Consider the following 72,089-nt stretch of genomic DNA (forward strand, 5'->3'; position numbering starts at 1 on the left):
CTTATAAACCCATGAGTAGCCTCTGTTGCAATAACTATTTTAGTAAACAAATCAGATAATAAATCTACCTTCAGGTGATGTTTGCATATTATACAGTAGTGTCTATAAACTAGGCCAAAGTTTTGTCTTCCCTGCCAACTGATTGTAGAGAATTCCCCATGAGGCCATAAATACAGTTTGGGAGAGAGAAGACAGTGTAGCAGTAGTAGGAGCCATGGACATTTGAGCTACTTCTTTATGTAACTTACTTGTGCCCAGTTACATTTATACCACTTCCATTTGGTGATGAAGTATTGCTGCAAATGCCTAAATTCATAGCTTGGTGGGTCAGGTAGCATCCAGTTAATAATAGGCAGCTCAGATTGCAATGATAACTTGGTGGTACCCGATCAGGCATTCAGTTTCTACTGAGACTCAGTAGCAGTCCAAGATCTGTCTCTCAAAAGGAGAGTAGTTATCTGCAGATGATGGCAAGGCCTCTACTGCAATTAAATTTTAGGCTCCAGAGAGCATCTCTATCTATCACTGAGACTGCAAGCACTATGAATCTGCTGGATCATAAGGTGTAAGTGGCAGAGCAGCTTACACAATAACCTAGATCCCTTTTGCAGAGCCCTCTCTTAATCTGGACACCACTCCAAACTAGCAGCTCTCTGTTTTTATAATTTTTTTTGTCACTTGACCTGGAAGTTTTCTTTTTATACAGGTAAAGTAAAAATATGGTAGGCCTCCTGTCTACTTCACTTTTGGAATACCATAATTAACTAGCCAACGTTGTAGGCCTATGTGATTCTGATTGCTAGTTTGGCTGTGCTCTCCATTATGGTAACTATACCCTACCTCCCCTTTGGTGGTTGAGTACCACCACTTAGCTGTTGCCACCCTGGGACTTTATTACACCCGTTGCATTTAAGTTTTTCATTTGAGTGTCTGTGGTTCCCACTGAAAGGCCTGAAATACAGAGAAGGGCAATCACAGACTTCTTCGAGGATGTTGGAGCTCCCCTCATAAATTAAAAGGTATATTTTTGGTAAAATAGTAGTAAAAGTCTATCTTCTGGATCCTCCCAGGATGAGGTCTTAAATAAAAAATATATTATTAATATTCCAATCTCCCTAGCCTTTGAATCCCTTTCTATACATTATACAAAGGCAGAGTGGACATTTCCAATTCAACCATGGTGGGTCTTCTTTTAATCCATGTTTTAGCCTACCAAACAAACAATATGTTAGAGCTCCTTCTATCTCCCAGAGCTGCAATAGTAAATGTAGAAACTGTTTCAGCCAACCAAACAGATTTTTAGAGTTCTTTCTATCTACTTGAGCTGCAATATTAAATGTGGGATCTCAACTTAATGAGGCTGTATTAATAAATTTGGCCTGCTATAACTGTATGCTCCTTCCACCATTATTCCACGTTGTTATTATCCATTTCCAAATATGTTCCCCATGTTTCTGCCTGCATAAATTAGAAAACTCAATTAGCTCTTTAGAGCTCTACCTTGCCTTTAGAGGTCTTCTAAGACTTAAGTCTAAAGGCAAAGGAGGTTGTAGAGTGGGTACTGAGGAGAATTATCATTGTCTTGCCTGGCAATTGTCTCAGGAGAGGCCATTACAGCTTCCTTGGACAATTCTGGGATAATCTCATCAGACAGAAGCGGAAAGGCTGATACCCCTGTAGATGGGAAGCTGTTACCACCTGGGTTGGGAATGTCACTTCCACTGGGGGTAGAGAGACAACTTCTGCTGGGCAGGATGGAAGATTGTGATGAGGGTAGAGAGACTTCTTTTACTGGAAAAAATACATCAGAATCTAGGGGCTCAATGTCCCCAGCTTCATCAGCTTTCTACATATCAGGTTTCCCAACTCACAGGATGCCAATTCTTTCCCAATCAATGCCCTCACTTTAACAGTAGATACCCTGCAAAGCTGGGAGTTCAACTTGGGTTGCAATTTACTCTACCCAACTTGGATTGTAGTTTTGTTGCAAGATGAAATCCTGCATTTGATTTTCAGAGATTTCAGCCCTATTGTTACAGGAGATATGGCTTTCCCTCAGGGCACACCTAGAAGCTCTTACATCATTTATTCATCACTAGAACTGAAAATTGAATCTGTGAGCTCATCCTTTTATTTCACCATGTTGTCCAGTGACATTAGAAGGAACCACCTGACGTTAAATTCCTGAGTTTAAAAAAAGTTCAAAATTATTATATATAGAGTCACTTTGTTCCTTGCTTCCTATAATTGGTTGATTCAGAATATCCAGTACAGATATTTTGAGTATCTCTATGAATAGATCATACCATAGACTATTAGTGCTCTCTTTACTACTGGAAATAGAGTCATTAGTGTCTTTAAATCTAATCAGATTAGCCAATTCCAGAAACTCCAGAACTGATTCAGAAAATTAATTCTTACAATTGTGTTCATCCAGAACTACTCTTAGTACCGAATACTGTATTAGTCAAAGTTTGTCTCAGTCAATTTTTGTTACTATAAAGGACTTCCTGAAGCTGGGTTATTTATAAAGAAAAGAGGATTATTTGGCCCATGGTTATGGTGAGCGAGAAATGGAAACAGGCATCACACAGCAAGAAAGGAGTAAAGAGAGAGGGTAGGGAGGTTTATTTTTGAATTTTTTTCAGTTTTTTAAAAAAGTTATTATTATTAGATCTTGTGGGAACTAATAGAGCAATAAGTCATTTATTTCTGTAAGGACAGAACCAATCCTTTCATGAAGGATCTGCCTCTATGTCTCAAACACCTCTCACCAGGCCCCACCTCTATCACTGGAGATCAAATTTCACCATGAGATTTGGAGGGAACAAGTATACAAATTATATCATGGTTCTTAAGAGAAACAGAATGAATAAGAGATACAGATATATAAAAGAGGAGATTTAATATGGGATGATTTGGCTCATGTGATTATGGAGGCTAAGATGTCCCACTTCTGCTGTCTGGAAGTGAGATAACCAGGAAGGTTGGTGATGTTATTAAGTTTAAGTTTGAAGATCTGAGAACCAGGGGGATGTAGGAGGATGGATGCTGGTATAAGTCTTGGAGTTTGAAGACCTGAGAACCAGGAACTCCTATGTCCAAGGGCAAGAGAAGATGGATGTGAAAGAAGAAAGAGAGAGAGAAATGCCCCTTCATCTACCTTTTTGTTCTATTCAAGCCCTCAGTGGATTGGATGATACCCACCTACATTGGTGAGTGCAGATTTTCTTTAATTCGTTTATTAATTTAAATGTTAATCTCTTCCAGAAACAGTCTCACAGACATGCCCAGAAATAATATTTTACAGGTTGGGTGTCCCTTATCCAAAATGCTTGAGATCAGAAGTGTTTTAGATATCAGATTTTTCTAAATTTTGGAATATTTTCATTATACATACCAGTTGAGCATCCCAAATTCAAAACTCTAATATCTGAAATACTGCAGTGAACATTCCCTCTTAGTGTCATGTCGGCGCTCAAAAAGTTTTGGATTTTAGAGCATTTTGGATTTTGGATTTGGGGATTTGGGACACTCAACCTGTATGAACTACCTGGGCATCCCTTAATCCAATTAAGTTACATAAAATAAACCATCACAAAAAGAAAGGTAATCAAAACAATAAGAGAAAAATAAGATTTCCCAATCTTCTGACCAGCTGATAAAAGCTTAAATTCAAGGGAAAAATCCACAAAGTACGTAAGTCCACACAAATATAGAACCATACTATGAGGATTTTCAAAAGTATTTGCAAAACTAGCAATGGCATTTTACAAAGTATAGAAGTATGCTTCTGCAGTAATTATGTGATTACCTATGTAGTAAAGTAATATGAATTCTAATCTATTTTACATTAGTTGATTATTTTAAAATATACCAGTTTGTCAAAATGATTAAATGAGGCTAATTTGGTGTTAACAGTAAAGTTTATATGTCAGTGAGTATGGTTTTGAGTTTTAAAACCAACTCTAACAATTGGATGGCAGAAATATATCTGGTAGGAGTGACAATAAACAGACTACTAAATTTGTAGTTGACAAAATCTGAACTTTCTTTTACTACAATTAAACAAAGATGATAAGTTTTGAATTTTTTTTGTTTTTTTTTTGAAACAGAGTCTCTCTCTTGTCGCCCAGGCTGGAGTGCAGTGGTGCGATCTCAGCTCACTGCAACCTCTGCCTCCCGGGTTCAAGTGATTCTTCTGCCTCAGCCTCCTGAGTAGCTGGGACTACAGGCACCTGCCACCACTCCTGGCTAATTTTGTATTTTTAGTAGAGATGGGTGGTTTCACCATGTTGGCCAGGCTGGTCTCGAAATCCTGACTTCAGGTGATCCGCCCACCTTGGCCTCCCAAAGTTTTGAATTTTTTTAAAACTTGACATTTAAAATATCTGAAATTTCCTAATATCTATATGCTTAAATAAATACTACTAAAAAGTTAATTATGTCTTTCTTTTCTAACAAGACTTCCATGGAACTCCATGAGAGACAGAAGACTGTGTAGTCAATTTTTAGGCTCATGGAATATTAAAAACTGAAGCCACAAAGACGAGTTAATGTACAGTGAGACTTGCAGTTTCATGTCTGCCATATAAAGAGAATGTGAGTTGTCACTCTTATCCTTACAACAAGAAGAAAGCTGAACAAAATGAGAATCAATGAATCTTCTTAGATCCATCAGAGAATTGAGGTCACAGTGTGAACTACAGCCCCTAAAACTGCAGACACAGTGAAATACATAGAATGAGAACAAACAGAGACCAGAAGCTGCTGGAGCCAGTAATTGGTAGAAACAATTAAATAGTAATTGATGAAATAAATACTAGAGGCTAAGTGGGGATTCACTTGAGAGTTAAAAACTCTTGGGAGTCCAGCCTTAGAGACGCCCCACATTTTTTGTGAGCTTTACTTCCAGGACCCTCATCAGGTAATCACAGTGAAGAACAGAGAAATATCTTCTTGTGCTTCAGGGAAAAGGAGAGGCAAAATAACCCTTTTGAAATAAGCCTATTCTTCACAGCAAAAACCTGGGCGTGCATGTGCGCGCACACACACGCACAACATTACCAGAGGGCTTTTCTGACACCTGGGAGAAGGGAAGCACCCAAATAAAGGCCAATCTAGACTTCTTGTTTGACATAAAGGCTTGGTGGCTGGCTGAGAAGCACTTGTGAGGGTCACAGCCCCATGAAAGGCTGAGACCTGATAATGGGATTTTAGAACCTCCACCCCCAATACCTTTCTGGTATATCAATAAGGGTCCTATACAATAATAGTGGTTTACAACTAAAAGAACTACAAAGATTAGACTTTATTTAAGAATGAATTTCTAGGGAAACTGGAAGACAACTGAAGAGACAAATACAAGGAAATTAAAGGAATGGAAAGCCGGTGACACTAGAGCTATAGCAAATGTTAATCACAGTCTAACAATCAGAAAATACCCAAAAATCTAACCATACCAAATGCTGGCAAGAATGGGAAGCAACAGGCACTCATGTTCGTAGCTGGTAGGAAAGCAAAATGGTGCAGCCACTTTGGAAGACATTTTGGCATTTTTTTAAACATTGTTTTACCATACCATCTAGCGATCACACCCTTAGATATTTACTCAAATGAGGTATAAACTTGTGTCCACACAAAAACCTGCACATAATTGTTTTTAGCCATTTTATTCCTAATTGCCAAAACTTGGAGATAACCAAGATGTCCTCTAATAGTTGAATCAATAAACAAAGTGTGGTATATCCACATAATACGGTATTGCTCAGCAGTTTTAAAAAAAAGAGTTATTAAGTCACCAAAAAACATGGAGAAGACTTGAATACATATAGTTAGGCCAAAGAAGCTAATCTGAAAACGTTGCATACTGTTTGACTCCACCTATGTGACATTGTGGAAAAGGCAAAACTACAGTCAATAAAAAGATCAGTCATTGCTAGGATTTCAGAGTAGGGAAGGCAGGATGAATAGGTTTAGAACAAGGGATTTTTAGGGCAGTGAAGCTGTTCTGTATGATATTGTATTGACAAACGTGTGGCAATATGCATTTATCAAAAACTATAGAATTGTATACAACAGAGAGTAAATCCTAACGTAAACCATGGACTTTAGTTAATGCTGATGTATCAATACTGTTTTTTTTTGTTTGTTTGTTTTTTGGGTTTTTTTTTGAGAATTAGTCTGGCTCTGTTGCCCAGGATGGAGGGCAGTGGCACCATCTCGGCTCACTGCAACCTCTGCATCCTGGGTTCAAGAGACTCTCCTGCCTCAGCTTCCCAAGTAATGGGGATTACAGGTTAACTTTGACAAAGGCTCAGTTAAACATGCAACTTATTTTCACATTATTAATATTAAAATCTTGCTATTTATAAAACAGACTCTATAGGACTTTTAATCCTGATCCAGAGAAAGTGTGTGCTACAGAAAAAGCCCAATAGTCACAAAAAAGCAACAGTAATTGTTTTGGGAACTCTGTCACATAGAAATGCCAGCTTTACACTTGTTTTCAGTGTTTCAGAGTATAACAGCAGTATGTCTGTCTGCATATCTGCCCACATTCTTTTTGTTTGACATTATTATAATACTTAATAAATGTACATATTTTCAAGATATCTGCCCAAATTCTGAGGGTCAAGATAAACATTAAAAACTGGTCCTTATCTGAGATCCATTTTTTTTTTGACATTGACTCAAACATTTTGTAACTCAGTCTGTACCCATTACTCATGGAGAAGAATGAGGTTTCAGGGCCATCTTGCCTATTTTGTTTTTATCAGTAAGTGAATTCTTAACATTAGAAAGATTTTCTAAGAATAAATGTGTATTGAACATCTGTGGTTGCCAGAATTACATGAGTTAGGAGCATTTGTGACATCCCTGCAACCAATTGTTTACAAGTGAAAAACAGACAGATGTATTGAGGTTAAATCTGTTTATATTAGCTTGTGCTCATTTTCTGATTTTTTTGAACTAAAGAATGTTTTCGCTAAACAATAAAGGAAACTTCATAGATTCTTGTCATTAAAAAAATAAAGTGAAGCTATGTTGCAAGGTTAAAAATTATATTCTGCATTAAATTTGTATATATATACTTAATTTTTAAAGGTACATAGTAGGCATATGAATGAGTAAATTTGTACATTTAATGATTAAGTGTTTTTTAACACATATTTTATTTAACTCAAATAATATGACAGACTGCATAAAACAAAGTAAAATGAAAATCTAAATTTGGGTCCCTGGTTACTCCTTTTCTACCTTGATTTTCTATTATGAAAAGCCCCATTTTTCAGAAACCACTTAACACCTCTTATTTTGCATAAGGCTAGATATTGCTTTCTATAACAACTATGGCCCCCTTAACTTCTTATATTTCTTGAATAAATCGGCCACTTTTATTCAGTAAATACATATTCAATGCCTAGACTACTAGATGCCAGAAAAAAGTGCTAATTACAGAGTAAGACCCTGTTTTCAAGTTATTTATAATTTAAAAAGTACTCTGGACAAGCAAACATTGATTTACAACACAGTAAAATAAATACTAGTTAGGAGAAAGTTCAAAGTTTAAAAGTCACTAAGAGAAACATAGAGTCTTGTAAGAGTGAGCCTTTCAAAGGAAATGTAATCTAACAGTAATTAATAGAGAAATAAGAAATAACAGGGTTGGAGGTGTTGATGGGGTGGAGCAAAGGATAATTTTCTTAAGTGACAGAGTAGGTGCAGAAAAATGAAAAGAAAGGTAATGCATTTGTGGATTCCACAAACCCTTGGCCATTTATTTTTCTAATTCTCTTGTGTAAATTCCAAGTGTTGGTAGCTATCGTTACCTGAAAAATTCACAGTATGCTATTTTGTGGTTGGGAGCAGAGAGAAGTCAGGTTTCTAAAATAATAATCGAAAGGTGAGTGATGTTTACATTCTTTCTTTAGCTGTCATCTGCTTTTTAAAATTTTCAGGTCTGCTTAAGAGTTAAAGGCAAAGAGTTTAAATAGGTGTTTTCCAATTGACATGTTAGGATACAACCCAATGACTTCTTTGGCAGGTCTTAGTAAACTGAGCTAGGTCTGATTGAGGGTCCTTGCTGTCATTTCTTTCCTCATTGACTTCTCTTTCTTCACTCCAATAAGTTTATTCTTTTGAAAGTTAACCATAGTCATGCTATTATTTGTCAATGAGTGAATAAGGGATTCTCCCTTCCCAGTCTCTCTTCCCAGGCCTCTTCTTTCTCATCTTTTCCTTTTCTCCCTCCTTCTTCCCCAACCCCTGACGGCAGACTTGGGAATTTGAATATGAGCCAAATAATTTAAAAAATAACAGCAGGATATTTCTACATCTCCATGAATGAACATGACTCTGTGTGGTTACTGCAGCTGCAGGTATGCATTTACATCTACATTAACTATTGCATCATGGACTTCATGAAGCCAAGCCCCCAAATTAATCTCCACCTCCTTCTCTGGCATTCAGGATATAAACTCACCAGAAACATTCCAAATGCAGAAGTGGTTCTCATCTTTTTTTGCAGCTTAAGATCTGCCTTGGTATTTGAAGAGATCTAAACTAGATCAATTTCTTTCACAGGATCAACTAAACAGGTTGTACTTTTTTATTATTAATATCAATACTTAGATTTTAGATATATAAAATATAGAATGCAAATTATATATTACAAAGCTCTTAAAAATAAAATATACAAAGACCAAAGTCTTGATTGATACTTTAATTAATGATGTAAAGCATTTAAAACCTTTTAAAATAATTTGTTGTTAAAAATAATATTTTACATTTATGTAGTATTTTGTTGCTTATTGCTTTAATGTAAAATTACAGTAGCATTGCTATCTTAAAAGTGCTGAATGCTGGACATGTTCTCCATTTTACCAATGAGAAAATAAAGCAAGCAGGGTAGAAGGAGGTAGAATAGAGATTGACTTTTAGTTTTGTGTTCCTGTGATAAGGGGTCTTGCAAATAGGGGCATTACTTTCATGTAAGAAACTTCAGATAAATATGACAGAAATCCAAAGTCCTTGGTAAATAATTAATATGTAGGTCATTGACATATATTGCCTTTTAAATCTGTGAGTCCTTACTTAGTAGAAACTAGAGAGCTTCTTGATCTAATAATTGAACTTAACAAGTATTTCTGAACATCTACTTTGTGTCATAGTGCTGGAGACTGGGATAGAAACATGTACAAAAGTCACTTTGCCCTCATACAGGTAAATCTAAGAAAGTAGGGACTACGAGAATCCTATGTATCTATATCCACCATAGTATTCTAGCACTGACTACAGGGCCTAGGAAAAGGGTAGGCATTCACACAGGGAGTATTTGCTGGATAAAAGGCAGGTTGGAAGATGCAGGCGGGGAGTATGCAGAAAGGAAGGAAGAAAGAGAGGAAGGAGAGAGGGAAGGAAAAACACTTTCTGAGTTTAATTGAATTTATAAGTCACAATTTTAACAACTTTTTTGATGTTTATTTCTGAACAACTGACCTACATACTCAGAATACAAAATTGACAATTTCTAACTGAAATAGATCTTTTGAGAAAATGGGGATCACATAGGAAGTAAATCCATACATTGTAATATGGGACAATTTACCAAAAGGAATAGAATGATAAAAGATATTTTATTACATGCCACCTACTTTGCCTCTCAGACCAAAATTGACTATGAAGGAGTAGCTGGAAGTCAGCCAACCACTTAATGATAAATCTACCACTCCCAGCTGACTATAAGCCAATTCTTACAAACCTGGCTGAACACCAAGAAAGTAATTCACATGAGTAAGCAAACCAATAGGCAGGACAAATCGTGGTGCATTTTATACACATTTCTTCTAGTGAAAGATCTATTTTCTGAGACTAAGGAGAAGGCTTGGGGAACAAGTGATTTATTGATAAGGCTAATATGCATTTTGGAAATAGAAATCTCATATTTTTGGTGACATTACATCTGATATGATGTAGAGGAAGATTTTTTAAAAGTTGAGATTGTCCTAAGGGCTGGGGCAATTTATGTGTGTAGAAGAACTTATCAGGCAGGTTTTTGGGCAAATGTGAACAGGAGGAAGATCTAGAAAGGCTAATGTCAGGAAAGACAAAATGTGTTGGGAAGCTATGTCAGAAACTTGAAATAAGCTAAGTTTGGCAGTTGAAAAAACAAGATACTAAAGGAATTTGAAAGCTAATGAAAGAAAGTATGCCTAATTAAAAATTCTGTTAGTAACCTTGAACATGAAATAGATTGTCATGGGATCAGGAGATGAATTAGGAAATGATAACCATCTTGCTTAACCTTATCATTTTTAGCCAAGTCATTCAATGGGAGTATCCACTACCTTATTGATTGAATGGGGAAAAAAGTAATTTTAAAGGTCACAGAGGAATCCTTTATACTCTCAAGATTCCATTTCTTTGATATAACCATTACAGTGTAATTAATTTCATCTTTTCTTTTAAATACATTCACCAAGCATTTGGTTTATTTAAAAAAATGTTACATATTCAGGAAATCAAAAATCTCTGACTTAGATACCTGGCAATAATAATCAAATGTAATGATCTTTATTGTTATTTGACATATACATAATTGGATAATTTGCTAAAATAACTGTAATTCTGGACCTCTTTGTCTTTTTATATGCCCCAGCAATTTTGAAAGAAATTGAAGGTTCTGTGGTTTTTATTTATCACAGAATAAATATAATTGAATATATCCACATTTTTATTTAGTTTTAAGCATTTTACTTCATAATCACTTGTGCTTTCCTATTCTTTTATCTGTTAGACATCTTTCTAATAAGGTTAAAAATTCTCTATGTACCAAAACTATTTGATATGCAACTTTACTATGTTTTTGCCCCATATGTGCAACAACTAAGAAGTGCTAGGTATGTAGGAGGGTCCCGTTATATACATAGTTGTTAATGGTGAAATATTGTTAAGTACATACAAAGTATAAAGCAGAGGTTTTTTTTCAGTGTACCACAATGAATTCTGAACTTGACTATTATGAAAAGTTTGAAGAAGTCCATGGGATTCTAATGTATAAAGATTTTGTCAAATATTGGGATAATGTGGAAGCGTTCCAGGCAAGACCAGATGATCTTGTAATTGCCACCTACCCTAAATCTGGTAAATCTCTTTGTTGTTCTTTTTTCACCTAAAAATAATAAACACACTGTAAATGGTAAATATTAAGGTGTTCATGTCGTACACACTCATTCTCTATATCAAGAACAGATGCGGTAGTTTTGATATGGACATAGAAAAGGTAGCTCTATTACATGACCACAATTTTTACCTATAACTTGAATAGCACATTGACAAATGGATGTTGTTGAGCACAGTTAGAAACTTATATAATATATACTAATGAACCTGTATTCATCCCATAATGAAAATTTAAAACTACCAACTGTTTACCTTATGTCATTAATGTTGTCGTATATACAGAGTATGACCACCACTTTTTACAGGTACTCTAAAACTCTCTTTCAGCTCAGCAGCTCTTTAAGTCTATCTACAAAACTCCATTTTTAAGCATAGTTCTGGAGTTTTACAACTATAGACTTTTAGAAATTAGACTAGTCCGAATTCATATTTCTTCATCTGGTTGTTCCATTTACCACTTAAAAATAAAGCCAAACACACTAAGTATGCCCTTAGTTATCTTTTTTTTTTTTTTTTTGAGACGGAGTCTCGCTCTGTCTCCCAGGCTGGAGTGCAGTGGCGCGATCTCTGCTCACTGCAAACTCCGCCTCCTGGGTTCCTGCCATTCTCCTTCCTCAGCCTTCCGAGTAGCTGGGACTACAGGCGCCCGCCACTGCACCCGGCTAATTTTTTTGTATTTTTTAGTAGAGACGGTGTTTCACCGTGTTAGCCAGCATGGTCTCGATCTCCTGACCTCGTGATCCACCCGCCTCGGCCTCCCAAAGTGCTGGGATTACAGGCGTGAGCCACCGCGCCCGGCCGCCCTTAGTTATCTTGACTCTAAATCTGCTTCTTTATTTTCTTCCCTGTTGGAATAAATGGCAGCACAATACCAGTCATCTGAAGAGGAAACCCGTGAGCTATTCTAGATTCAATCCCTCTTGCTTATTCATCTGGCATTTGTAATCAGTCAAAACGTTTTGGTCATTTAGTCTGGTAGATAGGTCTCACAGTCAGCCTCTTAACAGGTCTCTTGTCTCCCTTTCTATTGATCCCTCCTCCGCTACTGTGTTTATTCTGGCACTAGAGAAATTCTTCTAAAACGCAATCCTGATAATCTTGCTCTTCTGCTTAATATAATATATGTCAGTACCTTTCCATGATTTTTATAAAAATAACTTGGACTCTTTAGTATGAACGACAAGGCTTGTTATCTGCTTGCCTGAGCCCCAACTCCTCTCTTCGGATAGACCCTTTGATTTAGGTCTTATAGTCTATTTCCAATTATTTTCCGAACCACTATACCATTCTTAAGTACCAACTTTAGATTAAAAAGAGAGACTGGGCTTCTGTCTGGTAGAACTGTTTCTTACCTCCCACAAGTGGTGAATTTATGCCAGTAATTATTAAGGCTAAGCTGAAGGATCACATCCTCTCAAAGGCATTTCTTGTCAAAATGTCATGTCAGCAGCAACAACAGTAGCAGCAGAACACTGTGTTATAGATTTCTTCTTTGCAGTTATTTAAATCCCTGTGCCATATTATACAATAGTATCAATAAACACAAAATTTATTGTAGCTATTGAACAATGTCACTGACTTCAAAAGGCCTTTAGCTCCCTAAGGACAGGAACCAGATTTATCCTTTGCTAAGTTTTCTGACCTAGGACCCAACATGAGACATAATATACCATCAGTAAAATTTTTGATTGGAAGCATGCTTATTCAAGTCTTCTTACTTTTTAGATGTAAAAATGAAAGTCCAAAACTGTTAGCAGCTTGCACAATGTCACAATTCATCATGAACAAATTTGGACACAGGTCTCAGGTGTGCTTTACTATAATATTTATCTATCTTTATCTCTTGAGGTTATTTTTGTGTTCTAAACATAAAATATTATAGAAAATATTTCCTGAGTCTGTGGCTATTCAGACACCCTTTAAATAGTATTGCATTGGTACCTTCCAATTTTTCCATCCATAAATCCAGCACTAATGTCATCAACTCTACAGGGTTAGCAGGAGACTCAGGTTTATTTAATTTTTACAGGTACAACCTGGGTTAGTGAAATTGTGTATATGATCTATAAAGAGGGTGATGTGGAAAAGTGCAAAGAAGATGTAATTTTTAATCGAATACCTTTCCTGGAATGCAGAAAAGAAAACCTCATGAATGGTAACGTTCAAGTTGATTTTAAAAACGATTTGCATATATTCTAAGGTGTGTATGTACATGGTACAAGCAATGAGATTATAAGCAAGAATGGCAATTAGTATCAGGTCTTCTACATAAGACAGCATATAAATTTAAATTTAAATTTAAATCTTGACAGGCTTTGCAGTATAGCATGTGTACAGCATATGTCTGGAATAGAGTGAATAAGGACAATTCTTATATGCCTTCAGCAGAGTTTAGTAATATGTAAACATTTATTTCTCTGTGGGCTAAATGTGATGATATTTTAAATACGGAGAAAAATACCCATAAAATTTTCAATGATATATGCAAAAGTATATTTACCACAGATTCTTTTAATATTGTGGAAAATTGGAAACAACCTAAATGCTAATCGACAAAAGAATAGTTAAAGGTTGTGTAATAACACTATAAAATCATTAACATTTTTGGATGTTTCTTGAAATTGCAGTTTAAATATAATATTTTGAGAGAAAAATATAGTTAGAAGCTATCAAAACGTTCATCTGTGTGCATGGTATTGGGATGGCTGTAAATTTGAGAATATAAGTAGATTTGTATAGAAGGTTGCTTGCCAAAATATGAATGATATCTCTCAGGTGATGAAATTTTATTTCATTTTATATTTTTCTATGTAATTTCCTCTATCTATATTTCTTTCTTTCATAGTAAGTATTATTATGAACACAATATAGAATCTTTTTTAATTTTTAATTTTTGTGAATATATATTAGATGTAAATATTAATGGGGCACATGAGATGTTTTGATATAGGCATGCAATGCATAATAATTACACCATGGAAAATGGGGTGTCCATTCCCTCAAGAATTTATACTTTGTGTTACACACAATCTAATTACAATATAGAATCTTAGAATTACTTCTATTTTACAAATATCTATATAAATCCACATAAATAGTTACAATTTTTTAAGTTGCCTAACCTTTACTTTTTTAAAAATCAGGAGTAAAACAATTAGATGAGATGAATTCTCCTAGAATTGTGAAGACTCATTTGCCACCTGAACTTCTTCCTGCCTCATTTTGGGAAAAGAATTGTAAGGTAACCAGAGTCAAGTGTTCTCAAAACTTCATCCAATTCCAAGAAATGATAGAATGATCTCACCAGTTATACACACTTGTTTATTTATTCTTTCATTGAATCTATAGACATTTAACAAATGTGGAATAAATACAGTCAATATTGTCAGAGAGTCTATATTTTAATTCCAACTCTATCTTTTGCCAAATGTGGTTCTAAAAAGTCCAGTTAGACTCCCTAAGTTTTTACATCTGTAGAAGAAAGATAATAATAACATCTTTTTCATGGAATTGTTATAAGGATTACATGATAATGCTTATAAAGTGCTTCACCTAATTCCTAGCATATTGTAAACAATAAATGTTAGCTACTTTTGTATTTGTTGTTATTACTAATTGTATTGAATATCCTCCCTTTGCAAAATACTGTGCTTGGTGCTTTTAGGCATGCAAATGAACCATAAAAGGATAGGTCAGATAACTGTCATATAATAACTATGTATTGAGTGCCTATTATGTGTTAGGGACATAAGAGTAAGACACATGCAAGCCTTGTCTTCATGGACACATAGTCCATTTCAGAAAAAGGACAGGTTAACAGACAAGACAAAAAGTATCATAGGTCAAGTAAGAGAGAGAATTCTAACTCAGACACTGGGGGTAGGGAAGGCATCCAGGAGCAACATCTCAGCTGATATTTGAATGATATATAGGCATGATGACAATTCAGAGATGATCTGAGGGGGCATCTGAAATCAGTTCAGCTTGGCTGGAAGATTAAGTGTACATATTGGCTAAATAAGTAAAGGGAGATTAGCTAGGAACGGATTATAAGAAATATTGAAAGTCAAGTTAAGATGTTTGGACTCTGCCATTTTAATGGTAATGAGGAGTAATAGACATATTAAGCTGATGGTTTACACTGTCAGTTTTGCTCTTTAAAAATAATATTATACATGACCTCAAAATACAGGGAAAACATGAAGTCTGAGACCACGAATTCTGTTCTTCAAGACCTTTCTTTCACCAGTGCTGTTCTTCAAGATCTTATAGTATTATTTGCAGTCATCACTAACAAAAAGGGGATATATCCCAGTCATTAAATATTTCCATTTTGTAATCTGTTACATGGCATATTTGACATTTCCTGGAGATCTACAGACAAAAATCAAAGATTGCCAGGTTAGTTGTTTTTATCATTAGCAATCCTAGATAGACGATATACGTCCTGCTGAAGTCATTCCATGCATAAGGGCTGTCTCATTAGTAAAGGCCAGTTATGTACTTTCCAGGAGATGTGTCATTATTATTTTTTAAGAGATTTGACCAAGACACTTTTTTCCTTTGGAGGATAGTGGTGGACTTGCTGTTAACTCCTTACTTCTCAAATGGAAACAGGTACCATACATTTATAATAGTCCAAGCCTTCACAAAGCTGCTTAATTTTCAGAGTTTATCAAAGACTAGGAGATAGTTGGAGGGATTCATGTTTGGAGTATTTCCAGGGTGATTTACAGAGAAACAACAACAACAAAATAAAACAAATAGATACAGGATATTTGTAAATATCCTTTATGCAAATAGATACAGGATATTTGGAATGATGGAGCAGAAACTGTAAGTGATAAAGAGAAGAAAGTGACAAAAAGTAACAGGCTAGTAGATAATATAAATAACTGAGGCCAACGGATTTGAGCCGTTGGTTTGATTGTAGGAGAGGTATGTGGAATAATTGATGGAGAAGAAGGAAGAAGCGGGATTTTTTGGAAGAAAAGATTATGGCTCAGGATAATTCTTCAAAAGTGAAACCTTTATGGTGAAGGCAAGATTCAGTATTTGGTTACAAAAGTGCTTACAAAAGTCTGAAGTAACCTAGAAGTAATGATCAATGACTACATGAACTTAGAGAATCAAGTAGATCACACACACCAACAATAAAATTACACAGAATGATAAAAGAATTTGAATGGAGAGTGAAACCATGAGGCAGGTGTTCAAATCTTCAGTTAAAGCAAGGGAATGGCCACAAGCTTAGAAATAGCATCAGATAGGAGAGGTATAGATTAGTTAGTTAAGTATCATAGGAATAGAATAGGGGTCTTTTTAAAATTATACTTCAAGTTTTAGGGTACATGTGCACAATGTGCAGGTTTGTTACATATGTATACATGTGCCATGTTGGTACCCTGCACCCATTAACTTGTCATTTACATTAGATATATCTTCTAATGCTGTCCCTCCCCACTCTCCCCACCCCACAACAGGCCCCAGTGTGTGATGTTCCCCTTCTTGTGTCCAGGTGTTCTCATTGTTCACTTTCCACCTATGAGTGAGAACATGAGGTGTTTGGTTTTTTGTTCTTGAGATAGTTTGCCGAGAATGATGGTTTCCAGTTTCATCCATGTCCCTACAAAGGACATGAACTCATTCTTTTTTATGGCTGCATAGTATTCCATGCTGTATATGTGCCACATTTTCTTAATCCAGTCTATCATTGTTGGATATTTGGGTTGGTTCCAAGTCTTTGCTATTGTGAATAGTGCCACAATAAACATACGTGTTCATGTGTCTTTATAGTAGCATGATTTATAATCCTTTGGGTATATACCCAGTAATGGGATGGCTGGGTCAAATGGTATTTCTAGTTCTAGATCCCTGAGGGATCGCCACACTGACTTCCACAATGGTTGAACTAGTTTACAGTCCCATCAACAGTGTAAAAGTGTTCCTATTTCTCCACATCCTCTCCAGCACCTGTTGTTTCCTGACTTTTTAATGATCGCCATTCTAACTGGTGTGAGACAGTATCTCATTATGGTTTTGATTTGCATTTCTCTGATGGCCAGTGATGCTGAGCATTTTTTCATGTGTCTGTTGGCTGCATAAATGTCTTCTCTTGAGAAGTGTCTGTTCATATCCTTCACCCACTTTTTGATGGGGTTGTTTGTTTTTTTCTTGTAAATTTGTTTGAGTTTTTTGTATATTCTGGATATTAGACCTTTGTCAGATGAGTAGATTGCAAAAATTTTCTCCCATTCTGTAGGTTGCCTTTTCACTCTGATGGTAGTTTCTTTTGCTGTGCAGAAGCTCTTTAGTTTAATTAGATCTCATTTGTCAATTTTGGCTTTGCAAGGATTTCATGTCTAAAACACCAAAAGCAATGGCAACAAAAAGAATAGGGGTCTTTAAAGTGCAGAATTTTTAAGACAGATTACAATCACAAGTGAATCATTGGGAAACTGGTAACTTTGACTCAAGAGAGATGCAGTGCAAGTCATATCTTCAGGAAAGAGCTAGATTTCCCTTGAGGACAAAAAAATGAGCATGTACAGTAAAAAGTTTGGGATATTGAATAAGATCTGCCAAAATAAAGAATATAAACTAATAGAAGTTTAGGGAAAGAGAGATCACTCTTTTTTTCTATCTGGGAAAATAAAAACCCTCATGGAGGACCAGAAGGCAAGCTATAAAATACAGATAGCATTTTGAGAAACAGAAAACATTCAAGAAAGACAGACTAGAACAAAGAAGACAAGGGGTGAAAATTCTGAAGTAAATTAATGCATACAGTGGCAAAGGGTTCCATTCAGCTAATAGATGAAAAGAAATAGGAAGGGTTATAAGTAAGATTGGAAAAGTTCAATATGGCTAATGATGGATTTTATATGAAAAATGTTCACTTTTATTCTGCAGTTTTTAGAGGCTTTTACAAGAGGGCTATAAAATGAGAGCTATACATCTAAGAATAAGCTAGATTTCTACAACATTGTTAGAAAATGTCATCAGTAAGACAATTTAGTAGCTTTAGTTTAGTCGTATTTCATAAACAGTGGATACTCAACAGCATCCTTTCATGACATTGCTTAGGTGCCTGAGGGCCTAAGTAGAAGCCCATGAGGATACTGGACTTTACTTTCACAGATCTTTTCGTGTAACATTGAGTATCAGACCTAGAGTAGGCCACAGATGATCTAACACAAATCATTTGTTTAGTAAAGAAAACATTTAGGTCAAAAATTACTGTACTGTTTTTTCTTACTGCCAAAACTAGAAACTAAAACCACAGTTTTCTGAAAACTAATTCATTGGTATTTCTTCTGCATGTAAAATGGAAACTAACAAGGTGTTGGCAGAGGTTATATTTTCACCTCATAAAAATGTTTTTTTCCTGTAATATTGAAAGTGAAGAGACCTCAGAACTATTTTTTTTTAATTATGTGGAGTGATGGTGTAGTATAAAGACCAGAGCACTGTATAGTTGACTGAATGATATACCAAATGGTTTACTCTCATTGATTTACTCTCAATGCTATATTATCACTAAATTTCAGCTTAATCTCTTCACTTATACATTGAGAATAATAAATAATGTAACTGACTTAATTTATATTGATAAAATTTACAACACTCAAATGAGGTATTATGTGTGAAAATGGCATAATAATGTTGTTCTGTTTGTAGTGAGAACAAAGAGAACAACACTACAAAAACCACTGTCACCTCAGGTTATTGAAGATGTCTTTATAAATAATTGTACATGTTTTATGCATTTTGTAAAATTAATGTGTATTATGTTTATATTTGAAAATGTAAATCCTTTTTAAAAAAATCTTGATGAGACTGTTTGAAAAAAATGTTAAGTGGTTTAATATACAATTTCATCCTCTTAGATAATCTATCTTTGCCGGAATGCAAAGGATGTGGCTGTTTCCTTTTATTATTTCTTTCTAATGGTGGCTGGTCATCCAAATCCTGGATCCTTTCCAGAGTTTGTGGAGAAATTCATGCAAGGACAGGGTAGGAACAGCTTCTTTACACTGAATTTTTTTCAAGGTTTTATAAGACAAATGCCATCTCCAAGTAAAAGTTTTTATCTGTTCTGGTATGTTTTCTTCCCTGATTCATAGTTAAAACACAGAAATCTAAAGGCGCCTGGAGGTTTAGAGCAAGCATACTGTGTCCAGATGTAGAAGGCAAATTGCAGAATCTGAGCACTCTGGTCCAACACCTAAAAATAAATATATAGAATTATGTTTGGGAGCTGGGGGTAGCAATTTTATTCTCCAAGATTGAGACTCAGTGTCTGATTTTCTGCCTTGTCTCTTTTTAGTAGAAACAAATGTTTTACACCCTATTATTACAACTCTATTGAACAATGGGTGGGGGAGAGATTAGAGAAGAGAGAATGTTCACTTATTTCCAATAAAATTGCCAGGTTCTATATGAATATGGAATTTACAAAGAAGTTTGACTATCTACAAAACTCTTCCTCATTCTACCCAGAGTGCAATCTGAATATTTTAACCAGGTTTCTCAAATTTGTTAAGAGTTACTTGAGCAGATATTCTGGAAAATTTTTCGTTTTTATTAAACACTTTTACTAAAGTGTTTAGATTTGAGGAAGAAAGGGTGCAGAATAGTCTAGTATTCTAAACAAGGCCATTCTGATCATGTAGTAACAATTATAAAGAAAAATAATAATGTGTTTTCATATCCACAGATGATAATATTGACTCAAGACAAATAAGGTATATGTGCTTTGTGTTTGTTGCTACATTTTGGGAAAATTTTTGCTAAAGCATAATGAGTAGTACATATGTCTTAAGATTGTCAAGACCTCAACTGCAGGGCAGAGAAATATAATGTTGCATCACTGCAAAGGGAGAAATAAGATCACTATAAATTTCACTGTAGAACATTTTCTGTAAAGAAAAATTCCCTAATGGAGTCAAAGAACAGAGGAGGCATACAATGACTTCAGGCAAAGCAGAACCTTTTGACTCACACAACATTATATTATTTTGTCAGCTTTATATTTTATGAAACATTTTTACTATGAGTGAGGCAAGAGAAAGAAAAAGGAAGAGACAGCATTTGGTTATATTACATCATTTCTAAAATCTAATTTCCTGGAGTGAGAATGACACTAAGGGTACCTACGAGAACATTCCTTCCCATGCAAACTAATAGTGTAATAAATACTCATATAGTTACTAGTTTTAGTTGCCAAACCTAGTTTGTAAATGGTAAATTTGAGACCAGAACTATATTCTTATGACTATCAGACCACTGATAGTTTCACTAAGTCAACTCCCTTCACTAACAATTTGATTCTACACACACACACACACACACACACACGCCAGTTTCAACAATTTTCTCATAAGCTTTAAATAAAATTGATGAGAGAACTTTCCCTGTTTTTCTGTCATAAACTACATTATATGATAAAGTTCATACTATTTTTACATACATAGATTATTTAACATACTTTGCCTCTCTTGCTGCAGAGAACTTTGCTTAAGATATACAGCTGATCTATTCTAATTTCATGATCATCTATTTATATTTATTTGTTGTTATTGTTGCTTGAACACTAGTTTTTGAGCAGTTTTAGAGATGATACCACTTTTACACTGTTTTTCTCTCTAATTTTAGTTCCTTATGGTTCCTGGTATAAACATGTAAAATCTTGGTGGGAAAAGGGAAAGAGTCCACGTGTACTATTTCTTTTCTATGAAGACCTGAAAGAGGTGAGGAACTGGGAACACATAAGCAACTTGGTAATTTCTAAGATGTTAGCATTTGAAAATACTCTGGATACAAAAATATTCCTTTAAATAAATGATGACAGCCATCTCGTAAATTTTTAAAAGGAAAGGACCAAAATAATACAGATACTTTAGCATAGATTTGAAGCTAGCAAATAAAAATATTCTGAAAATAAATACATTTTAAACCACAAGTCTCAAAAATTTCAAAGAAAACATTTGAAAGAACTTGACTTCATGAATCAATAACACACACACACAGGCACACACACACACACATTCACACACAAGGAATCAACATGGGCAAGCAATTAACTGGTCTGCAAATGTAGAGATGTTGCAATTGTTAGATAGGTCCTATAAAATAACCATGCTTAATATGTTTAAATAAATACAAGATGAAATTTTAAAAATTACAAAGAAACAAAAACTATTAAAATTGACAGAGCAGATTTGAAAAAAAATAGCCAAATACAATTTCTAAAAATAACTAAAAAATATGAAAAATTAAGAGATGGGTTCAATAATAGATTAGACATGGCTACATAGTGAATTATTGAAGTAAAAGATGGAGCTAAGGAAATTCTATAGAATGTAGCACAGTGAGATAAATAGGCAATTTGATGAAAAGTAATGGTTCTTACTAAGTATTAGCATTTAAAAAATAAAAATGTTCTTGGTATATAAGATACAGTGATAATGTCTCACATATATCAACTCAAACTTCCAGAAGAAGAGTGTAAAGAGAATGCTAAAATATCAATACACAAATTTTTTATGGCCTTAAAATTTTCTCATAATCTAATTTTTCTTCAGCTTTATTGTTAGTGTAATTCAAAATAAAAATCACTATGAGATACCTGTTTTACACCCACTACGCTGATAACAATTTAAATATCTGACAATAACAAATATTAGAATGTGAATCAGTGAAAAGTAACACACTGTTGATTGTAGTGTAGAAAGATACAAACACTGGAAACAACTTGTCATTAGCTAGCAAAGGCAAACATGCACATAGTTTAAGACCCTGAAATTCTACTCTTAGACATATACTCTAGAAAAACTCTGACTTGTGTACATTAGGTTAGATATTCAATAATTTTCATAGTAGCATTCTTAATAACTGCAAAAATTGAAAACAACCCAGATATATATACCAAAGAATCCATATATAATGTATTTTATTGTATTACAATTAGATATTATATTATAATGAAAGGAAGTATACTAAAAATACACATCAGTTAGGTAAAATCAAACTATATGTTGTCTAGAGATTCATACCTAAGTTTGAAAACTATAAAGTAGAGAAGATAATAATTTGAAATTAGCAGTTTTTTTCCTTTTCTTTTCTTTCTTTTTTTTTTTTTTGATTGTTTTGTTTATGTGGGATGGGAGTAGAGGTGAAGGGAACTCAAAAGAAAAAAGAAAACTAAGAAAACTGTGAATGTTCTATTTCATAAGTTAAGTAGTAGGTAATAGGTGCTGTATATAGTTTTCCTCTTTAAATGAGATATATACGTATATCTCATAATTTTTAAAACATAGAAAACATAATGAGTTTCTTTATTAAGAGGTGAGAAATTTTCTCTATTTTCTTATCCTTTACTATCACCAAAAAAGCAATTGATATCCATGTCTTATTAATATATTTGAATAACCTTTAAAATCCTTTATGGTATTTCAGTAATTTTAGAGTTGTTTTTGGTGAGCATTTATTTAAAATAAAATCATAAATAATATTTTATAAATTAAATTATGTATTTATAGAATTTAACACTAGATCAAATTTGAATAAGAAAAGCAGTCATGATCTACAGTTTATTATATTATCCAATACTGTGTTCTGTAATTAAACTATTAATGACAGTGAATTTGAAATACACACAAACAAAATTAAATAGTTACTCCAACTCTCTTCCTCCATTTCAAATTGTCCATGTCTACTTACTCCCGATTTTGGTCAATAATAGCCATGTTTAGGTTTCCTCTATATTTGAATTAATAAGGCTAAGAATGTACAAATTAATTTTTATTTGTTTCTACAATGTATCCAGTAGAAAGAAATCAAGACATTATCACTATATATATACACATATATCTGTATATATAAAATAAGATTTTGTGTATATATTATATATATATACACATACATGTGAGGTGGCTATTTTGCACCCATATATACATATAATCTTTTTTCTTGTGTCTTGAAGCATCATCTTTTTTTAACTTCAATTTTTAATTTTTATGGGTACATAGTAGGTGTATATATTTATGGGGTACATGACATATTTTTATATAGGCCACCATGCGTAATAATCACATCAAGGTAAATGAGGTATTCATCACCTAAAGCATTTATCATTTCTTCATGTTACAAACATTCCAATGATAGTTTTTAATTATTTTAAAATGTACAATAAATTATTGTCGACTATAGTCACCATGATATGCTATCAAATACTAAATCATTCTATCTAGCTCTATTTTTGTACTTATTAACTATCCCCACTTCTCTTTTGAGTAAGATAGACAAGTAAATAAAACATTACAAAAATACACATGTGGTAAATTAGATTTATTTAAACAATTATGGGAGCAAAACAGGGTCATCTACCCAAAATTAGAATAGCCAAGGATATTATCCTAAATAAGTTGATAAATAAGCTGAAATCGAAAAGGCAAACTACAATTTATTGAGCAGAGAATTTAGAAACAGCATTTGATTGGCATAGAGAGAAATGTGCACTTGAATACACATTGCGGTTAATATTGCAAATAGTTGCACTGAGAGATATAGCTGAATAATGGTGTATATTATAGGAGTGGCACAGATATGGGGATGTTTGTAGCTATGGTGTACAGACAACTGATGTTGCATTGTGAGTATTTGACTTTTTACACCTTTTCTTAATCTTTCTTGTTTCTTTGTTTCTCACTAATTACACCAATAAATTAGGAGAAAAATGAAAATTGCCTGTATATCTTTATCCCCCAAACTTGATTTTTCACAGGGGACTTTAGGTTTTGAGTATGATGTTTGTTTTCATAGATAACATCTATTAAGTGTGATTATGCATCAAGGACTACAATAAGCATTCACAAACATCTCATTTAGTTTTTTGAATAATCTTAAAGTATCTTTTATAAGCATTTTATGGATGAGGAAAATTATACTTAAAACAGCTTTTATAAAATTCCCCCAAAAGTGTTTTTTTCTCATTAGAAATCTAATTCTAATATCAGTAGGAGAAAAGAGAAAGGTTTATTTTTTCTCTTTCATTTATATAGTGATTTATTCAGTTTTAGCAATTTAGTTCTCAAAACATTTTCTCTCCCTAGGATATCAGAAAAGAGGTGATAAAATTGATACATTTCCTGGAGAGGAAGCCATCAGAGGAGCTTGTGGACAGGATTATACATCATACTTCATTCCAAGAGATGAAGAACAATCCATCCACAAATTACACAACACTGCCAGATGAAATTATGAACCAGAAATTGTCGCCCTTCATGAGAAAGGGTGAGAAAAATGTGGTTTGCCTCGATACTAGAGGAAGTCACAAGGTGACATGGTTATAGGCAAAAATCTAGTGAGGTATTTTAATGCCTATGAACCCAGCTTAAGTTTTCTTCAGCAGTCTTTCATATTTGAATACACTCTTTAAGTTACACTTCTATTACATTGCAATTACCTGTTGATTATTTAGTATATGCATCATATTATGTTAAAATAACTAGCAGACACGTCAATCTCAGCATTGGAAATAATATCACACCCTACTAGCTGTAATTTACCAAGCCTATGTGCCTCAGTGTTACAACATGTATCATATAGTTCCTTTAAGTTCTAACCAGAAATTCCGCAGAAAGATTTTATTCCTCTCTCTTTTTGAGTTGAAGAAATAAGTTTAGAATAGTTTGTCAACTTTTTTTTTAACAAGTGGCAAACACCTGTCAAGGGTAAGTGGCAAAAAATAGAAATTCAAATATAGCTCTGTTTAGCAAAAAATATCAACATATAAGGAGAAAAAAATTCTATTTGGGGGGAGACATAGCCTGATGAGATATAGCCAGTTAACAAATTTAAAGGCATGTAAGATATTCAGATATTCAGAGCACTGGGACACCAGTCTATTTATATATGAGGAAGCAGAAACAAACAGAATAGAATCAAATCTTGCTCTTTGAACCATACTGTCAGTGAGAGTCAGGGAATTTGTAAAATAACAAACCTGCCACTGGGGAAAAAAACAAAACAGAACAGGGATCCACTGAAAAGAGATTCAGTTCTCAAACTATATTTTAATTATGTACTCTTTTGATTATATGTTTCCTTTTTCAAAATTCTACATATAAATGTTACAGAGGACTTAAAACAGTTGTCTTACTTGCAAACGGTGACTTGCTGCTGTACCCTCAGAACCTATCTGATTTTTTTAGGATACACATGTTCTGTCTTCTGGTTTTTGGGTTATTTCAGTGGAAAAGTTTAGAGCTCCTTGAGCAAGAGGGCAAGTGAACTCTTGAATAGTTTAAAAAAGAAGGTGGGCCAGGCGCGGTGGCTCACACCTGTAATCCCAGCACTTTGGGAGGCCGAGACGGGCGGATCATGAGGTCAGGAGATCGAGACCATCCTGGCTAACACGGTGAAACCCTGTCTCTACTGAAAATACAAAAAATTAGCCAGGCGTGGTGGCGGGCGCCTGTAGTCCCAGCTACTCGGGAGGCTGAGGCAGGAGAATGGTGTGAACCTGGGAGGTGGAGCTTGCAGTGAGCAGAGATAGCTGCACTGCATTCCAGCCTGGGTGACAGAGCGAGACTGTGTCTCAAAAAGAAAAAAAGATGAATTCCTTCTGCAAGGTGAATGTTGGAAGTATGTTAAAAAGCAAAACAAGAAAAGCCTGCTGGACTATTATAATTACCCAGATGAGAAACACTCTCCGGCTGGCAGTAGCAGAAGTGTTTAAGAGGCAGTAGATATAAACAGAGCCTGAATATAATGAATTAGATGTTGTGGTTAAGAGAATAACGTCCAAGCTTATGTGTAGATACCTGGTGTTGACTCTACACAGGTCATTAAAATGTAAATGGAGAAAACACAATATGCTAAGGAATAAAATGAATTTATTTTTGAACTAATTGTATTTGGAAAATTTGGACATTTTTCAGGTGGCAAAATCATGTAGGCAGTTGTATATAAAGCATAAGTCTGGGTTTTAGTGCTATCAGCATTAAGATGATATTTAACACCTTGAGAGTGGGTAAAACATGGATCTTATCCTGGGAGCCCCAACAACTGAGATGAAACTTCAGAAGAAAAATAAAGTAAATGGCATAAGAAGAAAGAATCAGAGAATTAAATTTGTTGTTTTTTTAAACCAATTAGGACAAATCCATCTTTGTAAGCCCAAAAAAGTATATCATTAATGGTATACATTTGATTCCTAAAATTGAGAATTACAAGTATAATATTTGATTAGGTGTTAATGAAAGTGATGAAATTAGCAAACCTAATGATTCTTTTTGGAAGACTTAATATTTATTGAGCTTTCTTTTTTGTTGCAGGAATTACAGGAGACTGGAAAAATCACTTTACAGTAGCCCTGAATGAAAAATTTGATAAACATTATGAGCAGCAAATGAAGGAATCTACACTGAAGTTTCGAACTGAGATCTAAGAAGGTCTTTCTTTACTTAACATATCTGATATTAAAGATTTCTTTTCATCATTCTCCACTTTTTCTTATTTTAGATTGCTAGAAAAGACATAATCATGGATTATGTTGACATTTTCTTTTTAAATTTTTGTTTAACATTTTTTTTTTTTTTTGAGACAGAGTCTCACTCTGTTGCCTAGGCTGGAGGACAGTGGCACAATCATGGCTGATTGCAGCCTTGACCTCCTTGACTCAATTGATCCTCCCATCTCAGCCTCCCAAGTAGCTAGGACTACAGACATGTGCAACCATGCTTGGCTAATTTTTTTAATGTTTTTTTGTAGAGATGAGGTCTTATTATATTTTCCAGGCTGGTCTTGAATTCCTGGGCTCAAGCTTCCCAAGTAGCTGCAACAACAGGCACACACCACCATGCTCAACTAATTTTATTTCTATTTTTTGTATAGACAGGGGCTTGCTATAGGGTCCAGGCTGGTCTGAAACCCTTGAGCTCAAGTGATCTTCCCACACCAGCCTCCCAAAATACTGGGATTACAGGCTTGAGCCTCCATGCCTGGCCCAGGCAACATGTTTATTGAGCTGTACATACATATGAGAAATAAGAAACTTTTTTTTCCTACTATCATCTCTTAAATTTTGTTTTCTTTTTCTTTTGCTTCCTCTTCTTCTTTTCTATTTTTTATAAATATCATGCACAACTATAACCTATGGGAATGATGTAGTAACACAGATTATTCATCTTGTTAGAGTTGTATTAAAAATAAACAAGCATTTCAAATTATTTTTGTGATTGATTTTCCATTTAGTAGGACATTAGTATATAATAAAAATGGTGCATGAACTTTGAAGACTCTAGAAGAAAGAATGAAATAATATATAAATAGGGGGCATAACTATAGCTATGATTTCCTTTCTTATTTTCTTTTATTTTCTTTTTTTTGAGAAGGAGTCTCACTCTGTCTCCCAGGCTGCAGTGCAGTGGCGTGATCTCTGCTCATGCTCACCGCAAGCTCCACCTCCTGGGTTCACGCCATTCTCCTGCCTCAGCCTTCCAAGTAGCTGGGACTACAGGCGGCCGCCACCACGCCCGGCTAATTTTTTGTATTTTTAGTAGAGACGGGGTTTCACAGTGTTAGCCAGGATGGTCTTGATCTCCTGACCTCGTGATCCACCCGCCTCAGCCTCCCAAAGTGCTGGGATTACAGGCATGAGCCACCGCGCCTGGCCCATTTTCTTTTACTTTCAACAAAATGAGTTAATTTTAAATTTACCTTAGTCTAACTTCAATTTTTCAACATAACACAACAGATTTCCAAACATCCAAAAATAATTCCAATGAGTGTTATTTATCTTCAGCTAGTTTGAAATATTTATGCTTTAGGGTTCCTTCTGTCCTATATGCAATCCAACAAATGTAAATATTGTAAAATAAGTTTTAAAGAATAAGATATTTGGCAGTAAAATATAACAAAAACAGAAGAAAAAAGAATTAAAATTTTTATTGTTTTTTATTTAAAACATCTTCTATTTTTAAAATTGTATTCTTTTTCTGTACTATGTTTAGTCAATGCTTACTTTCACTAACACAGAGGAGACACAAGATCATTACATATTTACCTAGGGTCTTCAGTAGAATGCTTATCTAGACTACAATAGACTAAAAGGCCAAATCTGGGGAGAAATCCAGATGATTTATTTTCTTACTTTTTGGAGACAAGTCCATGGATTTCTGAGCACCCTATTCAATAGTTATAGTTTTTAAGAATCAAAGCTTTTTTTTAATGTTTAATATAGTTATTAATTATACAAAAATTGGAGAGTCTTGGAAAATATTAAGATATTGTTGAGGACAGTGTTTACCGGAGGAATCAGAATCAATCCCTGAAAACAATTGTTATACATTTTTTATGTGCCCATTTAGTCATAATTTTTAAAATTTGACATTATAATGTCCAATAACTTTTTTAGCATGCATTTTGTAAGATTCATAGTGATGTTGCCCACATTATAATTGACGTAAGTAAGCAATAATAAACCTACGTATCTTCCTGACATCAGTCCTTGGTGGAACAACACATTCCAGTTTAGCCTGAATAAAATTTGGACCAACTATATCTTTCCAAAGCTTGCCCAGAAACTTCTGTATCTTCTTTGGAGAAGTAATACGGCTGGGATCTAGCTTCAATTTCACGTAGAAACCTCAACACCTTTAGATTATTGGCATCTTCCTGGAGCTGGGCTTACAGTCCATATGGACTGGAGACAATGAAAACCTTGGACGGCATCATGTGGTAAAATACATAGGGGTGGCCAATGTAGCTTTGGTTCTGTGCTTCCAAGAAAGCTACAGAATTTTTTACCTCATTGCTTAATATTTCCTAATAATTATATCTCTAGAACAATGCCTTCAGGCCCAGATAAATTCACAGAAATACTTTTTAAAGGTTTATGGACTGACTGATTAATACCATGTGTTATCATTTGAATGTGTTCCCCAAAAGTTTATGTATTGAAAACTCAATTAATCTGCCCTCATAAATGGATTAATTGATTAATGAGAGCTCTGCACTCATGAATGGATTGGTGTCACTATCCCAGGAGTGGGTTCATTATTGCCAGAGAGACTTTATTACAAAAGTGAGTCCTCTCTGGCTCTTACTGTCTCACGTATGATGCCTTTTATGTTATGTTGCAGCAAAAAGGCCCTCACCAGATGCCAATGGCATGCTCTTGGACTTTTCAGTTTCCCAAACTGAGCCAAACAAACTTCTGGATTTTGTAAATCCCAGTTTATGTTGTTCTGTTATAGTGACAGAAAATAGACATTCTGTCAACACTAGGAAGTACTCAGTTAGCACTTATGGGTGTGGTAATTGCTCATAATTGGAGCCATCCCATAAAGTTCATTCATATGGTTAAAATACCTAAGAATTCAACTTGAGCAACGAATAAATGAAGTAGTATGAGACTATGCCTGACAGCATAAAATAAACAAGCATCCGTGTTGATATAAATAAATGATTAAATAATTAAATGTGGTAAATAAATATACCATACAGAAGAATTTCACCTACTTATGTATAGTTCCCCATGCCATTCCTTAAGTGTGAGATCCATATCGGGACTTTCTTATAAAGGGCAAGGAGTACAGTATGAGGGGAAGAGTAACTTTGGAGTGGAGAAACCCTACCTCGGCCAGGTAATTCCCCTTTTGTATATAACTAATTACCTGATCAGGCAGATCACCTTCTATGTCCTGCTCTCTATCAGACCTCTGATCTCACTGCCACTTTCCATTCCCCAGGCATGCTACTGTCTGCTAGGCCTCTGAAACTCCTTAGCCCCTTGTATGCTACCATTTTCAAGGGAACAAAGGGAAAGAAAAAGAAAAGAGAAAAGAAATTTTCACTTATTTTTAGGTCTAATGTCTTCAGGGTCCAGTAAAAGTACAGCGTTATAAAAGACCTCCTTCTGCTCCCTTTGCTGACACCTACCTTAGCCTCGTAAGCCAGAAGACTTGAAAAGGTTCTGGTCCACATCTCAGGTAACTTCTGAGACATCAAGAAATTCTTCATTCTAGCAGCAAGGTTTAACTCTCTTGAATTCTGTTCTTTCTGTATTTTGGCCCAATATTTAAAAATTTTCTTCTCAGTTCAGCAAAATGAAAGAAGCTTAAAGTAAACAGAATAGTAAAAAAAAAAAAAGTTAAATTAAACTGGATACAGGAAAACAATGGAGAAAATTAATGAAAGCAAAAGGTAGTTCTCAAAAAAAGATTAATAACATTAATAAACCTCTACAAAGACTGACAAAGATGGGAAAACAGAGGACCTACATCACTAAAATCAGCAATAAAATAAGAAATATAACCACAGATTCTACAACCAGTGAAAGCATAAGAAGAAAAGTCTGTAAACTTCATGCTAGTAAATTTGACAATTTAGAAGGAATGGCCAGTTCCTCAAAAACCACATACTACCAAACTCATACAAAATGAAATAAAATACCTGAATAGTCCTATAACCATTACACATATAATAAAATACTCTTGAAAGAGAATTCACAAAGCCTAGATGACTTCAGTGAATTTTATGAAACATTTAAAAAAGACACCTAGTAATGGTAATGATACCTGTCTTAAAATATTAAAAACTGGCCAGGAGCAGTGGCTTACACCTGTAATCCCAGCACTTTGGGAGGTCGAGGTGGGAGGTCCGCTTGAACCTAGGAGTTTATAACTAGCTTGGGCAACATAGTGAGACCCCATCTCTACTATTTACGTATAACTGGTTTGAGATTCTTGTAATTTTTCATATAACCAATATATTTTCTATTATGTGGTTCTTTTTTGTCTTTAGGGTTTGAATCATGATGCTGAGAAGTGGCAAAGTTTTTAAATTTTCAAGTTTATCAATCTGTACAATAATGGAATTTAAAGTTGAAGTTTTAACCTCTCATTTAACAAAATATGAAGATACAGTTATATCTTCATCCTTTCTGAACATCCCAAACAAACACTTTCTTTGACTCCATAAAAAGATCTTGATTAATATGTTTTTCTTATCTTTCAGGGAAAAAGCCAAATAAACCTTAATAAGAATAATAATTATTATTATTGTTAATATTTTATTGATCATTGCTATGTGTCAGGGATTGCTCCAAATGTTTTACTCATTTCATTGTCACAACTCTTCAATAAAATGGAACATAAAATTATTCCCATTTTAATGATAATGACATCATGGCAAAGAAAATCTATACAATGTACACAAATTATCCAAAAATCACACATGGAAAGTCCTTGTGAAAACCTGCTCCCAGATCCATAGTAGTTGCTCAATAAATGGTAATTTCTGCATCTATCTAACCCCTACCTACATTTTTTTTTTCTGAGACAGGGAGGGTCTCGCTCTGTCATGCAGGCTACAGTGCAGTGGCACAATCATAGCTCACTGCAGCCTCAAACTCCTGGGCTTATTTCATCTTTCCACCTCAGCCTCCCAGTAGCTGAGACTATAGGCACATGCTACCATGCTTGGTTCAACCCTGGCCTACTTGTTATTTTACAAAATAGAAAACTTTTTGCTAATTGTTTTATAACAGTTAGATATTGTCGATATTTCTATCTCCAATTTACAATTTCAGATAAAACCATATCATCATGATAAAAGCATGATGACAGGAACACAGTATTATTACAGAAACAAAGACAAAATAAGTTAATACAGATACACAAACACGTGCATGCAAAATTATACTTTTAACCAAGATATATGTTTTACTTTTGAAATATGTTTCATTTAGACTGCAAAACAAGCAAGAAGATTTATTATGAATCAGAGTTGTTTGTGCTCTCAGGAAGGAAGATAATGATCTAACCAATCTCTTTCACTGGGAACTGTTTTCTGAATATTATAAGGCCCCAGGGATTCCAGATGGAATACAGTATAATTAACTCTTCACCACCAAACACCTATGTTAGAAGACCTTGAGAATAAATGATTGCCTAATAGCAAATGGCATCCTACTTCTTGACTACACTTGCACCTGAGGATACAAAAGGACAAGGTGTATTTAACCTTAGAATGTCTCTATAAGATGAAAACAAGTAAGTGCAATTATCTCCACTTAAAGTCTAAAGTTGGCAAACACTTATAAGATAAATGACTTGCTCAAGACTGACTAGGAGGAAGAGTTTTAGTATAAAAACTTAAACTCATTATCTCTTTTTTACGTGGGACTGAATGGAGGATTGAGAATGGCTCTTTATGTGGAAGATAACATATTTAATATATTTTCTTTTGTTTTAAGGCAGTATTGAAATGAAAAAAGAATAAACTTCTAGATTCTGATAGTATACATGGTGATAATGTAATCATTTTAGTAATAATTAAGCTATATTGGGTAATTTTTGCATGCCAAACAGCATACTGCATATTTACATGTTAAATCATTCCTTTTATGAAATTTTAACAATGACAATGACATAATAGCAATGATTCTATGAAGAATCTGCTAAGATAAAGAAGCCTAGGCCAGGAACTGTGGCTCATGTCTGTAACCTCAGCACACTGGGACGCCAAGGAGGGAGAATAGCTTGAGGCCAGGAGTTTGAGACCAGCCTGGGCAAAACAGCCTAGTTTCTACAAAACAACCCAGTCTCTACAAAAATAAAAATAACATAAATAAATAAATAATCCTCTACTCAATAACAAAGTTCATTTGCCCAAAGATACATATTTGGTAACTGAACATTTCTAATGATAATATGAATTTCAAAACTATTATTATTAGTTTGAAATGTTAGCGTATGATATAGAAATCATACCTATCAATCAGTATTCAGTAAATATTTATCTTCTACATTTATTTTCTTTAATAATATACCTTGGTCACTATTCCTGTTTATTATTACACTATTATCTTCCTTACATTCCCAGTCATAGCCTTTCTATCTCCACTTATCATAAATTCAGTTTGAATCTTCCAGTTCTCCAAATAGACATAATGGTTATCTTTCTCTGTTTCTAACACTTTTGTAACAGTTCAAGTTATTCTCTCTATTTAAGATCCAGTGGTGACAAAGTGTTAAGTGCTGAGCATGCAAAGACAGTAAGACACGCACAGTTCCACTTTTATGGAATTTATAATGTAATGCCACATAAATTAAACAATCAACTCTAATATTAGTCATATGCATTTAGCATGACAACAGGATGCTTTGGAAACACATAAAGGATACGTACCCAAATAATGGAAAGTTTCTTAGGGAAAGTGATATGGAAACTGAAGGACAGTTAGCAATCAGCTGGGCAATAATGGAGCATGATGTTCTGGGCAGAGGGAAAAATATGTGTGAAGGACTAGGTAAAAGAGTTTAGGGTAATACAATTCAGAATATGTGATGCAGAAAGTAAGAGGTAAGGATGGAGTTATGCATATGTCTGATAGTAAAGAAACTTGAGAGCATTAATAAAGAATATAAAATTTTTGACTTTTTGATATGGTAACAATTCTTCAGCAGCTTTTCAGTGGAGTATCATGATAAGTATAGGGAGAGGATCCATGTTGGCAGAAAATGAGGGGCGAAATAGAAATGAAGAAATAGAAACAGCGATTTTCCCTGTGACTGCAAGATATTTATTGGGAAATTTACATAAATTTTATGATCCTACTATTAATATTACCACTGGATTAGATTTATAATAAGGATATCTTTCTGCTCTTTTTCCTTCTATACTTTCTTCTCCTGCTGATGCTACTGTTACTACTACAACTGTGATAGACACCTTTTTTTAAGCACTTCAGAGGAATAAAACAGGTGAATTAACTCATTGGTTCTCACAAACTGGTGATTTACCAAGATCACTCTGGCCTAAGAGTGGACCATTTATTAGAAGAAATGGATAAAGCAGTTAAGAAGCTGTTGTTATCCAATTGAAAGAAGACAGCAGCTTGAGATGAACACTGAATATAAGAAGTGGGCAATTGAAGAGATGGTTTACATGAATGGATCAGAAAATGTCATGGTGACTAATAGAGCCAATGTGAAGGAAGTGAGAGAAGACAAGGTTATAGTTTATAATATTGCCTGACTGTCATTGACAAAAATAGCAAAATAGAAGTCTTTTCCACCCTTTGTTTGAGGCAGGGTATGGATACAATGATGAATTCAATTTTGAATGTGTCAAATTTGAAATGTTATGAGATATCTAAGGAAGATGTCCATTAAGCAGCTTACTATACAAACCTGGAGCTCAGGAGACTTAAATGTAGAAGTGGATATAGGAGAAAGTGTAGCATTATCAGAAAAGAAGGCTTGTAGCTTGGAAGGAGTAGGATCTGGATAATTACCAATATGTAGCTAATGGGCAGAAGAAAATGCGGTCACTAATAACAAATCCCCCAAAACAAAAAGTTTCAAGATAAAGGAGGAAAACCAGAAGAAACTGGTACAACTAAAGCTAAGCTACAAAGAATATTTCAAAGGCTGGAGTGGTAAAATGGTCAAATGCTATAGGGAAGGTAGATACAATTAAAAAGAAAGTATTGGCTTTAAATTTAACAACAAATGTGATTATTCTCTGATGGCTTTTAACATAGAATTATTTGCAAATGATAGTGGAGTAGTGAGATGGTGGGAGAAGAATCAATGTCTCCATGGGTTAGTGCCATGAAAGGGAGGAAAAGCAATAGAAACAGCAGGAATATAAGTTCCTACAAGTAGATTGACTGTGAAAGTGTGAAAGAGTGGAGAGAACTGGTAGTACTTTGCCTATGGTTAATATTTAGTAAATTATTAGTGGAAAATGGCAAGAAGAGGCATGTGCTACTTAAGCTTATAATCTATTTTGATGTTCTTCACTGTCCCTTTATTTGTTGGCAAAGCTTCTCAACTTACCTCTTGACATGGTGTAAATTGCATAAGAAACTACTCAGAATTTCAGATTGATACTTGCCTTCAATTGTTTTTGAAGGAACCAGACAGTAAGTTCCTTAGCAATTTCAGTCATGCATGGAAATTCTACCTAAGTTAGCTGTACAAGTAAGAAGTCTGTTATTAGGAAATTACATTGTATTCCAAAAGCATGCCTATTCTGGCCACTCTATTGTAATACTAGAGATACTTTCTAGGCCTGAAAACAATTTTCATGCTAAGATGTTGAGTGTACACCATGCAGCCACATGAAACTAGGTATTTTACATATTATTACATTTTAATCCTCATATCAACAATGTTGACTGGTATCATATCCCTCATCTAAAACATCATAATATGTTTTAGATGAGGAAACCAAGTATCATGCCTAGGGTTCCATATAAATTGCAGAACCATAATTTGTACTTAGGCACATATAGTGAGGCAGGATATTAAAGAAAGAAAAGCAAAATAAAAATTAAAAGAAAAAAAACAAGCTGCCTGTGTTAGGCAGACTCATTTCAAAGGCAGTAACAGGCAAAGTTTTGATAACGTTATCTAAGGGCCAGAGCTCAAAGGGATGTGCCCTGGAGACTCTCCCAGCACTCCCTCAATATAGAGATGTGAGGAGATAAGTTCTCCTATCTCTCCTTTAGTGTAAGTAAACTTCCCCCTCGAATCCCATCCCATCTGCTATGTAATTATATCTTGCTCCTTGCTCTGTAAGTGTTATGAGTTCTTGTTTTCCCTATAGTTAATGATTGTAGGTTCCTGCTTTTTCATCTAAGCAGTGTAACAAAGGTCACCAGACATGCCTGAGCAGGTCTAGCTTACAGCCAGCTGGACGCCATGGTGGGGGGTCGCAAGATGAGTCTTTGTGAAACTCCTTTAAACTTTGAACTAACCCAGATAATGACCATCTGGGCTGCATAGTAAGGGGTATACTAAACCTGAGTTATATGCCTGGCATAGCCTAATTAAGTGCCTTTGTCTTGTTTCTGTACATTTGTTTTCGCACCACTTAGGAGTAGGTATATGAGCAAGACCTTGTCTTTGTTCAGGGCCCAGTCTTTGGACATTGAGTCCGCTGTGTCTGAATGCACTCAATAAAGATTCTCCTGCTTTACCCCGAGGTCTCTCTTGCCCTCCTGATTTTTCTGCAACATTTCTGGTGAGCCAGCCAGGAGGGACAGATGACAGATTGGCTGTCTCCTTTGCCTGTGGGTCTGGGGCTCCCAGCCATGGGAGATCAGTTACCCCAAGCATGCCACTGGGAGAACCTCAACCTGAAGGGGAGATCGGCTCTCCTGCGTCTCCGGCGCCCCTCCCCTAACAGTGCAACAGAACCTGGAAGGGGTTACAGGACAATCCCAGAAGCAGCTCTACTGAACTGTGGTAAGGTTTTGGGGCCCAAGGCAGGACCTGCCCATAAGGACAGAAGAGGAGCTTGATCACCTCCCGAGGTATAACCACTAATTTGACCCAGAGAGGCTGGAGGTGAGAGTGGCTCTCCAATTCAGATGAAACTTATACCCCAACTGACATGGTATGTGAGAGAGGATTGCTAAGTCAGTTAGAAAAGGGAACTGGGAGAGGGGAAGTGTGTGAAACTGTGTGAGAGATGGTTCTGGGAGGGACTAACGCAGGAAGTAATGTGGGGAGACACACATCTCTTAGTGTGGACTGTGTGCTCCGAGCGAAGTGTGGGGCCGACCTGGGCTAGTGACAATCCACATCTGGCTAATAGGAGCTGCCCCCTGGCTGCAGCATCCGTGGTGGGAATAAGGAACTCTCCTAGCTAAGCAGCATCTGAAAACTCCCGTAATAGGAGACGGTCTGGTCAGTCGGAAATGAAAGAGCGAGTGCACATCGTAAAGGGAGGAAATGGGGGGACAGTTGTTGAAACCCACTCCATTGGAATGTACATTAAATAATTTTAAGAAAGTTTTTTCAGGGGATTATGGAATTAAACTGACCCCCCAAAGGTTGAGAACTCTCTGTGAATTAGAATAGCCCTCTTTTGGTGTCAGTTGGCTGGCCGAGGATATTATAGATAGGGAGACAATAGGCCAGGCATTTAAGGTGGTGACCAGGGTCGGGGGACAGCAAGAGTAACCAGACCAATTCCCCTATATCAATTCATGGCTCAATATTATACAAAACTGACCAGCATGGTTGCAACCCTGTTTGGCAGCATATTGTAAGACACTCGTGGCCCAAGCAGCCGAACCCAAAAGTAAAATCAGCCATGCTGGCAGCTGCAGAGAAAAAGAAAAAGCTACAGGAAAGGCAAGATAAACCAGTTTTACAGGCACCTCAGGAGGAAACAGAATTTCCTCATCCTCCTTAGGTTCCAATCAACCCCCCTTTACCAAGACCAACTGCTTTTGCTGCTGGTTCATCTGTGAGGCCAACTGCCCCAGCTGCCCACAAGGAGTTAAATCCATGTGGGTACATGCTCCCAGCCTCACCTGAGAAGGAGGAATCAGAGCTACAGAAAGTTAGGGCAGAAAGCCTAGAAAGTCGGGTAGGCTGTCTCAGGTCTGGCCATGCCCAAGTCATGCAAATGCTCTTCAGGAAATGAGAGGACCTGTCTATTATCAAGAGCATGGCCACATCCAGGGGGCAGAGTGAGCTTTTGTTTACCAGCCCTTTTCAATCACTGATCTCATGAACTGGAAGCATCATGCTCCCTCCTACACAGAGAAGCCACAGGCTTTTATAGACTTGATGCAGTCCATTTTTCAGACAACCAATCCAACCTGGCCAGATTGCAAACAGCTTCTTCTGACACTGTTTAATATGGAAGAGTGCCAGAGACTGGCACAGGCAACCCTCCAGTGGCTAGAAGCAAATGCTCCTGCAGACACAGTTAATGCCCAGGCATATGCGCAGGGCCAGTTCCCTGAAACAGACCCCAATTGGGACCCAAATGACGCATCCCAGCTGCAGCATCTGCAGCAGTACTGAGAGGCAATCCTGCATCGGCTAAAAAATGGTGGGAGAAAAGCAGTCAATGCAGGAAAAATCTCAGAGGTGCTCCAAGGAGCAGATGAAAGTCCAAGCCAGTTTTACGAAAGACTTTGTGAGGCATTTCAGTTGTACACCCCATTCAACCCTACTCAAAATCAGCATATGGTAAATACATCATTCACAGGGCAGGCCCAGGGCAATATTAGGTGAACATTGCAGAAGATGGAAGATTTCATGGGCATGAATGCTACTCAGCTTATTGAGATAGCCACCAAGGTATACATTAACCAAAATCAGGAGGCAAAGAGGGAGGCTAATGGAAGGCTTAAGAAAAAGGCTGATTTGCTGGCAGCAGCCCTTACAGGAAGGGAAGCTGGCTTTGCAAGGGGACACAAACATGGGTATGGAAGAGGCCAGACTGGACAGGGATTTGAGAGTTAGCTGAGACTAGAAAGAGATCAATGGACCCAGTGAAAAAGGAAAGGACACTGGAAGGATGAGTGTCCAGAGAATGATAACAAGGAGAATGGTCTGGGCCATGGTATGGGAAGGCCACTAGCAGGGGGCTACCACACCCAGGACTAACCACTGATCTGATTGGACTGGCAGGGGCTGAGGGATATGAGGACTAGGACAGACCAGGCTCCATCTCTTTGGGCCTCCAGGAGCCTATGGTCACTTTGGAAGTAGGGGGCCAGTTGATGGACTTTATGGTAGACACTGGGGCTGAGCATTTGGTAGTGACCCGACTTATAGGGCCACTATCCAAGAACTGTGCAACCATTGTAGGAGCCACTAGAGTCTCAGAAAGGATGCCTTTCTGTTGGTCAAAGAGATGTGTTATAGGAGGACAAGGAGTCCAACATGAATTCCTATACCTTCCAAATTGTCCAGTTCCTTTGCTGGGAAGAGACCTACTTCAAAACCTGCAGGCACAGATTACATTTGGGTGGCAAGGAAATGTAACTTTAAACCTAGCTCACCCAGAGGCTATGGTGTTAACCCTTACTGTCCTGAAAGCTGAGGAATGGAGGTTATATGCAGAAAAGACCCTGGAAGCAGGAGTAAATGAAATGCACACATGACTTAATAAAATTCCCAGAGTTTGGGCTGAAAGTAACCCGCCTGGACTGACAGTAAATCAGGCACCAATTGTAGTGGACTTAAAACCAGGAGCAACTCTGGTTTGGGTCCATCAGTACCCACTACTACTTTCCAAGGCCATACGGGGAATCCACAAACACTTAGAGCGACTTCATAAGCCTAGAATCATAGTCAAATGCCAGTCACCAAGGAGCACCCTTCTCTTGTCAGTGAGGAAGCCATCTGGTGAATATAGGCTAGTGCAGGATTTGCATGTGGTAAACCAAGCTATAGTGACAATCCACCCAGTGGTGCCAAGCCTGTATACTTTAATGGGACATATTCCAGCAAGTGCCACTTGGTTTTTACAGTCCTAGATTTAAAGGATGCATTTTTCTGCCTCCAGCTGGCACTGATTAGTCAGCCTATTTTTGCTTTCCAGTGGGGTCAATCACAGTACACTTGGACAAGACTCCCACAGGGATTTAAGAACTCTCCCACAATATTTGAAGAGGCACTGGCCTCAGATCTTAAAGACTGCACCTCACTGGGCAGTGACTGTGTCTTGCTCCAGTACATTGATGATCTCCTTCTAGCAGCCCCAACCCAAGAAGACTGCTACCAGGGGACCCAAGACTTCCTGCACATGTTATGGAAGGCAGGATATAAAGTGTCAGGGAAAAAGGCTCAAATCTGCTCTGAAATTGTCCAGTGTTTAGGTTTCTATATAAGCCAAGGGAAAAGATGGCTCAGTAGTGAATGGAAGCAGGCTGTTTGTGCACTTCCTACTCCAACCACCTGGTGACAAATAAGAGAGTTCCCAGTGTGTCCAGAATTGGTTCCTTCTGGTGGGTTCTTGGTCTTGTTGACTTCAGGAATGAAGCCACAGAAACTTGCAGTGAGTGTTACAGTTCTTAAAGGTGGTGTGTCCGGAGTTTGTTCCTTCAGATGTTCAGATGCGTCCAGAGTTTATTCCTTCTGGTGTGTTTGTGGTCTTGCTGACTTCAGGAGTGAAGCTGCAGACCTTCGCAGTGAGTGTTACAGCTCTTAAAGGTGGCATGTCCAGAGTTGTTTGTTCCTCCTGGTGGGTTCATGGTCTCGCTGACTTTAGGAGTGAAGCCACAGACCTTCACTGTGAGTGTTACAGCTTTTAAAGGTAGTGCAGACCAAAAGAGTGAGTGGCAGCAAGATTTATTGTGAAGAGTGAAAGAACAAAGCTTCCATAGCATGGAAAGGGACTTGAGTGAGTTGCCGCTGCTGCTGGCTTGGGTGGCCAGGTTTTATTCCCTTATTGAGGACAGTCATCCAGGACAGGAGATTAACACTGAGAAGGCCTCACCAGTGTCAAGGAGGAAGACAATTTCCTGACCCTCAATGGTTAAATGTACCTGGGGCTCAGTGAGGGTGATGACATGTGCTTGCACTTGCCTCGAGCATCCTCAGTCCTGTTGTTGGATCATCTGGTTGGGGGCTTCTGGCCTAAAGAATCTTTGCCTTCTGGGGCAGTGTGCCTTCCAGTGATTGCATTGGCATAGCAGACATGGATGAGGGGTTGGCATAGCAGACATGGATGAGGGGGAGGCTTGTTTCTCGTTGGACAATCCTTTTTAAAGTGTCCTTGTAAACCACACTGATAACAAGCCCTCACGGGTAATTGGCCTGCTCCATTTTCTGTCCTCTCTGAACCACCAAAGTTTGTTTGTCTGAGGGCCATGACTAAGGCTGTGGCCTTTTTCTGATCTCACTTTTCCTTTTGGGCCTGTTCCTTTTGGCCCTATTATAGAACACCGAGGTTGCCAGGTTTAATAATGCCTCCAGATTTTGTTCAGGGCCCAGGGCTCGCTTTTGGAGCTTTCTCTTGATATCTGTGGCTGACTGGGTAATAAACTTATCTTTTAGGATCAATTGACCCTCGAGGGAGTCAGGTGACAGGGGAGTATATTTCCTTAAGGCCTCTTGTAGCTGCTTGAGGAAGGAAGAAGGATTTTCTTACTTTCCCAGAGTTATGGTAGACATCATTGAATAATTCATGGGCTTTTTTCCTAATTTTCCTTAGTCCTTCTAGAACACAGGTCAACAGATATTTGCAACTCCAGTCCCCATGATCTGAGTCAAGGTCCCAGTGGGGATCCATACTGGGGACAGCGTGATGACCAGTAGGGAATTTGTCCCTTTCTTCAGCTGTCATTCTATCATTTACTTGATGAAGATATCAGGTATCTCCAAACTCTCAGGCTGCAGCTAAAGCCACATTCTTTTCATTAAAGGCCAGGGTTTGATCTACCAATAGCATGACATCTCTCCAAGTGAGATAGAAGGTTTGCCCTAGACCCTGTAGGACATCTATATACCTATCAGGATCATCTGAAAGCTTCCCCAGGTCTACCTTGATCTGCTTTAAATCAGAGAGAGAGAAGGGGATATGTACCCGGGTTGGGCCAACTTCCCCTCCCCCTACAGCTTGAAGGTGACATAACCAATAGCTGGGGGGCTTTCGTGGTTCCTTGGAGATTTCTTTGCTTGTTTCCCTATGGGCAGGGGAGATTAGAAGAGGCTTATCATTAATAGGAAGGGGAGCTATATGGAGGCTAGGATATGAGGGTAAGCAGAGAGGTCCTCCTGTGGGATGTAAATTGCAAGCGTTGCATAGTTGTGTATTCTCCTTCAATGAAAAGAAAGCTTGGACATAAGGTATTTTGCTCCATTTGCCTTCCCTCTTACAGAAAAGGTCAAGCTGCAGGATAGTATTATAATTCATACTTCCCTCAGGTGGCCATTTTTCCCCATCAGAGAGAGAATATTGGGGCCAAGCCGTAGTGGAGAAAAAAATAAGCCACTTCTTTTTCAGGGTTTGTGGGCCAACTTGGTTCCAATGACTTAGGATGCATTTCAAGGGTGAGCCTGTTGGTGCTTGAGTGTTTCTCATCTGAAAGACAAAACCACCCATGGTTTTGCTTTGTTTCTCCCCTGCCCAATAACCTGCAACAGTCCCTGGACCCTGCTGATCGGAATAGTTGCACTCACTGACACAGCAACAGAAACACTAGTTTTCCTCCTAGACCACAAGGAGGACCAAGGAATGTTGGATTTAGTGGTCCTTACCAACACATTCTCAAAAACCTGCACCCTTGCCTGTCCTCCTAGACCACAAAGAGGACTGAGAAAAATCAGATTTAGTGGCCCTTACCAACACATTCACGAAAACCTGTTAGAGTCCTAAGCATTCTCCTGTTAGTATTGGGACTTTACCCCATCCTATAAAGATGTTATGTCCCCAGAATGAAGTGGAGGGCCATACCCTGAGGGAGGGAAGGAATCTCCAGGGTTGGAAGAGTGATGCCTTTTTCCCTCACTTATATGAATAGGAAGTATACAGTTTCTGAGGCTCCCCATATCCTAGCTTCAGGAATGGCTTTTGTTAGGCCTGCTTGTCTGAGGAGGGACCCTAAAATTCCAGATAATACTCCCTACAATGGGGCTTTGAGCAAAAATTATGTCTTTCCAATTAGCGAGCCTGGGTGCCTAAAGAAGGGAATAGAATCCTGGAGTTTACACTACAAATCATTCTTATAGGAGAAACTAGAAAAGCACCAGAAACAGGGAGTGGTTTTTAGAAGTGGGACTAGCCTCGGAGAAGAGAGGCAAGAGGAAGTTTGTCTGACAGGCATGAGGACCCAGGAGGCAAGGGTCAGGATAGATAGGATAGATGGGCGAGTCTCACTTGGGCGACATGACTTTCAGAGTTTCGCTTATGGCCGCAGGGTCCACCGACTTGTTGTCGGGACCCCGGAGCTGAATAGCTTTCCTCTGTGTTGACGCTCGGCTCAGCCCAGAAGTACAGGAAAAGTGGAAGCTGGTTCCAGGGAAACCAACGCTCCCAACTCCGAAGAGTCGGGGGTTGTTAGAGAACACTTTCCCAGAAAGCCTGACACCCGTGTCTTTAGTCCAGCAGCCATGCTAGTTATTTTTAACTGGCCGACAGGTGCCTGGTATTTAGCCCCCAAATTCTAAAGAAAAATAGGACAGAATAGCAAATGAAAGGGGTCTGATGCTACTCACCGCTTGGTGATTGTCCCTTCACAGTCACCAACATGTGTCCAGAATTGGTTCCTTTCGGTGGGTTCTTGGTCTCACTGACTTCAAGAATGAAGCCACAGACCCTCGCAGTGAGTGTTACAGTTCTTAAAGATTGTGTGTTTGTTCCTTCAGATGTTCAGATGTGTCTGGAATTTCTTCTATTTGGTGGGTTCATGGTCTTGCTGACTTCAGGAGTGAAGACAGAGACCTGCGCAGTGAGTGTTACAGCTCTTAAAGGTGGCACATCTGGAGTTGTTTGTTCCTCCTGGTGGGTTAGTGGTCTCGCTGACTTCAGGAGTGAAGCTGCAGACCTTCACAGTGAGTGTTACAGCTCTTAAAGGTAGTGACCCAAAAGAGCAACCCAAAGAGTGAGCAGCAGCAAGATTTATTGTGAAGAGCTAAAGAACAAAGAGTCCACAGGGTGGAAAGGGACCTGAGTGGGTTGCCACTGCTGGTTCAGGTGGTCAGCTTTTATTCCCCTATTTGGCCCTGCCCACATCCTGCTGATAGGTCCATTTTACAGAGTGCTGATTGGTCCATTTTACAGAGTGCTGATTGGTCCATTTTACAGAGTGCTGATTAGTGTGCTTTACAGAGTGCTGATTGGTGCATTTACAATCCTTTAGCTAGACACAGAGTGCTGATTGGTGCATTTACCATCCTTTAGCTAGACACAAAAGTTCTCCAAGTCCCCACCCAACCAAGAACCCCAGCTGGCTTCACCTCTCACTAGGGGCAGCAGGGTTCTGCTGCATCTGGATCCCTAATTTCTTGCTCATGGCTAAACCATTATGTGACGCCACAAAGTGGGGGAAAAGGAGCTCCTCCTCTGGGAGACTGACCAGGAGAAGGCCTTTAAAGAAATCAAAGGACCCTTGACTCAGGCTCCAGCTTTAGGGCTGCCAGATCTAACTAAGCCTTTCTTTTTCTATGTCGATGAGTGAAAAGGAATGGCCACAGGGATCCTAACCCAAGTCATAGGGTCATGGTACTGCCTGGTGGCATACTTATCTAGGAAGTTAGATTCTGTGGCACTTGGATGGCCTCCTTGTTTTAAGGCACTAGCTGCCACTGCTCTGCTGGCACAGGAAGCTAATGAACTGACTTTAGGACAGCAACTGACAATCCAGGTACCGCACTCAGGTGTAACTTTGATGGACCAAAGGGGGCACCATTGGTTATCAAATCCGAGAACGACTCAATACCAAGGGCTCTTATGTGAAAATCCCTGAATAACTTTAGAGATTGTGAACAGCCTAAACCCGGCTACCTTGCTCCCCAATGAGTCAGTGCCAGGAAGTGCCCTTCATTGCCATGTGGATGTGGTAGATGAAGTGTTCTCAAGCCAGAGAGATTTGACAGATCAGACCCTCAGGGACCCAGACATTGAATATTTTATTGATGGAAGCAGCTTCATTCTAGGGCGGGTCCACTGACAGAGTATGCAGTAGTGACTTTGGACTCAGTAGTAGAGGCACAGTGTTCGCCTACAGGAACTTCTGCTCAGATAGCAGAGCTAATAGCTCTGACAAGGGCTCTCCAGCTAGCAAAAGACCAAAAGGCAAATATTTACACAGACTCTAAATATGCTTTTGCCACTTTGCATGTTCATGGGGCTATTTACAAAGAAAGAGGACTTTTAACTGCTGGAGGAAAATAAACAAAGTACAAGGAAGAAATTCTACAGCTCTTAGACACTGTATGGGCCACAAAGCAGGTGGCAGTGATGCACTGTAGGTGGCACCAGAGGGCAGGAACATTAGAGGCTAAAGGAAACAGAAAGGCAGACACAAAGGCAAAGCGGGCTGCAATGATGACTCCACCTTCTAAAGAGGAAGCCTTAACTATGCCTCTCCTCCCAGAGATTCCCCTCCTGGAGACCTTAAGCTACACTCCAAATGAAAGAGCTTAGTTTGCTCAAGAAAATGGAAGCTACATTGAAGGAGAATGGTGAAAATTCTGCAATGGGAGGCTAGTTGTACCTGAAATAGTGGCCCAGATAACGACCATCTGGGCTGCATCGTAAGGGCTATACTAAACCTGAGTTATCAGCCTGTCATAGCCTGATTAAGTGCCTTTGTCTTGCTTCTGTACATCAGTTTTCATACCACTTAGGAGTAGGTATATAAGCAAAACCTTGTCTTTGTTTGGGGCCCAGTCTTTGGACGTTGAGTCTGCTGGGTCTGAGTGCACTCAATAAAGATTCTCCTGCTTTACCCTGAGGTCCCTCTTGCCCTCCTGATTTTTCTGCAGCAATAGCACAAAAGCAACTGCTGTATTTCCTCATACCACATCATAATTCCACAAGGAATTATGGATATATTCAGCATGGCCTTTCAGGGCCATTTTGTTGTAAAAAGTAAAATAAACATTATCCTCTGCTCTACATTAATTTTGCAAGACCATTTTTTTCACTTTTTCCTTTATTTGTGCAATACATATTCTCCTGAACATTTCCCATGTACAGCAGTTCTCTATGACAGATACAACGGTCGAGGGGGAAAGCTAAATCAGAAATGGATTCCACATTCAAATAACTTAGGGTCTAGAAAGAAGACAAACCATGTAATTAAGTGACCATAAAACAAGATGGGGATGAGTAAAAGTGATTGTAGACAGTAAACACCGTAACAAAGTACTAAAAATCTTACAGTACAGAGCCTAGAGTAATTCTTGACTCCTTTTCTGTCCTTTTTCTACAGACAGGGTCCAGGTTGGCATGGTCACAGTTCACTGTAACCTGAAACTTCTGCACTCAAATGATCTTCCCACCTAAGCCTCTCAGTCTCCTGAGTAGCTGGGACTGCAGGTGCATGCCATCACGTTTGGCTAATTTTTAGTATTTTGTGTAGAGATGGGGTCTTGCTATGTTGCCCAGGCTGGTCTAGAACTCCTGGCCTCGAGTCATCCTCCTGCCTTGGCCTCCAAAAGTGCCGAGATTACACGTGTGAGCCACCAATGTCTCCTTTATTTATTATTCCTGCAAACTAGGCAAATAGTTTAACTTAGAGCCTCAGTATCTTTACCTGTGAAATGGTAATAATAGTACCTACCTTAAAAGTTGGTGTTGGATTAAATGAATAAGTTACCCTGATCTGTTTCATTGTCTACCAACAACAGAATTGTTGAGGGAATTAATTATATCACAGTAATTACATAAAACCTAATTGATATTAGTTTAATAAAAAGTAATGTATAAATGTTTGTTCTTTTCCATTGCTATAGCTAGATTAATATTTATCCAGAGCATAGAAGGACCATTCTTGCTTTTCCAAGTTATTCAATCTGGATAGTTCACAAGTGAGCAACTATACATAATTACAACAACCTAACTATTACAACTATATAGTTCTGATATGTCAGTTATAATATCTGTTGATTTAATTATCAGACCTCAATGTAATGATTATGAGCTTTTAATATTTCTTTCCCATTTACCCCCAAAGCTTTAAATTATATTTCTTTGATATGACAGAAAATAGGAAATGGAAACTAAGAGATTAGAATTAAAACATATTTACTATCATAGCTTTAATATATCCATGGTTACATTGTTTAATGCACACGTAAAAGTAGCCAGGGACACCTGGGTAGCCTGAGGTTCCCATGCTAGGAAGGAGAGCATCCTGCTAAGGATTGGAGCTTAGAGACACACGAATGAAAGTATCTGTCAGGATGGAATGATCTAGGAATGATGGCCGTGGATCTTCATTGATAGAGAAACTGTCTTCTGTATTAACTGACAGGAGATAAGTGAAGAAAAGCAAAGGATATTCAAATGACAGATAGTTTGGCTGCATAAGGGAAGAATAGTTCTAACTTCAAATCCAGCCCTTTCATATCTATGTCTTAATGTTGCTCCATGTTGTTTTATGCCAATCAAATTTGATAATATGAACTAAGATTTTTTATAAGGTATAGTGTATGGAAAAATAATACAGCCTTATTCTTAGGTATCAACAGACTATTAAACAAACTGTAATCATAAGATATGAAATTGGGTTATTTATTACAGTGATAAACTGCTGAACATTGTGTGAAAAATGTAGGATAGTTTTGCATTAATTTTAAGTTTTTATAAATTCTGTAAACATTGGGATTTATTAAAAAACAGTGTTTTAACTGATGATATTCTGTTGGAATTTTCTAGCAATAAAGGGGTGTTTTGTTCAACTCTTCATTTGTTTCTGGTTTCTGCTGTTGTGATTTATTAAAGCATATAATTTAGTAATCAAAGAACATTCATTTTACTTAGATTTGTATAATGTTAAAATGGTGATCATTAAAAAGTCAGGAAGCAACAGATGCTGGAGAGGATGTGGAGAAATAGGAAGCTTTCACGCTATTGGTGGGAGCGTAAATTAGTTCAACCACTGTGGAAGACAGTGTAGTGATTCCTCAAGGATCTAGAACTAGAAATACCATTTGGCCCAGCAATCCCATTACTAGGTATGTACCCAGAGGATTATAAACCATTCTACTATAAAGGCACATGCACATGTATGTTTATTGTGGCACTTCTCACAACAGCAAGGACTTGGAACCAACCCAAATGCCCATCAATGATAGATTGGATAAAGAAAATGTGTCACATATACATTATGGAATACTATGCAGACATAAAAAAGGGTGAGTTCATGTCCTTTGCAGGGACGTGGATGAAGCTGGAAATCATCATTCTCAGCAAACTAACACAAGAACAGAAAACCAAACGCCACATGTTCTCACTCATAAGTGGGAGTTGAACAATGAGAACACATGGACACAGGGAGGGGAACATCACACACCGGAGCCGGTCAGGGGTTGGGGGTGGTGGGGGGAGGGATAGCATTAGGATAAATACCTAATGTAGATGATGGGTTGATGGGTGCAGCAAACCACTATGGCACACGTATACCTATGTAACAAACCTGCATGTTTTGCACATGTACTCCAGAATTTAAAGTATAATAATAATTTTTTAAAAGATTCACTAAAAAGCAAAAAAGAAAGAAAGAAAGAAAACAAACTGAAGTGATAATTTTATACATTTCTCATATTATTTTAGACAAGTAAAATATGGCTCAGCAATATGAGATATGTAGCTCAGGGTCATACTGCTGGTTTGTGGAAGAACTGGACCCAAATGCCTCTTTTCAGGCTCTCAATCTTATGCCTAGAAGAGCCCCAGAAATTAACAGCATTCCAATGATTAAAATATTTTAGTTTTTACATATTTAAAAAGGAGTTAATAAAACCTATCCTGTCTATGTCAAGGATCTGTTGAATATAAAAATATCACTTTTTAGGAGAATAATGAATTGACTATTATCACTTTAGTATTCACTTTTTATGGTTAATGAACATAATATCTTTTGGTACAATATTTGCTTATTTTAACTCATTAATGGATATGCGTGTCAATAGTTTTGTTCAGGTTAACATAGACTAACCCTGACTATTATCAACATGTGGAATATTGCATTGTTCCCAAGGTCTTATAATTATCCTCCAGAGGACATTATATTTCAAAGGACACGTTCAGAGAAGTAAACAAAGAAGAGGCCTAAGGGAAACAATCATCTTCTTTCAACAGGAAATCTGAGCTTTCAACAACTCAATTTCTTTCATATATTAAGTTATATACCACTCAAGGGCACTATCATTTTAAAGAATTTTTCTCTTTGATTCTTCATCTGAGAATATTCATTAAAAGCTCTCAGGAATTGAAAAGTAAGTTTAATTTGACTACATTTCTTCCATACATACTTTGGTTGTGAGTCTTTTAGGAATAATCATGCTAATCTAGAATATTGAACTCATATACAAAATTTAAATCAGATTCAGGAAATATTAAAACATGTTTATTTGATTTTTCCCCTTCAAAGTGTGCTCCATAATCACATATATTCACAAATAACATATTTCAGAAGTTACAAAGAACTGTATATTAATCAAGTTAAAATGTATTTCATAATGGTTTTCACACATGAAACAAGGTTCAAAATGTATAATTTCTCCCGTCAGAAATGATTGCAACTTAAATTTTACATTTTATATAATCAGGTAAAATATGTGAGTACTAAAGGACAAATATTATTAAAACAAATTGGTAGTGTGATTCAGCTTTTCTAAGTTATTTAATATGCTCTTTAGTATATACCTCACATGTGAGTATACACTTTCATATATTTATAATGTACTTCATTGTATGAGATATTGAGCCAAATATGATACTGTTTTCCTATCTTTTCAATCTAGAATACTCTTCTGTACCTTCATTTAACCAAACTTCATGGTCAAAAGCCTTTATTATAGCTTTGCCAACCACCTCACCATAGTTTGGCACTTCTCTTATGTAACCTTGTATTTTTTTGTCTTTTCAATGTTTACAACACAGTATAGAATAGTAATTAAGATTGCAGGCCTTGGAGTCAAACTATCTGGGTTCCAATCCAATCTACTCTGCCACTTGTTGACAGAGTAGCCTTAAAATTGGATTATAAAACTAAACCTAGTAGATTCTTAAAAGAAGATTAAAAATATAATATATGCACTGTTGTGTTTGTTTTGAATAATCATTTAGAATATCATAATTTCATTCTGTGTGGGACTCTGTCTATCTTTTTTTAAATTTGGTCTTGAGGTCTCTCTCAGGAGAATGGCTATAAAATTTAGCTGTGCCCTGTTGGGGCTCCAGAGTATTTGGATGTGGATGTTTACAATGTGCTTTTCACAGGATACTTCTTTATTCTGATGGACAATCTAATGCTTAAGGATCTGACCTGAGACCAGGTGTCTCTCTCGTAGGAAATTTGTTTACACTGGCAGACAATCCTGTGGCTCTTATCTGATCAATGTCAAGTTTATTCCTACCAAGATAACCATTATCTGTGAAAGCTCTGACTAGGAAAGAAGTTAGACTTGGGTGTGTCAGTCAGACAGACACAGAGTAGCAAATCAACAAAACACATAAAATAACTGAGGTAGTTTATTACTTACAGATCGAAAGAGAAGAGGGCAGTATGCCCCACACAGCACCAAAGGGAAGGAGGGAGCTGTCCAGGACACTTGTGTTCAGTCTGCAAGTGGGGAGCAAGGGAGAGAGAGAGGGAGGGAGTTGTGGCCAAATCCTTTAGTGGGGTTCAGAGATTTACCCAAGCAGGTTTCCCACAGGAAGTTTTAATTGGTGGGTTCATGGCAAGCAAGAGCAAGTTTCATGTGCACACTGTGACTGAGAGATGGTCCCTGCAGCATATCTGTGCAGTCCATGTAGGGTGTGCACATTAGTGGGGTGAGTAAGTAGGTTGTCTCTTGCTGTCCCATAGGGAGGTGGTCACCACCATGAGGGACTGAGAGGGGGCAGAGAATCAGAAACTGTGTCAAGGGTGCCTACTGCTTCTGGTATGATAAAGTGTGGCTTATATTCAAAATGGATGCAGAAGAAACGTAAAATTATAAGAATTCACTACACCTACTAATACTTCTCAGTATATCCTAAAGTGGTAACTTGATGATCAAAATTATTATACAATGGTAAACATAAATAACTCAATTCCTGATTGTTTTACCTAGTGTACGAGAGAAATTTCATTTCATTTCAATATACATTTATTTACCTTAAGTATAGGTCTTGGAATTAGAAAGTCAAATATATGTCCCAATCCTCAGACAAGAAATCTAAACTCTAATTGGAGAAACAGATTAAATAAGTAATAATAACACAGTGGAATATATGAAATAATAGCATCATATTCAAGATATGGAAATGGAGAAAAGAGAATAACTCATTTTGTCTGTGGACCACTGGAAAGACTATTCAGAGGATGTGACTTGTAAAAGATTTTTGAGAAATGAATAGGAGTTTTCTAGGTAGACAAAGAAATTAAGGGTCTTAGCTTGAAAAATGAGACATGCAAGTGCAACAGCTAAGTGTGAGGGGGACGGATCTATGCTTAAAAAAAAAATATATATATATATATTTATATATATCCTTCTTGCTGAAGGCTAAAGCCTAAGTGTGCTAGAGGGAAACAGGGGGAAAGTCGGAGAAGTTTAAATGTAAAATCTGTGGTAAAGATCTTTATCATTTAGATGATGGTGTTGTGGTCAGGTTTTAGGAAGATCTCATTGATCTCAATCAATGGGGAAGGGGAGGAACTAAACTTGAGAATAGGAGGACTAATTTTAAGACCTTTGCCATAGTACAAGATAGGTAATAGTAAGGAAATAAATTAGGGCAGGTTATTTTTGGCAATAATAATGGTAATATTAATAATGGCTACCATTTATTATGTTTTATCAACATACACACTGAACCCATTATCTTATTTCTTCATCACAAGAGTTCTATAAAGTAAATTATTACTTCCATTTTAAGATTAGGAAAATGAAACCTAGGTTCATGATTTGTCTAGAATCACATTGGTTGGCAGACCTAACATATGAACTCTGAACCTAGAGACCTTACAGTCTTAACCACTAAGCCACTTCATGAAGAAAAGTTGCTATTCTGAAGGATACTTAGAAGATAAAACAACTAGATTTGTGAGTCAATTGAATATGCAAGATTCTAAAATTATTCCCATATTTCTGAGTTGTGCAATAGGGTAAATATAGTTTCACTAAAATATTAAGTACACAGGAATCTGGGACAAGAACTGGTTCAGTGGAGAGTAAGGCTAACGGGTTAAATTTATGTTATTGAACTTGAAATGCCCAGGGAATTTCTAGAGGAAAATGGGCAAGAGTAGCTGGCTCCATAGGTCTGGAACTCAGGCCATAAAATAAAACTAAAGATAAATCTACATTCTTGAGGCATCAGCTTATAGATGGTTGTTAAAACCATGAGGAAGTGTGTAAAGTAAGATAAAAGAGCCAAGTATGGAGCTCCAAGGAAGAATAACATTTCTGGCCTAAATAAAATAGAAATACTCCTTTGGGAAATTGAGAATGCGGTAACATGGAAATCAAGAGAAGAGAGTTCCAAGGAAAATACGTGGTCAAAAATATCAAATACCATATAAAAATAAAGACACATATGGATTTTACTGTTTATACTGTGTTTCAACATTGAAAGGGCATTGGGAGTTTATGAGAAAAATCACATTTCTTTATTTACATTCATCCCCTCTTAACCCTTTCTCACATTTCCTTACCAGTTACATCATATCATTTCTCTGTTCACAATCTTAAGTAGCCCTTAGAAGCCCAAAATTCACAACTGTCTACAATGGAAATAATTTTTTAGTCATATCTTTGATTACCCACTAGAAAGCAAATTTTATGTAGGCAAAATCTTTTCTGTCTTATGCCAGAGCAATCGTTGGCACATAGATGGCACTTAATAGATATTATTAAAGTTATCAATGAATGAATGAGCTACACTCCTAATTATGTAGTAAGCGCCAGTCAGTATGACCTACTCACTCTACACTGGACATTTTTTTCACACTTTTCTTCTCCTTTACCTTTGTTCATGCATTGCACGCTTACACAAATGATCATAGTGTCTATGTTCAGGAAATTCCTTCCAATCTCTGACACCTGATCTCAAATGCTATCACAATTCTTCAGGTTTCTCATAGTTTCCCCAATTAGATGTTCTCCTTCTTTGAATTTTTATCATTGTGTCCTTCTATTTTGTGAGACTTAAATCCATTTAGCTTTCGCATATAAACATTTTTATTTTTAAGAATTGCACATTTATTGAGATCAGATCTTACAAAAATAAGCAATAGCTGTGTATGCATTGCACATGGTAGCTGCTTGAATAACTATTGACCATAATACATAGAAAATTATATTCAAAGCTTTCAATGAAATGAATGTACTGATCAGTGTGTCTTATACATATGTATGCACACTTTAATATGTAATTGCAATATAAATGTACTGTGATATGATCTCTTAAAAAATCATCTGATATATTTGACTATATTTCATCCGTAGGGTTTAGATTTTTTAGCATCATAATGTAGATCATAGCCAGACTTTCATTTTGGCTAACCCACGATTTTGAGTTCAAAAATAGTCACAAATTCATAGAAAAATAGATTTGGAAGGGCTCTAGGTCAGAATATATTTCAATCTCTTGTTTTATAAATGAAGAAATTGAGAAGCAAGAGGTTTTTCGTGTTTCTTTCCTCTCTTTAACTTTTACACAAGGTATTCATTATCTCTCCAAGACTTCACTTACCTTAAACTTGTTTCTTTAACCTTAACCTTTTGTCATTAATTTCTTTGCTAGACCCTGCCCCACCCCAATGTGCATTTTCCCTCACACTTGTGGTCTGTTATAGATAATTTAGATAGAATAATTCATTGGTCCACCTATAATTTAAGGGAGGGAAGTATTGATTAGGCCACCCTTGATTTTATAGTTAAGAAGATCCGTGCAGTTACAGAACTTGTTTAAGTTCCCGCTGCAATGAATTGATGTTGTTCCCGGACCAAACTGAGGGTCAGGATGCTTATTCTCATGGCCCAATAACGAGATGCAGATAAACTGAGAGAGAAGGGAGTTTTTATTTCTGTAACCGATTACAGGGAGAAGGCCTGGAGATTATTGCCAGATCGACTCAAAATCACAGTTTTTCCAGAGCTTATACACCTTCTAAGCTACATGTCTACATGTAAGTGCAAATTTATCTCAAGGCATAAGTGATTAACTTCTTTTAATCTATAACTAAGATCTGAGTCCTGAAGACGTTCCTTTGCAGTCTCAGTAAATTTACTTAATCTAAATGGGTCCCGGTGCTGGGGTGATTATCCTTGCCTCTTGCTAAATCATGGAGGTTTAGGGAGTTCCTTCAGACCCCCAATAAACTTGTTTGTGAAGGCCTGAGGGCTTTCTTCAGACCGCCAATAAAGCTTGTTTAATCTTAAACGGGTCCTGTTAAGAATGCCTTCCTTATCTTGTCATGCTTCAAGGCCCAGGAAAAGCCTAGCCAAAACTCTTGGTGGGCTTTTGTTACATTCCAGTCTTTGTATAAGGGCACTGCCTCTATGAGCTTTTAATATCTAAATTAACCACTCAGTGCTGAAACAGTTGTTATGGAGGCCTGTGTTAGCAATACCTGCCTGACACAATGGCACTGCAATTAAGGCACTTTTCACCTGACTCCAAAGTTCAGTAAATTTATTATGTATCTCAGAAAATTTTGCCTGAGGAAATGCTATAAAAGTAATTTTGCCAATAAAAAGTGCTAGCCTTATGTAATAAATGAACAGTACAAAATCCATAGTATTAAAATCTAATGCTGCTGGAGCTAGAGTAATGATAATACCACTAATATGTTAACCTATTGTTTGATTTGATTGATACTACACTTTGGTCAAAATCTAGTTTCCTCAAAATGGACAATGAGCAGCGTGTCTTCAGAAGGAAGTTAGTGGATATTCAGGGGATTCCCCTTTTCTAGAGCATTGCTGAAGAGTGGTTTCAAGTTGAATTGTTTGAGGCCTGACCAGATGATACTCTGATCTCTACCTATCCCAAATCTGGTAAGACATTTTCATTTGTTTGTACTCAATGATTTGATAGTGATCCATATGTGTAAACCCACTGATCTACAGATTATTAGTCAGGTCTAACTTGAAATTATTAAACATTTTTTGAGGAAACCCTGTGGTGGTTGCTGTGAGAGTGTCATCTTAAGTTAGACTAATTTACTTCCTATTCTGAAAGGCTACCAATTGAATAGAGAATATATCTGAGAGAAAAATTAATGTTGTTTTCTTGTTTTTCTTTTTAAATTCAAATAGAAATTATTAAAAGTGTATATATATATGTTTTGGATACATTAGAATATGTATATTCCATTATATACACACACATATCAGATATATTGGAATATACATATTCTATACATTTTGATATTTAAATATTTTGTTTATATATTTAAACAACTGCTGATTTCAGTATACAATCTCAGAAAAACTTAAGATGACTTATTAAGAATCAACAATTTTTATTTCTCCATATCTGCTATGACAGAATCTTCTGATTTACCCAGTGATAGTTGTACAGAGATATATCACAGATGAGGCTCTTTCTAGCCTTTTGTTCAGTTAAATTAATTTAGTTCACAATTAATCAACTGTTCCATAATTACCAAACCCCCTAAAGGCAACTTTCCTTTATATTCCTATTTAATTTCTTAAAGAAATACATTTCAAATAAACATATTGTGTACTGATTATTTTATATTATGTATATCAAAATTATTAAAAATATCAAAATTATTTTAAAGTAATGTGTAACAAGTCTCAGGAGGAAAGTCCTGAATTTGAGGGATGTTAATCTGCCAAAATTATGAACCTGTATGAGAACAAAGAGCTTCTTCTAGGAAGTAAACAATGCACAATACAGATTTTGGTACATGTAAAAAACAAACTTGTTTTGACAAAGCATCTTTATTTTCTTACTACTTACCTTGCCTTCTGAGTAGTTCACCAAACCCAAATTGTTTAAGACTAAAACTGCATTTCATTTCATTGTTGAAATAAGTGTTTAGAGAAGGGAAGTCAGTTACTGAGAATGTACATGTCCTTTTGTTTTTGCTATTTTTGGATATATTCAAAAGAAGAAAACCATTAAGATAATCTTTGAAAGGTACCATTATACAAATAGTTCATCTACAAGATACTCACTGAAGCTAAACTTTTTCTAGTATAGTAAAAGCTAAATGGCTACACATAGTTTATTTTTTATTTTTATTTTATTTTTCTCTGTGAACTCTGCAGAGAAGTATACACATAGTTTAACATTCTTTTTCGTAGGTTTTTGTCATTTTTTCCTTTACACATGGGTGTGAACATGTCTTAAAGTTTTAAAATTATTAATATATTAGTGCCTTATTAATATTGTTACAAAAGGTACAAGTTAACTATCTCCTTAGATGAGCTAAACCATGTGCTATTTTTTTCTCTACAAAGTCCACAAACTTTTTCATTACAAAGCATACAAAATAGCTAAATTGGTATTTCTTTCAATCAGACTTCAAGGGCCGCAATTTAAAACTTTCCCCAATAAGAGATAAAATGAGTTACATTGTACTTTGAAATTTAGGTCTCTCTCCTTCTCTCTCTTTTAACTCATGAATCATTGCTTAAGCCTAAACCAGATGAAGCAGCAAAATGTTCAATGTTGGTACTGATTTGGCTCATCTGTTTTTTAGTACTAAATCTGTCTGTGATAGGATTGGGGAGATTGCCTAGTACAGGTACTCATGATTTGGAGACAAGAAGGAGGAAGAGTTGACCACAAGAAAAGACCAAAAAGGGGGCCTAATGTGCTGTAGTATCTGGGTGCAATCCAAATGTGTATCTGCATATAGATCATTATTTAAAAATGTTGTCATGTGCATGGCTTAATCAAATGATTAACTAATTAACTTAATATTTTTGTTACTGCCTCCTATTATTTAATTTATCATTATACCTTTGGTAAAGAGGAAGAAAATGGGAACAGTTAAGGAGATACTTATTTCCTATATCTTATATTTCTTTTTTTTTTAGCAGTGCCTCAATAACCTTACTGTTGAATGTACAATTAAGTATACCACAGGCACATATGATTTAGATACATTTCTCAAATAACTGGTGAGACACAATATCATAATGGTCAGAGTATCTTGATCCACTCTACTCAATCAGAATCTATTGTCTTTTTTTTGTGAGTGGCACACTGGTCACTGCATGGAAAATTGCCAAGTTTTTTTCTTTTCCTTCTTTACCCTTTCACCAAATCTAGAACATTTTTACCTGAAATGCAATTCAATTCTAATAAACTTTTTGATATTAATAGGAAATTTACAAACTGATAGACATTGAAGTTGGCCACTTCCTCCACCCATTTTACCCCGGAGAGTACATTATCATTACTCACAACCTGTCTGTTTAATACTTCCTGTTTTACCTCCTTTTTGGGTCTTATTTGTATGATATTTTAATCACATTTTACACACACACAAAAATTATATGTATGTTCAAGATAAATAAGAGCCTGGACAACACAGTGAGGCCCCTTTCCTACAAAAAATTAAAAAGTTTACCTGGGAGTGATGGTGCACAACTTAGTCCCAACTACTCAGAAAGCTGAGATGGGAGAATTGCTTGAGTCCAGGAGGCTGAGGCTACAGTGAGCCATGATTCTGCCACTGCACTCCAGCCTGGGCAACAGAGTGAGACCCTATGTCAAAAAACAAAAACAAAAGATAGATAAGGATGGTTCCTAGGAAAGGGGAGAAGAAAGGGAGTGGAAATAAAGAATACATTTTTGTTTTAGATATTGTTACACAACTTCTCTACAGCCACTGATTATCTTATACTCTTTTCGACAGAAAAGTTTAAAGTTTTGTTAATATTTTCTTTCCTTAGGGATGACCTGGATCAGTGAAATATTGGATTTGATCTTTAACAATGGGGATGCAGAGAAATGTAAACGGGATGCAATATACAAGCGAGTGACTTTCATGGAACTTATAATTCCTGGACTCACAAATTATATTTTTTTAAATGTCTCTTTTCACTATAAGAGTAAATTCCCCCTTTTTTAAAAAGATATCTGGAGGAGTCATGACAGAAAATGACAAGCTTGGACAATTGAATCTTAAGCATCTGTAATAGAGGAGTCAGAATCTGACTGTGCCAATAATCATATTATATTCTTCCTCCATCCAAGGGTAATATCTGCATAAGAGAAGATTTTAATGTATGTAGCATGTTTTCTTTCAAAGATAGATGGAAGTTTTCAATGTTTAATTATTAGGTAATCATTATACAGACAAACTTCAATATTTGATTCAATATAGAATCATGTATACTACAAGTTATCTCATATTTACAAACTCAAGGAAAAGAGATATGGATATATGATCTTGCATTATTAAATTTAAAAAATAGCCATAAGCTTCATGGCCTAGTTCAATCTTATAATTCAAATATGGGAGAGCTGGAAAGGGATTTTGAAATCCTCTAGTGCAATTTTCTCATATCATAAATGATAAACAGAAGAATACAAATAAAAATTCTAGACATTACAACTCTTGACCTGTAGCTCTTTCTGCCTCATCAAGGTGTTCTATCTGAGGATTTTATAGCCACTTATGAAGATAATAGTCTTATGTTGCTCATAGGCATAAAAGAGTCTTCTCAGAGTTTATCATTTTTTAATCTCAGTGTAGATTTTAAGAGTATATGAAGTCATATAGCCATTTTAAGCCATATAGTGGGGTTTAGAAAATCTTAGATTATATTGTAAATCATATTTATAATTCTATGTTTACATGGTAGTTTGTTAACTTTTTGTGATTGTAGGTGTTGAGCAGTTGAAAAACATGCAGTCTCCTCGATTAGTGAAAACACACCTGCCTGTTCAACTTCTCCCTTCTTCATTTTGGAAGAATAACTGTAAGGTAGCAAATCTTAAAGAGATATAATTCTTATTTGTGTTGTAAATTTTTTTTACCAATTATGCAGAAACACAAGGTGAGGGGTTGCAACCTCTAGATAAGTAATTGCAAAATAATAATGTGGCTCCTATATCCCACAGATCAAAGTAACACCAGTGGACACCAATGTTGTAGCTAGGGGTTACACTCAATGCCCAAGCACTGAGAACCTATCAACTTTTCTCAACATGCCTGTCATTCTCTAAATCCTTTGACTCATTGTCAGTTGCTTTTAAACAATGGATATTCAAATAACTCCTGAACTGCTTCTTCATTATTTAGCATAATTGTAGTTTACAAATATGCATTTATAATTGGGTACAGGCTACAAATAATATAAGATTTTATATTTAAAAATTTATTTTAAACTTTTTAAAATAAATATTTTAATTCAAGTGTAGTATTTAGATAGAAAAGTCCATAAATCCTATGTATGCAGCTTGATGTATTTTAACAAAGTGAGTGTACCCATGAAATCAGCACCCAGATAAAAAATATAGAACATTGCTAGCACCCCAAAAGCTTTGTTCCTGCATACTTCTAGTCAGTAACCCTTATCTTCAAAGATAACCACTATCCTGAATGTTTTCATGCATTACTTTGCCTTTTTTTGTCTGTAATTGTAGAGTATATACTCTTGAATATTTGACTTCTTCCATTCAACATAATATTTGTGAGATCTATCACTGTTGTGCTTGCTATTTTATTTTTGTTTTGTTTCCTTTGATGAAGCCTGTTGGATCCCAAGATGGGAGCAAAAAGCTGCTAGTTAGATATGCAAAATCTTGTTCCCCATTCAGACCTACTGAATCAAATATTATGGAGATGGGACTCAGAAATCTGAGTTTTAACAGGGCCCCCATGTGAAATTGATTCATTCTAACATTTGAAAACCTATGATTGACTGAAACCATTCCATTATATGTATGTGAATATTCCACAAGTTACTTATCCATGTGTATTAGTCTGTTTTCATGCTGCTCATAAAGACATACTAGAGACTGGGTAATTTACAAAGAAAAAGAGGTTTAATGGACTCACAGTTCCATGTGGCTGGGGATGCCTCACAATTATTGTGGAAGGTAAAAGACACGTCTTACATGGTGGTAGACAAGAGAGAATGAGAGAGCTTGTGTAGGGACTCTCCCCTTTATAAAACCATCAGATCTTGTGAGATTTAGTCACTATCATGAAAACAGCATGAGAAAGACATGCCCCCATGATTCAATTACCCCCAACTAGGTCCCTCCCATAGCATGTGAGAATTATGGGAGCTACAATTCAAGATGAGCTTTGGATGGGGACACTCTCCCCAGAGCCAAATCACATCATTCTGCCCCAGCCTCTCCCAAATCTCATGTCCTCACATTTCAAAACTGATTATGCCTTCCTAACAGTTCCCCAAAGTCTTAACTCATTTCAGCATTTACTTAAAGGTCCACAGTCCAAAGTCTGATCTGAGACAAGGAAAGGCCCTTTCACCTATGAGCCTGTAAAATCAAAAGCAAGTTAGTTACTTCTTACATACAATGGGGGTACAGGCATTGGGTAAATACAGCCGTCCCAAATGGGAGAAATTGACTAAACAAATAGGCTACAGGCCCCATTCAAGTACAAAATTCAGTGGGGCAGTCAAATCTTAAAGCTTCAAAATTATCTCCTTTAACTCCATGTCACACATCCAGGTCACAGTGATGCAAGAGGTGGGTTCCCATGGTCTTGGGCAGCTCTGTCTCTGGGTTTGCAGGATAGAGCCTCCCTCTCAGCTGCTTTCATAGTCTGGCTAGGGAGTTTCTGTGGCTTTTACAGGTACAAGGTGCAATCTGTCTGTGGATCTATCATTCTGGCATCTGGAGGATGGTGGCCCTGTTCTCACAGATCCATTAGGTAGTGCCCCAGTGGGGACTCAGTGTGGGGGCTTCCACCCCACATTTCCTTTCCTCACTGCCCTAGCAGAGGTTCTCCATGAGGGACCTTCCCCTGCAGCAAACTTATTTCTGGACCCACCCAAGCATTTCCATACATCCTCTGAAACCCAGGTGAAGGTTTCCAAAACTCAATTCTTGACTTTTGTGCATCCACAGGCTCAATACCACATGGAGGCTGCCAAAGCTTGGGGCTTGCACTCACTGAAGCTACAGCCCAAGCTGTACCTTGACCCTTTTTAGCTATGGCTAGAGCAGCTAGGATGCAGGGCACCAAGTCCCTAGCCTGCAAACAGTAGGGGGCCTGGCCTGGCCCATGAAACCATTTTTTCCTCCTATGCATCTGGGCCTGTGATGGAAGGGACTTCCACAAAAGTCTCTGACATGCTCTGGAGACATTTTTCCCATTGTCTTGGTGATTAACATTTGGCTCCTCATTACTTATGCAAATTTCTGCATCTGGCTTGAATTTCTCCTTAGAAAATGTGTTTTTCTTTTTTCTACTGCATCATCAGGCTGCAAATTTTTCAAACTTTTATGCTGTGTTTGCTTTTGAAACTAAATGCTTTTAACAGCATCCAAGTCACTTCTTGATGCTTTACTGCTTAGAAATTACTTCCCCCAGATACCCTAAGTCATCTTTCTGAAGTTCAAAGTTACAAATTTCTAGGGCAGGGGAAAAATGCCAGCAGTCTATTTGCTAAAATGTAGGACATGTCACCTTTACTCCAGCTCCCAATAAGTTTCTCATCTCCATCTGAGACCACTTTAGCCTGGATTTCATTGTGTATATCATTGTCAGCATTTTTGTCAATGCCATTCAACAAGTCTCTAGGAAGTTCTAAACTTTCACCCATTTTCCTGTCTTCTTCTGGGCCCTCCAAACTTTTCCAATTTCTCCCTCTTACCCAGTTCCAAAGTCACCTCCACATTTTTGGGTATCTTTATAGCAGCACCCCACTCTACTGGTACCAATTTACTGTATTAATCTGTTTTCTCACTGCTCATAAAGACATATCCAGGACTGGGTAATTTATAAGGAAAAAGAGGTTTAATGGACTCACAATGCCATGTGACTGGAGAGGCCTCACGATCATGTCAGAAGGTTAAAGACACATCTTATATGGCAGCAGACAAGAGAGAATGAGAGCGCTTGTGTAGGGAAACTCCCATTTATAAAACCATCAGATCTTGTGAGACTTATTCACTACCATGAGAACAGCATGGGAAAGACCCACTTCCATAATTCAATTACCTCCCACAGGGTCTCTCCCACAACACAGGGGCATTATGGGAGCTACAATTCAAGATGAGATTCGGGTGAGGACACAGCCAAACCATATCATCATGGTACTATTGATGTGAAGTTGGATTGTTGCTAGTTTTCAGTAATTAAAACAGTGTTGCTATTCTCATTTTTATACAAGTCTTTTATTTCACATATACTCACAGATTTCTCTTGGTTATATATATATCTTGGGATAAAACTGCTGGATCTTAAGTTATGCATTTATCCAAATTAGGAGATATTTCCAAATGCTTTTCAAAACATATGCACCAGGTTTCACTTTGATCAGCATTGTATAACATTTGAAGTTATGCCACATCCTGGCCAACACAGAATATAGCTATAATATTTAATTTTAGCCATACTAGTAAATGTCTGGTGGCATTGCACTGTTGCTTTACTTTGTATTTCCCTAATGACTTATTAGATGAAGCCCCTTTACATGGCTTATTGACCATCCAGATGTCTTTTTTGAGATACCTATTTAAATCTTTTGCCTCTTTTCCTGTAGGGGGTACCTTCTCTTTATTATTAAGTGAGAAGTTCTCTATATATTCTGGATGTGAGAAGTTCTCTATATATTCTGGATGCAAATTCTTTGATGAGATGATTATATTTCTTATATCTTAACTTACTGTTTTATTTTTGTATTTTCACTTTTCTTTTTGTGATCGATATATATGGTTTTTCCTTTATGGTTAGGGCTTTTTATTTGTTTTTAAAAATGCCTACCCCAAATCATGAGATATTCTCCCTTCTGTTTACGTCTAGAGGCTTTATTGTTTTAGTTATTACCTTTAGAGCTAAATATCTGTACTTAATAAGGAGTGACAGTCTTTTTAAAAATTTCTAACAAAATAGTAATTCTGTGTCTCACTCTTTCTCCCTTGTACACATGCACAAGTCCATGTGTTATTTTCCAAATGTTTTCTGCTAGTGTAAAAGAAAAAATCTGAGACAAGTTAAATTTAACAGATTTTAATTGAGCAGAACAAATTTTATCAACCAGATAGAATTCGGGATCAAAAGTGGTTCAGAGGCTATATCCCACAAAATGGGCAGACAATATTTATAACCAAACCAATGGAAAAGGGATACAGAAACAGCTTAATAGGCTGCAGTTTGGCAGTTGCCTTATTTGGTCATAGTTTGCAGCTTTCAGTCTATGATTGGCTGACATTTCGTTGCTATGACTGGTTGAAATTCAGCAACTTGTTAGGAGAGTATACACTAAGGTTAGGTTGCAGGGTGTTTATGCATTAAGTGAGGTTACTGTTTGCTATGCATGGAGGTAGCTTTAGTTGAAGCTTAGTTCAATTTCACAATAATATATAGACATAAAAGTAATATTTACAATTTGATATTTTCTTCTAAAATCTTGCTAAACTTATTTAATAAATCTAATGGCTTTTTAATAAATTCAATTTAATTTTGTATATATATGCTCCTGCTGTCAGCAAATTCCTTTTGCCTAATCCGGGTACATTTCCCTCTTTTTCTTGCCTTAATAAACTGGATACAATGTCTACTATAATGTCAAATAGGAGTAGTGAGGGCAGACATCTTGTCTTACTCTTGATTTTATGAAAAGTGCATGCAATATTTCACTGTTAAGTATGATGGTATTACCTGTTTTATTTTTGTAGATACTTTTATTTGGCTGAGGAAATTCCTTTCCAAGGTTTTTATTAGGCATGCATCCTGGATTCAGTCTAATACTTTCTTGGTGTCCATTAAGATCCATCATACAGTTTACTGTCATTTTTTTCTTTTAATATGATGAATTACTGATTTTTTTTTTTTTTGAGATGGAGTCTCGCTCTGGAGTCCAGGCTGCACTCCAGGCAGCCTCCCGAGTAGCTGGGAATACAGGTGCATGCAACCATGTCTGGCTAACTTTTGTATTTTTTAATGGAGACAGGGTTTCACCATATTGGTCAGGCTGGTCTCAAACTCCTAACCTCAGGTCATCCATCCGCCTCTGCCTCCCAAAGTGCTGGGATTACAGGCATGAACCACCGCACTCAGTCGGATTTTTCAATGTTAAAACAACCTTGTATATGTTGAATTTTGTCTAATGCTTTTTCTCCATTAAGATCTATCATATGACTTTCCATTATTTTAGTCAATTAATATGATAAATTTCATCGGTTGATTTCCAAATGTTAAAATGACTTTGCATACCTTGTTTTTAGTTATGTGTATTATTATATTTTAATATATTCTTTGATTTTGTTATCTAGTTTAAAAATGCACCTTTGATCATGAATGATATTGATCCATAGTTCTATTTTTCTGTGATGTCTTTGTCATTGGCTGCAATGGCTTTGATATTAGGGTAGTTCTGGCCTCAGGAGTTGGAAAATATTTAAGTATTTGCTCTTCTTCAATTTTTCAGAAGTGTTTGGTTAAATCATTGTCATTTTAGTCTTAAATAATTTGTACCATTGAAGCCAGCTGAACCTGAAATTTTCTTTGTCTGAAAGGCTTTTTGTTTGTTTGTTTGTTTGTTTTTCTACGAAGTCACTGTAGTTAACAGAAATAGGAGCATTCTGCTTATGTTCCTTTCCTGACTTAATGTTTGGTATTTTGTGTCTTTCAAAAAAATTGATCTATTTTGTTTAAATTGTCAAATTTTTGTAATTAAAATTGTTTGCAATATTCCTTTAATATTTGTAAAATCTGTCCAGATGTCACCTTTCTCACTCTTCATGTATTTTTTAATTTTCTTTTAGAGATAAAATATCACTCTGTCACCCAGACTGGAGTATAGTAATATAAGCATAGCTCACTGCAGCCTCAAACTCCTGGGCTCCTGTGATCCTTCAGCCTCAGCCTCCTGAGTAGCCGGAACCACAGTCATGTGCCACCACATCTGGATAATTTTTTTAAAAATTTTATGTAGAGATGGGGTTTTACCGTGTTGCCCAGGTTGGTATTGAACCCCTGGCCTCAAGCAATCCTTCTGACTCCATCTCCCAAAATGCCGGGATTATGGACATGAGCCACTCCATGGCCGGCCCACTTTCTCAGTAATATTTTATCAGTTGCTTGGAGAAGTGTATTGAAATTTGACTATAAATTCTTTATTTCTCCTTTCAACTCTGTCTGTTTCAGTTTTTATAAGCAAAAGCAGTCAATAAGCATTTAATCAGTAATCATATATGGAAATGTTACTGTGTATCTACCAAATATTGTGACTGATATTATAAATACAAACATAAATAATACATTATCTGCCATCTAATTGAATTTTATTTAATTTCTACAAATACCATCAAGCTTCTTCTGCATGCCAGTCACTTCCGTGTACTCTACTGGGCAATGGTTAAAAAAGTCTGTGATCTTTGTCCTGTTTAGCATGCAGTCCTGTGGAATACCTTAAGTAGTATGAAAAAAACAGATCTATTTGAAGAATAATTACCTATCAGTAAGATAAAATAACTATCGGTAAGAAAAATAATTACCTATCAGTAAGAAAAATAATTCCTATCAGTAAGATATATTTGAAAAATAATTACCTATCAATAAGATACATTCTTTCTTATCTACCATTGCTTAATGTATTAGAAAATATTCTAAAACATTATGTAAAAAAGATTCTATTTGGCAAAGAAGTCTCATAGAGAAAAAAAATTGGTCAGCATCCTGAAGAAAGAGTAGGGACATTTTCACATATACAGGACATTTCACGGAGAGAAAACTGTGTATGCATAGGTTAAGAGATGTGAAACAGCAAGAGATATGTTAGAGATCTACAAATGGTTAAGTACAATGTGTAAAATGTAAAGTGGTGAAAATGAATATGGGAAGTAGACAATCACTAAGTCCCTACATTTGACAGAGATGTTTAGAGTACATCTTTACCCCAGCACCTTTAATAGAAAGAGGAAAATAGCTGTTCTTTTTCATTTGAAAACCTGATATTTTCATCATTATTATACAAAAAGTTTTTATACTTGTGATTATGTGTGACTTTCTTTTTTCCTTTCGAAGTCCAATTAAAAACAAGAGAGATAAGGGAGTAGACATGTAATTTATTATCTTAATTCCAGTATTAAAAATCTATAGAAGCCCCAGGAACCCATGGCTTGCTTTTAGGAAAGCTGAAAGATATCTTAATTTTTTTTTTCTTTTAAGAAATGGGGTCTTGCTTTGTCTATCACTCAGGCTGGAATGCTGTGGCATGATCATATTCACTGCAGCCTCAACTCCTGGGCTCAAATGATCATCCAGCCTCACCCCCCGGAGTAGCTGGGACTACAGGTGTCCCACACCATGCCTGGCTAATTTATTTTATTTGAAGAGACAATGTCATACTACGTTGGCCAGACTGGTCTGCACCTCCTGGCGTCAAGTTGTCTTCCTGCCTTGGCCTCCCAAAGTGCTGGGATTACAGGTATGAGCCACGGTGCCTGAGCAAGCACTGGAGGATAACTTTGAATAGTCTTCTTTTTACACTGAGGCTAGCAGAAACAGTTCCTACTAAGAAAGTTACAGGTGAGGATGATAGGTAAACAGTTGGCTTATTATCATAGTCTCTTGGAATTGAAATAAGAAGTAACTGGAAATGTTTGTAGGTTTACTATTTTCTCAAGAAGTTATGCCAGCAACAGTCTCAGCTCTTAGAGCTATATATTGAAGCTGTTGAAAAACCCTTTTTCAGCCACTCCCTTTTAATCCAAATCCTTGTCTCAGACTATGAGAACTATTAACAGTAACTTGGGAATATAAAGTTTCCTATTTTCTTTGCCCATCACTTGGGGATGAAGGAAGTTAGATGGAAGATGTTAGATGGAAGATGTTAGATGGAAGATGGCTTCTTCCTGAATGCACACTCCCTTAGGAATATATTTATTTCATGGGTGGCTGAGTCCTCAGTATTATTAGGTATGCTTCAAGTGAGAAGTAGGTTTAATAGATTTTTGCCTGAGAACCGAACCTAATTACCAATGAGACATAACAATATCATTTTTGCCTTCAAGAAGACTTGAGGCAACATATGTAAATTAAATTACAATCTCAAACCAGTAATTGCAAGTACCAATGATTGTTATGTAACCACGATCATGGGTAGAATAAAGAAGTTTTAATCTTTTGTGACTCTGAGTTTATCCAAGTAATAATTTATTTTCAATGAAATATTGGGCATTTTTTCATCTTTTAAAAAATCACTTATCCTTTTTATTAGTAGTTTTAATAAATGATGCAGAAAAATATTCTGAATTTAAGCATAATATTAACTAAGTTTTTATTAACTTAATACTTATTATAATTCTTAGATTTGATTTCCCATGTTTCAAGAGATGCTCTTGCTGGGGTGGTGACACATGCCTGTAATCCTGCTATGGTGAGGCGTAGGCATAGGTAGGAGGATTGCTCAAGCCCAGGAGTTTGAGATCAGCTTGTGCATTATAAAGAGACCTCCCACTTAAAACATCAACAACAACAACAAAAAACAAAAACAAGATAGAGAGATGTTCTTTTCTTTTCTTTTTGAGAGATAAAGAAAAAGTAGGCATGTGAGAGATGAGAACTCTTCATGTTAAAACAACATACAATTGTTGAGTATCCTACATCAGGATATAGATATAAATGCCAAAATCAGGAAATAGAAAACAAGCATTCTGTTAAAGTCAGGAAAAGCTTAAAAACTATTAGACAATAGAAACAAAGTCCTGCTTTTTCAAATCTCTCCACAGATGATCTACGTGGCACGGAATGCCAAAGATGTGGCTGTGTCTTATTATTATTTCCACCAGATGGCAAAAATGCACCCAGATCCTGGAACTTGGGAGGAGTTCCTGGATAAATTCATGACTGGAAAGTGTGAGTCCTGTTCATCATTTAGTCATGGAGCTCTGTAATGAAAAGCCTTCTTTTGCAAAGAGATATAAATTTTAAATATGTTTTGTGTTTATTATAAACCAATTATGTACCCAGCACTCTACTAATGCATTAGGAAGACTACAGAGGAAGCAGAATATATTATTGTCTCTTTCCTTAAAGGACTTTTGTGTTATAAGTGACAGACAGATACTTCAGTCCCTGATCTCATCATTTTATTCACGATTAGTGACTATTGGCAATTTATTTAAGCATTTTCCTCTTGCTATCCATGACACTGCACAAGTAAATTTTATACATATTTTAAAATTCTTTCTTATCTATCATTTCTTTATTTTTATTATATAAAATGAGTTAAAGGTTTTTTTTCTCAAGAGTTTGTTCTTCTATCTCTGTATTCTCTTCCTCAGGGAAACATATTCACGTCCACAGTAATAACTCTACCTTTAATTCTCATTTAATATTCTGTATAAACTTTATCTTTCAGGCAGATACATATCAATATCTTTCATAGATTTACTCATACCATTCCTTGGACTAATTTTTTTGTCCATAGAATGTGATCCTTATTTTTATTATCAAAGTTCAACTCTTTATTTTAGATTCAAATGCACTCATTTTCCTCCACATCCTTTTCTTTCTTTATTTTTTTTTTTGGCTTAATAATTTCTTCATTATGATTTCAATCTCTCTGTCAAATTTCTTGTTCTGGTTGCTTATTATTTTCCTTATTTCTTTACATTCTCTGTATTTTATGGAATTCCTTGAACTTTCTTAAAAGAGCTATTTTGAAGTCTTTGTAAGACAATTCGTATATGTCCATTTCTTTAGGGTCAGTCACTGACAGATTATTTTGTCTGTTTGGTGATATCATGTTTTCCTGATTGTTCTTGATCCTTGCTGTCATGCAACAATATCATGCAACAATGTCTACACATTTGAACAGGTAGGTGCTTACTATAGTCTTTTCACACTGTCTTTATTTGGGAATGCCTGTTAACACTAAGTCTGTTCAGAGATTTTGGATGGGCCATCGGGCATGGACCCTAAGTACCAGTTGTTGCAGCATTAGTGAGTCCTAGTGTTGCAGTTATTATTTTAGCCAAGCACCATGCTTGGCTAAAAGAAGCATGTGCTACAGTTGTTTCAGCACTAGGGGCAAACTCTAAGCCTGGGGCCACGGTGCTGCAATTGTTGCAGCACTATGGGCGACCTCTAAGCCTGGGGCCACTGTGGCTGGCATGGTGCTTGGCTAAAATTCTGCGGCCACTAAGGCTAGCACAGCACTGAGGCATGTCCAAAACCCCATGGCCACTGAGGTCTGCCCGCCACTAAGGGCTATCCAGAGCCCAAGGCTGCTGTAGTTGGCTGGTGGTGATAAAGACTGAAGATTGAGTCTACCTCACAGGGGATACAGGTTCCGACCTGGTGTGGGGGCAGGTCTAGAGGCTCAGTCTGCAGGCACTGGCCTGGAGTCTGAGCCCGTAGGGTTCTACCTAGTGCTTTATTTTACTGTGGCATCCAAGACAAAGTCCTAACTTACTTGCTTCTCTTTCACCCAAGTACACTGTATCTCTCTCCATTTTGTGTTGCCTGGAGGGGGAAAAGGAATGACACGGATAATGCAAAACTTTTATTTCTACTCTCGTCAATGTATCTTTTATTATTATTGTGCTATAATTAGGTAATGTGGTCTCTCACCTGATTTTATTAGCTCTTATGGAGGTACTTTTGTGTGTAAAGAGTTGTTCAAATTGATATTTCTGCAAGGGCATGATCACCAAAGAGTCCTATGCTACCATCTTGCTCCACCCTCCTCTGAAGCCAATGCTTTCTTCTTTAATTGGTCTCTCTTGACTTGCGGTTAGGAGAAACCAGGCTGAACATCCAATATTTTGTTTAGAAATCTCCTCAGCTAAATATCTAAGTTTATTACTTACAAGTTACACTTCCCACAAAACACTAGAACACAATTTAGCCAACTTATTTTCCACTTTATAACAATTAATGACTTTCCTCCAATTTCCAATAACATGTTCCTCATTTGTCTGAAACCTCATCAGAGTATCTTTAACTTTTAAAGTATTTTGTTCAACATATTCCTACTAATATTCTGCTCATGATGACAGTTGTATCATGAGAGAAGTTTTCTTTATAAAATTCTTCTTTTGTTTTATAAGCCCTTATCATAATCATTCATAGCATCTATATTTCTACCAACCATCTCTTCAAGGCAATCTAAGATTTTTTTTCTAATATGTAACTCAAAGCTCTTCAACTTCTATTCATTATCTGATTCCGAAGCCCCTTCTACATTTTAGGTATTTATTACAAAAAAGTACCCCACTTCCCAGGATCAAAATCTATATTATTTTGATAAGGCTGTCATAACAAATTTCCACAGACTGGACTGGATCTGATGTTTTAAACAATAGCAATGTATTTTCTCACAGCTCTGAAGGGTAGAAGTCCAAGATCAGTATTTCATTAGGATTAGTTTCTTCTGAGGCTTTTCTTTTTGGCTTGTATATAACTGTTTTTCCCCCTATTTTCAAATGGTTAGTGAGTGTCTGTGTCCTAATTTTCTCATCCTGTAGAAACAATTGGATTAGGACCCATCTAATGCCTTAATTTTCACTTAATTATCTATTTAAAGACCCATCTCCAACTACAGTCACATTCTGAGGTACTGGGATTTAGGACTTCAACATATGAATTTTGAGAGAACAGAATTCATCTTATTATATAAGAATTTTGTTCCTTCCAAGGAGATTTTAAATTCATTGAGAATAGTGGTTATCTCATATACTTCTCTTATGCTTATCCCTTTCTTGAACTAATAGCTAATCAGTGTGTGAGCATTGATAATGATGATTTGGAATAACATATAACCATTATTTATTTTATGTATAGTGTAATTTTGCAAAAAAAAAAAAATCTTTCAATTTAGTGTGTTTTGGTTCCTGGTATGACCATGTGAAGGGCTGGTGGGAAAAGAAGAAAGATTATCGTATCCTTTACCTATTTTATGAAGACATGAAAGAGGTAAGAAGTAACTGCATTTTATTATTTATTTTTGAAAGAAAGAAAAGATTCATCTTCTTTGCATAATACTTTTGTTTCCTCTCTGTCTGTAAATATGACTAACTTACCATTCTTTCAATTGTAGCTTGAAAATGGATGTTTTACGCATCCACATCTTTCTAGCACCACTGCCTCCCACTCTACTTTAGACATCTAAATTTCTTTGGACAACCTCATCTTGCATTATCCATCCATAAAGAATAATATTTTAAAATTCTAAATCCTAACATGCCACTCCATGCTTCAAATCTCTTAATGGCTTTGGTCCCTACATAAAATATAAAATAATAATTAAGAGCACACATAGAGTGACATTCTTTCATCCCCATCTATTTCTACAACCTCTTCTTATGCCACCTTTCCTTAACTCACTGAGTGTACCTGAAAAAATTTATTTACTAATTTTCATTTAACCTTTTTTTATTCTTAAGATCTTTGTCATGTGAACTTTGTGAGTCATACTTGCATTCAAAACTGAAGTCTGTGTCAGGTAAAACTGTTATTGTAGTCTACCTTCCTTAATTTGCTTAAGGTTCAGCAGCCCTCACTCAGTCTCATCTTGGTCCCTTAGATTTCTCTAAATTCCTTTAAGATAGCTGTTACTCTCATTTATCTCTAATTTGATAAATCTGTTGTACATCTCAAGAGAAACCACCTGACTCAGCTAAGATATCTGCCTCTGGCGGCTTCCTTAGTCAAATTTTCATCATCTTCTGCATCCTCCTTAAACTACTTTGTACCTGTCACTCTGAATGACAGTGAGATACTGTATTAGTCAGTTTTTGCATCATGATAAATACCTGTGGCTGGGTAATTTATAAAGAAAAGAGGTTTATAAAGAAAAGAGGTTTAATTAGCTCGTGGTTTTGCAGGCTGTACAGAAAGCATGGTGCTGGCAACCTGCCTCTAGTGAGGGCCTTAGGAAGCTTACAATTATGGCTGAAGACGATGAAGACCCAGCATGTCACATGATGAAAGTGGGAGCAAGAGAGAGAGTGGGGAGGTACCACACACTTTTAAACAACTAGATCATTGGAGAACACACTCAATATTGTGAGGACAGAACCCAGCCATTCATGAGGCATCTGTTCCCATGATCCCAAACACCTTCCACCAGGCCCCACCTTCAACATTGGGGATTACATTTCAACATGAGATTCGGAAGAGACAAATATCCAAACTATGACATATCAGATGTTATTCTATTTATGGGTCAAGAAGCAACAAGAGGCCAGGCGCGGTGGCTCACGTCTGTAATCCCAGCACTTTGGGAGGCCGAGGTGGGCAGATCAGGAGGTCAGGAGATCCAGACCATCCTGGC

The 72,089-nt window shown here is 36.5% G+C and overlaps 2 protein-coding genes across 2 annotated transcripts in view; both read left to right on the forward strand.

The window, feature by feature from the left end:
- Positions 1-8,503: 8,503 nt before the first annotated feature.
- Positions 8,504-28,032, forward strand: SULT1E1 (sulfotransferase family 1E member 1). The gene is made up of 8 exons (XM_003809013.5): positions 8,504-8,600; positions 10,992-11,145; positions 13,214-13,339; positions 14,328-14,425; positions 19,074-19,200; positions 20,842-20,936; positions 24,300-24,480; positions 26,526-28,032. Exons 2-8 carry the CDS (start codon positions 11,001-11,003, stop codon positions 26,636-26,638), a joined length of 885 nt encoding a protein of 294 aa, XP_003809061.1. The 5' UTR covers positions 8,504-8,600; positions 10,992-11,000; the 3' UTR covers positions 26,639-28,032.
- A 26,494-nt stretch (positions 28,033-54,526) lies between these two features.
- LOC129397680 (sulfotransferase 1 family member D1-like) overlaps positions 54,527-72,089 on the forward strand; it is a 22,049-nt gene continuing 4,486 nt past the window's right edge. The window contains 5 exon segments of the mRNA XM_055112134.1: positions 54,527-54,674; positions 57,552-57,676; positions 58,490-58,588; positions 67,540-67,666; positions 70,635-70,730. Of these exon segments, the coding sequence (XP_054968109.1) occupies positions 54,527-54,674; positions 57,552-57,676; positions 58,490-58,588; positions 67,540-67,666; positions 70,635-70,730 (595 nt within the window).

The sequence above is a fragment of the Pan paniscus genome, chromosome 3 (assembly GCF_029289425.2).
Source record: "Pan paniscus chromosome 3, NHGRI_mPanPan1-v2.0_pri, whole genome shotgun sequence".
In the NCBI taxonomy this organism is placed as follows: domain Eukaryota; kingdom Metazoa; phylum Chordata; class Mammalia; order Primates; family Hominidae; genus Pan; species Pan paniscus.

Bases quoted from the DNA above. Each gene is read 5' to 3' on its own strand.
- SULT1E1 (XM_003809013.5), top strand. From the start codon at position 11,001: ATGAATTCTGAACTTGACTATTATGAAAAGTTTGAAGAAGTCCATGGG. The intron at 14,426-19,073 runs GTAACCAGAGTC...TCATCCTCTTAG, and splicing joins TTTGGGAAAAGAATTGTAAG to ATAATCTATCTTTGCCGGAA. The intron at 19,201-20,841 runs GTAGGAACAGCT...CTCTAATTTTAG, and splicing joins GAAATTCATGCAAGGACAGG to TTCCTTATGGTTCCTGGTAT.